We start from the raw sequence: 72,089 nt of genomic DNA on the forward strand, positions 1-72,089 counted from the left end.
AAAAACAGCGGAGAGTAGTTGAGAACCCAGCACAACACATACGCAACATGAGAAACTTCGAAAAACTCAAAAAAGTAATGACATAACTCGAAAACCTCTAAAACAGCGAAGAGTAGTTGAGAACCCAGCACAACACATACGCAACATGAGAAACTTCGAAAAACTCAAAAAAGTAATGAAGTAACTCAAAAACCTCTGAAACAGAGCAGAGTAGTTTAGAACCCAGCACAACACACAGGCACCAGGAGAAACTTCTAAAAACTCAAAAAAGTAAACAAACAACTCATATTCTTCTGAAACTGCGGAGAGTAGTGTAGTTACGCAGCACAACACATACGCAACATGAGAACCTTCGAAAAACTCAAATAAGTAATGATATAACTCGAAAACCTCTAAAACAGCGGAGAGTAGTTGAGAACCCAGCACAATCCATATGCACCAGGAGAAACTTCGAAAAACTCAAAAAAGTATAGAAATAACTCGAAATCTTCTGAGACAGCGTAGAGTAGTGTAGAACCCAGCACAACACATATACTTGAGGAGAAACTTCGAAAAACTCAAAAAAGTAATGAAATAACTCGAAAACCTCTAAAACAGCGGACAGTCGTTGAGAACCTAGCACAACACATCCGCAAAATGAGAAACTTCGAAAAACTCAAAAAAGTAATGACATAACTCGAAAACCTCTAAAACAGCGGAGAGTAGTTGAGAACCCAGCACAATCCATATGCACCAGGAGAAACTTCGAAAAACTCAAAAAATTAATGGAATAACTCAAAAACCTCTGAAACAGCGCAGAGTAGTTTACAACCCAGCACAACATATAGCCACCAGAACAAACTTCGAAAAACTCAAAAAAGTAAAAAAATATCTCAAAATCTTCTGAAACAGCGGAGAGTAGTTTAGTGCCAAGCACAACCCATATGCACTAGGTGAAAGTTAAAAAGCTCAAAAAAGTATAGAAATAACTCGAAATCTTCTGAAACAGCGTAGCGTAGTGTAGAACCCAAAACAACACATATACACCAGGAGAAACTTCGAAAAACTCAAAAAAGTAATGAAATAACTCGAAAACCTCTAAAACAGCGGACAGTCGTTGAGAACCTAGCACAACACATCCGCAAAATGAGAAACTTCGCAAAACTCAAAAAAGTAATGAAATAACTGGAAAACCTCAAAAACAGCGGGGAGTAGTTGAGAACCCAGCACAACACATGCGCAACTTGAGAAACTTCGAAAAACTCAAAAAAGTAATGACATAACTCGAAAACCTCTAAAACAGCGAAGAGTAGTTGAGAACCCAGCACAACACATACGCAACATGAGAAACTTCGAAAAACTCAAAAAAGTAATGAAGTAACTCAAAAACCTCTGAAACAGAGCAGAGTAGTTTAGAACCCAGCACAACACATAGGCACCAGGAGAAACTTCTAAAAACTCAAAAAAGTAAAAAAACAACTCAAATTCTTATGAAACTGCGGAGAGTAGTGTAGTTAAGCAGCACAACACATACGCAACATGTGAACCTTCGAAAAACTCAAATAAGTAATGACATAACTCGAAAACCTCTAAAACAGCGGAGAGTAGTTGAGAACCCAGCACAATCCATATGCACCAGGAGAAACTTCGAAAAACTCAAAAAAGTAATGGAATAACTCAAAAACCTCTGAAACAGCGCAGAGTACTTTACAACCCAGCACAACATATAGCCACCAGAACAAACTTCGAAAAACTCAAAAAAGTAAAAAAAATCTCAAAATCTTCTGAAACAGCGGAGAGTAGTTTAGTGCCAAGCACAACCCATATGCACTAGGTGAAAGTTCGAAAACCTCAAAAAAGTATAGAAATAACTCGAAATCTTCTGAGACAGCGTAGAGTAGTGTCGAACCCAGCACAACACATATACACCAGGAGAAACTTCGAAAAACTCAAAAAAGTAATGAAATAACTCGAAAACCTCTAAAACAGCGAACAGTCGTTGAGAACCTAGCACAACACATCCGCAAAATGAGAAACTTCGAAAAACTCAAAAAAGTAATGAAATAACTCAAAAACCTCATAAACAGCGGAGAGTAGTTGAGAACCCAGCACAACACATACGCAACATGAGAAACTTCGAAAAACTCAAAAAAGTAATGACATAACTCGAAAACCTCTAAAACAGCGAAGAGTAGTTGAGAACCCAGCACAACACATACGCAACATGAGAACCTTCGAAAAACTCAAATAAGTAATGACATAACTCGAAAACCTCTAAAACAGCGGAGAGTAGTTGAGAACCCAGCACAATCCATATGCACCAGGAGAAACTTCGAAAAACTCAAAAAAGTAATGGAATAACTCAAAAACCTCTGAAACAGCGCAGAGTAGTGTAGTTAAGCAGCACAACACATACGCAACATGCGAACCTTCGAAAAACTCAAATAAGTAATGACATAACTGGAAAACCTCTAAAACAGCGGAGAGTAGTTGAGAACCCAGCACAATCCATATGCACCAGGAGAAACTTCGAAAAACTCAAAAAAGTAATGACATAACTCGAAAACCTCAAAAACAGCGAACAGTAGTTGAGAACCCAGCACAACACATACGCAACATGAGAAACTTCGAAAAACTCAAAAAAGTAATGAAGTAACTCAAAAACCTCTGAAACAGAGCAGAGTAGTTTAGAACCCAGCACAACACATACGCAACTTGAGAAACTTCGAAAAACTCAAAAAAGTAATGACATAACTCGAAAACCTCTAAAACAGCGAAGAGTAGTTGAGAACCCAGCACAACACATCCGCAAAATGAGAAACTTCGAAAACCTCAAAAAAGTATAGAAATAACTCGAAATCTTCTGAAACAGCGTAGAGTATTGTAGAACCCAGCACAACACATAGGCACCAGGAGAAACTTCTAAAAACTCAAAAAAGTAAACAAACAACTCAAATTCTTCTGAAACTGCGGAGAGTAGTGTCGTTAAGCAGCACAACACATACGCAACATGAGAACCTTCGAAAAACTCAAATAAGTAATGACATAACTCGAAAACCTCTAAAACAGCGGAGAGTAGTTGAGAACCCAGCACAATCCATATGCACCAGGAGAAACTTCGAAAAACTCAAAAAAGTAATGGAATAACTCAAAAACCTCAAACAGCGCAGAGTAGTTTACAACCCAGCACAACATATAGCCACCAGAACAAACTTCGAAAAACTCAAAAAAGTAAAAAAATATCTCAAAATCTTCTGAAACAGCGGAGAGTAGTTTAGTGCCAAGCACAACCCATATGCACTAGGAGAAAGTTCGAAAACCTCAAAAAAGTATAGAAATAACTCGAAATCTTCTGAAACAGCGTAGAGTAGTGTAGAACCCAGCACAACACATATACACCAGGAGAAACTTCGAAAAACTCAAAAAAGGAATGAAATAACTCGAAAACCTCTAAAACAGCGGAGAGTAGTTGACAACCCAGCACAACCCAGATGCACCAGGAGAAACTTCGAAAAACTCAAAAAAGTAATGACATAACTCGAAAACCTCAAAAACAGCGAACAGTAGTTGAGAACCCAGCACAACACATACGCAACATGAGAAACTTCGAAAAACTCAAAAAAGTAATGACATAACTCGAAAACCTCTAAAACAGCGAAGAGTAGTTGAGAACCTAGCACAACACATACGCAACATGAGAAACTTCGAAAAACTCAAAAAAGTAATGAAGTAACTCAAAAACCTCTGAAACAGAGCAGAGTAGTTTAGAACCCAGCACAACACATAGGCACCAGGAGAAACTTCTAAAAACTCAAAAAAGTAAAAAAAACAACTCAAATTCTTCTGAAACTGCGGAGAGTAGTGTAGTTAAGCAGCACAACACATACGCAACATGAGAACCTTCGAAAAACTCAAATAAGTAATGACATAACTCGAAAACCTCTAAAACAGCGGAGAGTAGTTGAGAACCCAGCACAATCCATATGCACCAGGAGAAACTTCAAAAAACTCAAAAAAGTAAAAAAATATCTCAAAATCTTCTGAAACAGCGGAGAGTAGTTTAGTGCCAAGCACAACCCATATGCACTAGGAGAAAGTTCGAAAACCTCAAAAAAGTATAGAAATAACTCGAAATCTTCTGAAACAGCGTAGAGTAATGTAGAGCCCAGCACAACACATATACACCAGGGGAACCTTCGAAAAACTCAAAAAAGTAATGAAATAACTCGAAAACCTCTAAAACAGCGGACAGTCGTTGTGAACCGAGCACAACACATCCGCAACTTGAGAAACTTCGAAAAACTCAAAAAAGTAATGAAGTAACTCAAAAACCTCTGAAACAGAGCAGAGTAGTTTAGAGCCCAACACAACACATAGGCACCAGGAGAAACTTCTAAAAACTCAAAAAAGTAGAAAAAAACTCAAATTCTTCTGAAACTGCGGAGAGTAGTGTAGTTAAGCAGCACAACACATACGCAACATGAGAACCTTCGAAAAACTCAAATAAGTAATGACATAACTCGAAAACCTCTAAAAGAGCGGCGAGTAGTTGAGAACCCAGCACAACACATACGCAACTTGAGAAACTTCGAAAAACTCAAAAAAGTAATGGAATAACTCAAAAACCTCTGAAACAGCGCAGAGTAGTTTACAACCCAGCACAACAGATAGCCACCAGAACAAACTTCGAAAAACTCAAAAAAGTAAAAAAATATCTCAAAATCTTCTGAAACAGCGGAGAGTAGTTTAGTGCCAAGCACAACCCATATGCACTAGGAGAAAGTTCGAAAACCTCAAAAAAGTATAGAAATAACTCGAAATCTTCTGAGACAGCGTAGAGTAGTGTAGAACCCAGCACAACACATTTACTTGAGGAGAAACTTCGAAAAACTCAAAAAAGTAATGAAATAACTCGAAAACCTCTAAAACAGCGGACAGTCGTTGAGAACCTAGAAGAACACATGCGCAAAATGAGAAACTTCGAAAAACTCAAAAAAGTAATGAAATAACTCGAAAACCTCAAAAACAGCGGGGAGTAGTTGAGAACCCAGCACAACACATACGCAACTTGAGAAACTTCGAAAAACTCAAAAAATAAATGACATAACTCGAAAACCTCTAAAACAGCGAAGAGTAGTTGAGAACCCAGCACAACACATACGCAACATGAGAAACTTCGAAAAACTCAAAAAAGTAATGAAGTAACTCAAAAACCTCTGAAACAGAGCAGAGTAGTTTAGAACCCAGCACAACACATAGGCACCAGGAGAAACTTCTAAAAACTCAAAAAAGTAAAAAAACAACTCAAATTCTTATGAAACTGCGGAGAGTAGTGTAGTTAAGCAGCACAACACATACGCAACATGAGAACCTTCGAAAAACTCAAATAAGTAATGACATAACTCGAAAACCTCTAAAACAGCGGAGAGTAGTTGAGAACCCAGCACGATCCATATGCACCAGGAGAAACTTCGAAAAACTCAAAAAAGTAATAACATAACTCGAAAACCTCTAAAACAGCGGAGAGTAGTTGAGAACCCAGCACAATCCATATGCACCAGGAGGAACTTCGAAAAACTCAAAAAAGTAATGGAATAACTCCAAAACCTCTGAAACAGCGCAGAGTAGTTTACAACCCAGCACAACATATAGCCACCAGAACAAACTTCGAAAAACTCAAAAAAGTAAAAAAATATCTCAAAATCTTCTGAAACAGCGGAGAGTAGTTTAGTGCCAAGCACAACCCATATGCACTAGGAGAAAGTTCGAAAACCTCAAAAAAGTATAGAAATAACTCGAAATCTTCTGAAACAGCGTAGAGTAGTGTAGAACCCAGCACAACACATATACACCAGGAGCAACTTCGAAAACCTCAAAAAAGTATAGCAAATAACTCGAAATCTTCTGAAACAGCGTAGAGTAGTGTAGAACCCAGCACAACACATATACACCAGGAGAAACTTCAGAAAACTCAAAAAAGTAATGAAATAACTCGAAAACCTCTAAAACAGCGGACAGTCGTTGTGAACCTGGCACAACACATCCGCAACTTGAGAAATTTCGAAAAACTGAAAAAAGTAATGAAATAACTCGAAAACCTCAAAAACAGCGGAGAGTAGTTGCGAACCCAGCACAACACATACGCAACTTGAGAAACTTCGAAAAACTCAAAAAAGTAATGACATAACTCGAAAACCTCTAAAACAGCGAAGAGTAGTTGAGAACCCAGCACAACACATACGCAACATGAGAAACTTCGAAAAACTCAAAAAAGTAATGAAGTAACTCAAAAACCTCTGAAACAGAGCAGAGTAGTTTAGAACCCAGCACAACACATAGGCACCAGGAGAAACTTCTACAAACTCAAAAAAGTAAACAAACAACTCAAATTCTTCTGAAACTGCGGAGAGTAGTGTAGTTAAGCAGCACAACACATACGCAACATGAGAACCTTCGAAAAACTCAAATAAGTAATGACATAACTCGAAAACCTCAAAAACAGCGGGGAGTAGTTGAGAACCCAGCACAACACATACGCAACTTGAGAAACTTCGAAAAACTCAAAAAAGTAATGACATAACTCGAAAACCTCTAAAACAGCGAAGAGTAGTTGAGAACCCAGCACAACACATACGCAACATGAGAAACTTCGAAAAACTCAAAAAAGTAATGAAGTAACTCAAAAACCTCTGAAACAGAGCAGAATAGTTTAGAACCCAGCAGAACACATAGGCACCAGGAGAAACTTCTAAAAACTCAAAAAAGTAAAAAAACAACTCAAATTCTTATGAAACTGCGGAGAGTAGTGTAGTTAAGCAGCACAACACATACGCAACATGAGAACCTTCGGAAAACTCAAATAAGTAATGACATAACTCGAAAACCTCTAAAACAGCGGAGAGTAGTTGAGAACCCAGCACAATCCATATGCACCAGGAGGAACTTCGAAAAACTCAAAAAAGTAATGGAATAACTCCAAAACCTCTGAAACAGCGCAGAGTAGTTTACAACCCAGCACAACATATAGCCACCAGAACAAACTTCGAAAAACTCAAAAAAGTAAAAAAATATCTCAAAATCTTCTGAAACAGCGGAGAGTAGTTTAGTGCCAAGCACAACCCATATGCACTAGGACAAAGTTCGAAAACCTCAAAAAAGTATAGAAATAACTCGAAATCTTCTGAAACAGCGTAGAGTAGTGTAGAACCCAGCACAACACATATACACCAGGAGCAACTTCGAAAACCTCAAAAAAGTATAGCATTAACTCGAAATCTTCTGAAACAGCGTAGAGTAGTGTAGAAACCAGCACAACACATATACACCAGGAGAAACTTCGAAAATCTCAAAAAAGTAATGAAATAACTCGAAAACCTCTAAAACAGCGGACAGTCGTTGAGAACCTAGCACAACACATCCGCAAAATGAGAAACTTCGAAAAACTCAAAAAAGTAATGAAGTAACTCAAAAACCTCTGAAACAGAGCAGAGTAGTTTAGAACCCAGCACAACACATAGGCACCAGGAGAAACTTCTACAAACTCAAAAAAGTAAACAAACAACTCAAATTCTTCTGAAACTGCGGAGAGTAGTGTAGTTAAGCAGCACAACACATACGCAACATGAGAACCTTCGAAAAACTCAAATTAATAATGACATAACTCGAAAACCTCTAAAACAGCGGAGAGTAGTTGAGAACCCAGCACAATCCATATGCACCAGGAGAAACTTCGAAAAACTCAAAAAAGTAATGGAATAACTCAAAAACCTCTGAAACAGCGCAGAGTAGTTTACAACCCAGCACAACAAATATCCACCAGAACAAACTTCGAAAAACTCAAAAAAGTTAAAAAAATCTCAAAATCTTCTGAAACTGCGGAGAGTAGTGTAGTTAAGCAGCACAACACATACGCAACATGAGAACCTTCGAAAAACTCAAAAAAGTAATGAAGTAACTCAAAAACCTCTGAAACAGAGCAGAGTAGTTTAGAACCCAGCACAACACATAGGCACCAGGAGAAACTTCTAAAAACTCAAAAAAGTTAAAAAAAACTCAAATTCTTCTGAAACTGCGGAGAGTAGTGTAGTTAAGCAGCACAACACATACGCAACATGAGAACCTTCGGAAAACTCAAATAAGTAATGACATAACTCGAAAACCTCTAAAACAGCGGAGAGTAGTTGAGAACCCAGCACAATCCATATGCACCAGGACGAACTTCGAAAAACTCAAAGAAGTAATGGAATAACTCAAAAACCTCTGAAACAGCGCAGAGTAGTTTACAACCCAGCACAACATATAGCCACCAGAACAAACTTCGAAAACCTCAAAAAAGTAAAAAAATATCTCAAAATCTTCTGAAACAGCGGAGAGTAGTTTAGTGCCAAGCACAACCCATATGCACTAGGAGAAAGTTCGAAAACCTCAAAAAAGTATAGAAATAATTCGAAATCTTCTGAAACAGCGTAGAGTAGTGTAGAACCCAGCACAACACATATACACCAGGAGAAACTTCGAAAAACTCAAAAAAGTAATGACATAACTCGAAAACCTCTAAAACAGCGGACAGTCGTTGAGAAGCTAGCACAACACATCCGCAAAATGAGAAACTTCGAAAAACTCAAAAAAGTAATGAAGTAACTCAAAAACCTCTGAAACAGAGCAGAGTAGTTTAGAACCCAGCACAACACATAGGCACCAGGAGAAACTTCTAAAAACTCAAAAAAGTAAAAAAAAACTCAAATTCTTCTGAAACTGCGGAGAGTAGTGTAGTTAAGCAACATGAGAACCTTCGAAAAACTCAAATAAGTAATGACATAACTCGAAAACCTCTAAAACAGCGGAGAGTAGTTGAGAACCCAGCACAATCCATATGCACCAGGAGGAACTTCGAAAAACTCAAAAAAGTAATGGAATAACTCAAAAACCTCTGAAACAGCGCAGAGTAGTTTACAACCCAGCACAACATATAGCCACCAGAACAAACTTCGAAAAACTCAAAAAAGTAATGAAGTAACTCAAAAACCTCTGAAACAGAGCAGAGTAGTTTAGAACCCAGCACAACACATAGGCACCAGGAGAAACTTCTAAAAACTCAAAAAAGTAAAAAAATATCTCAGAATCTTCCGACACAGCGGAGAGTAGTTCAGTGCCAAGCACAACCCATATGCACTAGGAGAAAGTTCGAAAACATCAAAAAAGTATAGAAATAACTCGAAATCTTCTGAGACAGCGTAGAGTAGTGTAGAACCCAGCACAACACATATACACCAGGAGAAACTTCGAAAAACTCAAAAAAGTAATGAAATAACTCGAAAACCTCTAAAACAGCGAACAGTCGTTGAGAACCTAGCACAACACATCCGCAAAATGAGAAACTTCGAAAAACTCAAAAAAGTAATGAAATAACTCAAAAACCTCATAAACAGCGGAGAGTAGTTGAGAACCCAGCACAACACATACGCAACATGAGAAACTTCGAAAAACTCAAAAAAGTAATGACATAACTCGAAAACCTCTAAAACAGCGAAGAGTAGTTGAGAACCCAGCACAACACATACGCAACATGAGAAACTTCGAAAAACTCAAAAAAGTAATGAAGTAACTCAAAAACCTCTGAAACAGAGCAGAGTAGTTTAGAACCCAGCACAACACATAGGCACCAGGAGAAACTTCTAAAAACTCAAAAAAGTAAAAAAAACTCAAATTCTTCTGAAACTGCGGAGAGTAGTGTAGTTAAGCAGCACAACACATACGCAACATGCGAACCTTCGAAAAACTCAAATAAGTAATGACATAACTGGAAAACCTCTAAAACAGCGGAGAGTAGTTGAGAACCCAGCACAATCCATATGCACCAGGAGAAACTTCGAAAAACTCAAAAAAGTAATGACATAACTCGAAAACCTCAAAAACAGCGAACAGTAGTTGAGAACCCAGCACAACACATACGCAACATGAGAAACTTCGAAAAACTCAAAAAAGTAATGAAGTAACTCAAAAACCTCTGAAACAGAGCAGAGTAGTTTAGAACCCAGCACAACACATACGCAACTTGAGAAACTTCGAAAAACTCAAAAAAGTAATGACATAACTCGAAAACCTCTAAAACAGCGAAGAGTAGTTGAGAACCCAGCACAACACATCCGCAAAATGAGAAACTTCGAAAACCTCAAAAAAGTATAGAAATAACTCGAAATCTTCTGAAACAGCGTAGAGTATTGTAGAACCCAGCACAACACATAGGCACCAGGAGAAACTTCTAAAAACTCAAAAAAGTAAACAAACAACTCAAATTCTTCTGAAACTGCGGAGAGTAGTGTCGTTAAGCAGCACAACACATACGCAACATGAGAACCTTCGAAAAACTCAAATAAGTAATGACATAACTCGAAAACCTCTAAAACAGCGGAGAGTAGTTGAGAACCCAGCACAATCCATATGCACCAGGAGAAACTTCGAAAAACTCAAAAAAGTAATGGAATAACTCAAAAACCTCTGAAACAGCGCAGAGTAGTTTACAACCCAGCACAACATATAGCCACCAGAACAAACTTCGAAAAACTCAAAAAAGTAAAAAAATATCTCAAAATCTTCTGAAACAGCGGAGAGTAGTTTAGTGCCAAGCACAACCCATATGCACTAGGAGAAAGTTCGAAAACCTCAAAAAAGTATAGAAATAACTCGAAATCTTCTGAAACAGCGTAGAGTAGTGTAGAACCCAGCACAACACATATACACCAGGAGAAACTTCGAAAAACTCAAAAAAGGAATGAAATAACTCGAAAACCTCTAAAACAGCGGAGAGTAGTTGACAACCCAGCACAACCCAGATGCACCAGGAGAAACTTCGAAAAACTCAAAAAAGTAATGACATAACTCGAAAACCTCAAAAACAGCGAACAGTAGTTGAGAACCCAGCACAACACATACGCAACATGAGAAACTTCGAAAAACTCAAAAAAGTAATGACATAACTCGAAAACCTCTAAAACAGCGAAGAGTAGTTGAGAACCTAGCACAACACATACGCAACATGAGAAACTTCGAAAAACTCAAAAAAGTAATGAAGTAACTCAAAAACCTCTGAAACAGAGCAGAGTAGTTTAGAACCCAGCACAACACATAGGCACCAGGAGAAACTTCTAAAAACTCAAAAAAGTAAAAAAAACAACTCAAATTCTTCTGAAACTGCGGAGAGTAGTGTAGTTAAGCAGCACAACACATACGCAACATGAGAACCTTCGAAAAACTCAAATAAGTAATGACATAACTCGAAAACCTCTAAAACAGCGGAGAGTAGTTGAGAACCCAGCACAATCCATATGCACCAGGAGAAACTTCAAAAAACTCAAAAAAGTAAAAAAATATCTCAAAATCTTCTGAAACAGCGGAGAGCAGTTTAGTGCCAAGCACAACCCATATGCACTAGGAGAAAGTTCGAAAACCTCAAAAAAGTATAGAAATAACTCGAAATCTTCTGAAACAGCGTAGAGTAATGTAGAGCCCAGCACAACACATATACACCAGGGGAACCTTCGAAAAACTCAAAAAAGTAATGAAATAACTCGAAAACCTCTAAAACAGCGGACAGTCGTTGTGAACCGAGCACAACACATCCGCAACTTGAGAAACTTCGAAAAACTCAAAAAAGTAATGAAGTAACTCAAAAACCTCTGAAACAGAGCAGAGTAGTTTAGAGCCCAACACAACACATAGGCACCAGGAGAAACTTCTAAAAACTCAAAAAAGTAGAAAAAAACTCAAATTCTTCTGAAACTGCGGAGAGTAGTGTAGTTAAGCAGCACAACACATACGCAACATGAGAACCTTCGAAAAACTCAAATAAGTAATGACATAACTCGAAAACCTCTAAAAGAGCGGCGAGTAGTTGAGAACCCAGCACAACACATACGCAACTTGAGAAACTTCGAAAAACTCAAAAAAGTAATGGAATAACTCAAAAACCTCTGAAACAGCGCAGAGTAGTTTACAACCCAGCACAACAGATAGCCACCAGAACAAACTTCGAAAAACTCAAAAAAGTAAAAAAATATCTCAAAATCTTCTGAAACAGCGGAGAGTAGTTTAGTGCCAAGCACAACCCATATGCACTAGGAGAAAGTTCGAAAACCTCAAAAAAGTATAGAAATAACTCGAAATCTTCTGAGACAGCGTAGAGTAGTGTAGAACCCAGCACAACACATTTACTTGAGGAGAAACTTCGAAAAACTCAAAAAAGTAATGAAATAACTCGAAAACCTCTAAAACAGCGGACAGTCGTTGAGAACCTAGAACAACACATCCGCAAAATGAGAAACTTCGAAAAACTCAAAAAAGTAATGAAATAACTCGAAAACCTCAAAAACAGCGGGGAGTAGTTGAGAACCCAGCACAACACATACGCAACTTGAGAAACTTCGAAAAACTCAAAAAATTAATGACATAACTCGAAAACCTCTAAAACAGCGAAGAGTAGTTGAGAACCCAGCACAACACATACGCAACATGAGAAACTTCGAAAAACTCAAAAAAGTAATGAAGTAACTCAAAAACCTCTGAAACAGAGCAGAGTAGTTTAGAACCCAGCACAACACATAGGCACCAGGAGAAACTTCTAAAAACTCAAAAAAGTAAAAAAACAACTCAAATTCTTATGAAACTGCGGAGAGTAGTGTAGTTAAGCAGCACAACACATACGCAACATGAGAACCTTCGAAAAACTCAAATAAGTAATGACATAACTCGAAAACCTCTAAAACAGCGGAGAGTAGTTGAGAACCCAGCACGATCCATATGCACCAGGAGAAACTTCGAAAAACTCAAAAAAGTAATAACATAACTCGAAAACCTCTAAAACAGCGGAGAGTAGTTGAGAACCCAGCACAATCCATATGCACCAGGAGGAACTTCGAAAAACTCAAAAAAGTAATGGAATAACTCCAAAACCTCTGAAACAGCGCAGAGTAGTTTACAACCCAGCACAACATATAGCCACCAGAACAAACTTCGAAAAACTCAAAAAAGTAAAAAAATATCTCAAAATCTTCTGAAACAGCGGAGAGTAGTTTAGTGCCAAGCACAACCCATATGCACTAGGAGAAAGTTCGAAAACCTCAAAAAAGTATAGAAATAACTCGAAATCTTCTGAAACAGCGTAGAGTAGTGTAGAACCCAGCACAACACATATACACCAGGAGCAACTTCGAAAACCTCAAAAAAGTATAGCAAATAACTCGAAATCTTCTGAAACAGCGTAGAGTAGTGTAGAACCCAGCACAACACATATACACCAGGAGAAACTTCAGAAAACTCAAAAAAGTAATGAAATAACTCGAAAACCTCTAAAACAGCGGACAGTCGTTGTGAACCTGGCACAACACATCCGCAACTTGAGAAATTTCGAAAAACTGAAAAAAGTAATGAAATAACTCGAAAACCTCAAAAACAGCGGAGAGTAGTTGCGAACCCAGCACAACACATACGCAACTTGAGAAACTTCGAAAAACTCAAAAAAGTAATGACATAACTCGAAAACCTCTAAAACAGCGAAGAGTAGTTGAGAACCCAGCACAACACATACGCAACATGAGAAACTTCGAAAAACTCAAAAAAGTAATGAAGTAACTCAAAAACCTCTGAAACAGAGCAGAGTAGTTTAGAACCCAGCACAACACATAGGCACCAGGAGAAACTTCTACAAACTCAAAAAAGTAAACAAACAACTCAAATTCTTCTGAAACTGCGGAGAGTAGTGTAGTTAAGCAGCACAACACATACGCAACATGAGAACCTTCGAAAAACTCAAATAAGTAATGACATAACTCGAAAACCTCAAAAACAGCGGGGAGTAGTTGAGAACCCAGCACAACACATACGCAACTTGCGAAACTTCGAAAAACTCAAAAAAGTAATGACATAACTCGAAAACCTCTAAAACAGCGAAGAGTAGTTGAGAACCCAGCACAACACATACGCAACATGAGAAACTTCGAAAAACTCAAAAAAGTAATGAAGTAACTCAAAAACCTCTGAAACAGAGCAGAATAGTTTAGAACCCAGCAGAACACATAGGCACCAGGAGAAACTTCTAAAAACTCAAAAAAGTAAAAAAACAACTCAAATTCTTATGAAACTGCGGAGAGTAGTGTAGTTAAGCAGCACAACACATACGCAACATGAGAACCTTCGGAAAACTCAAATAAGTAATGACATAACTCGAAAACCTCTAAAACAGCGGAGAGTAGTTGAGAACCCAGCACAATCCATATGCACCAGGAGGAACTTCGAAAAACTCAAAAAAGTAATGGAATAACTCCAAAACCTCTGAAACAGCGCAGAGTAGTTTACAACCCAGCACAACATATAGCCACCAGAACAAACTTCGAAAAACTCAAAAAAGTAAAAAAATATCTCAAAATCTTCTGAAACAGCGGAGAGTAGTTTAGTGCCAAGCACAACCCATATGCACTAGGACAAAGTTCGAAAACCTCAAAAAAGTATAGAAATAACTCGAAATCTTCTGAAACAGCGTAGAGTAGTGTAGAACCCAGCACAACACATATACACCAGGAGCAACTTCGAAAACCTCAAAAAAGTATAGCATTAACTCGAAATCTTCTGAAACAGCGTAGAGTAGTGTAGAACCCAGCACAACACATATACACCAGGAGAAACTTCGAAAAACTCAAAAAAGTAATGAAATAACTCGAAAACCTCTAAAACAGCGGACAGTCGTTGAGAACCTAGCACAACACATCCGCAAAATGAGAAACTTCGAAAAACTCAAAAAAGTAATGAAGTAACTCAAAAACCTCTGAAACAGAGCAGAGTAGTTTAGAACCCAGCACAACACATAGGCACCAGGAGAAACTTCTACAAACTCAAAAAAGTAAACAAACAACTCAAATTCTTCTGAAACTGCGGAGAGTAGTGTAGTTAAGCAGCACAACACATACGCAACATGAGAACCTTCGAAAAACTCAAATTAATAATGACATAACTCGAAAACCTCTAAAACAGCGGAGAGTAGTTGAGAACCCAGCACAATCCATATGCACCAGGAGAAACTTCGAAAAACTCAAAAAAGTAATGGAATAACTCAAAAACCTCTGAAACAGCGCAGAGTAGTTTACAACCCAGCACAACAAATATCCACCAGAACAAACTTCGAAAAACTCAAAAAAGTTAAAAAAATCTCAAAATCTTCTGAAACTGCGGAGAGTAGTGTAGTTAAGCAGCACAACACATACGCAACATGAGAACCTTCGAAAAACTCAAAAAAGTAATGAAGTAACTCAAAAACCTCTGAAACAGAGCAGAGTAGTTTAGAACCCAGCACAACACATAGGCACCAGGAGAAACTTCTAAAAACTCAAAAAAGTTAAAAAAAACTCAAATTCTTCTGAAACTGCGGAGAGTAGTGTAGTTAAGCAGCACAACACATACGCAACATGAGAACCTTCGGAAAACTCAAATAAGTAATGACATAACTCGAAAACCTCTAAAACAGCGGAGAGTAGTTGAGAACCCAGCACAATCCATATGCACCAGGACGAACTTCGAAAACCTCAAAAAAGTAAAAAAATATCTCAAAATCTTCTGAAACAGCGGAGAGTAGTTTAGTGCCAAGCACAACCCATATGCACTAGGAGAAAGTTCGAAAACCTCAAAAAAGTATAGAAATAATTCGAAATCTTCTGAAACAGCGTAGAGTAGTGTAGAACCCAGCACAACACATATACACCAGGAGAAACTTCGAAAAACTCAAAAAAGTAATGACATAACTCGAAAACCTCTAAAACAGCGGACAGTCGTTGAGAAGCTAGCACAACACATCCGCAAAATGAGAAACTTCGAAAAACTCAAAAAAGTAATGAAGTAACTCAAAAACCTCTGAAACAGAGCAGAGTAGTTTAGAACCCAGCACAACACATAGGCACCAGGAGAAACTTCTAAAAACTCAAAAAAGTAAAAAAAAACTCAAATTCTTCTGAAACTGCGGAGAGTAGTGTAGTTAAGCAACATGAGAACCTTCGAAAAACTCAAATAAGTAATGACATAACTCGAAAACCTCTAAAACAGCGGAGAGTAGTTGAGAACCCAGCACAATCCATATGCACCAGGAGGAACTTCGAAAAACTCAAAAAAGTAATGGAATAACTCAAAAACCTCTGAAACAGCGCAGAGTAGTTTACAACCCAGCACAACATATAGCCACCAGAACAAACTTCGAAAAACTCAAAAAAGTAATGAAGTAACTCAAAAACCTCTGAAACAGAGCAGAGTAGTTTAGAACCCAGCACAACACATAGGCACCAGGAGAAACTTCTAAAAACTCAAAAAAGTAAAAAAATATCTCAGAATCTTCCGACACAGCGGAGAGTAGTTCAGTGCCAAGCACAACCCATATGCACTAGGAGAAAGTTCGAAAACATCAAAAAAGTATAGAAATAACTCGAAATCTTCTGAGACAGCGTAGAGTAGTGTAGAACCCAGCACAACACATATACACCAGGAGAAACTTCGAAAAACTCAAAAAAGTAATGAAATAACTCGAAAACCTCTAAAACAGCGAACAGTCGTTGAGAACCTAGCACAACACATCCGCAAAATGAGAAACTTCGAAAAACTCAAAAAAGTAATGAAATAACTCAAAAACCTCATAAACAGCGGAGAGTAGTTGAGAACCCAGCACAACACATACGCAACATGAGAAACTTCGAAAAACTCAAAAAAGTAATGACATAACTCGAAAACCTCTAAAACAGCGAAGAGTAGTTGAGAACCCAGCACAACACATACGCAACATGAGAAACTTCGAAAAACTCAAAAAAGTAATGAAGTAACTCAAAAACCTCTGAAACAGAGCAGAGTAGTTTAGAACCCAGCACAACACATAGGCACCAGGAGAAACTTCTAAAAACTCAAAAAAGTAAAAAAAACTCAAATTCTTCTGAAACTGCGGAGAGTAGTGTAGTTAAGCAGCACAACACATACGCAACATGCGAACCTTCGAAAAACTCAAATAAGTAATGACATAACTGGAAAACCTCTAAAACAGCGGAGAGTAGTTGAGAACCCAGCACAATCCATATGCACCAGGAGAAACTTCGAAAAACTCAAAAAAGTAATGACATAACTCGAAAACCTCAAAAACAGCGAACAGTAGTTGAGAACCCAGCACAACACATACGCAACATGAGAAACTTCGAAAAACTCAAAAAAGTAATGAAGTAACTCAAAAACCTCTGAAACAGAGCAGAGTAGTTTAGAACCCAGCACAACACATACGCAACTTGAGAAACTTCGAAAAACTCAAAAAAGTAATGACATAACTCGAAAACCTCTAAAACAGCGAAGAGTAGTTGAGAACCCAGCACAACACATCCGCAAAATGAGAAACTTCGAAAACCTCAAAAAAGTATAGAAATAACTCGAAATCTTCTGAAACAGCGTAGAGTATTGTAGAACCCAGCACAACACATAGGCACCAGGAGAAACTTCTAAAAACTCAAAAAAGTAAACAAACAACTCAAATTCTTCTGAAACTGCGGAGAGTAGTGTCGTTAAGCAGCACAACACATACGCAACATGAGAACCTTCGAAAAACTCAAATAAGTAATGACATAACTCGAAAACCTCTAAAACAGCGGAGAGTAGTTGAGAACCCAGCACAATCCATATGCACCAGGAGAAACTTCGAAAAACTCAAAAAAGTAATGGAATAACTCAAAAACCTCTGAAACAGCGCAGAGTAGTTTACAACCCAGCACAACATATAGCCACCAGAACAAACTTCGAAAAACTCAAAAAAGTAAAAAAATATCTCAAAATCTTCTGAAACAGCGGAGAGTAGTTTAGTGCCAAGCACAACCCATATGCACTAGGAGAAAGTTCGAAAACCTCAAAAAAGTATAGAAATAACTCGAAATCTTCTGAAACAGCGTAGAGTAGTGTAGAACCCAGCACAACACATATACACCAGGAGAAACTTCGAAAAACTCAAAAAAGGAATGAAATAACTCGAAAACCTCTAAAACAGCGGAGAGTAGTTGACAACCCAGCACAACCCAGATGCACCAGGAGAAACTTCGAAAAACTCAAAAAAGTAATGACATAACTCGAAAACCTCAAAAACAGCGAACAGTAGTTGAGAACCCAGCACAACACATACGCAACATGAGAAACTTCGAAAAACTCAAAAAAGTAATGACATAACTCGAAAACCTCTAAAACAGCGAAGAGTAGTTGAGAACCTAGCACAACACATACGCAACATGAGAAACTTCGAAAAACTCAAAAAAGTAATGAAGTAACTCAAAAACCTCTGAAACAGAGCAGAGTAGTTTAGAACCCAGCACAACACATAGGCACCAGGAGAAACTTCTAAAAACTCAAAAAAGTAAAAAAAACAACTCAAATTCTTCTGAAACTGCGGAGAGTAGTGTAGTTAAGCAGCACAACACATACGCAACATGAGAACCTTCGAAAAACTCAAATAAGTAATGACATAACTCGAAAACCTCTAAAACAGCGGAGAGTAGTTGAGAACCCAGCACAATCCATATGCACCAGGAGAAACTTCAAAAAACTCAAAAAAGTAAAAAAATATCTCAAAATCTTCTGAAACAGCGGAGAGCAGTTTAGTGCCAAGCACAACCCATATGCACTAGGAGAAAGTTCGAAAACCTCAAAAAAGTATAGAAATAACTCGAAATCTTCTGAAACAGCGTAGAGTAATGTAGAGCCCAGCACAACACATATACACCAGGGGAACCTTCGAAAAACTCAAAAAAGTAATGAAATAACTCGAAAACCTCTAAAACAGCGGACAGTCGTTGTGAACCGAGCACAACACATCCGCAACTTGAGAAACTTCGAAAAACTCAAAAAAGTAATGAAGTAACTCAAAAACCTCTGAAACAGAGCAGAGTAGTTTAGAGCCCAACACAACACATAGGCACCAGGAGAAACTTCTAAAAACTCAAAAAAGTAGAAAAAAACTCAAATTCTTCTGAAACTGCGGAGAGTAGTGTAGTTAAGCAGCACAACACATACGCAACATGAGAACCTTCGAAAAACTCAAATAAGTAATGACATAACTCGAAAACCTCTAAAAGAGCGGCGAGTAGTTGAGAACCCAGCACAACACATACGCAACTTGAGAAACTTCGAAAAACTCAAAAAAGTAATGGAATAACTCAAAAACCTCTGAAACAGCGCAGAGTAGTTTACAACCCAGCACAACAGATAGCCACCAGAACAAACTTCGAAAAACTCAAAAAAGTAAAAAAATATCTCAAAATCTTCTGAAACAGCGGAGAGTAGTTTAGTGCCAAGCACAACCCATATGCACTAGGAGAAAGTTCGAAAACCTCAAAAAAGTATAGAAATAACTCGAAATCTTCTGAGACAGCGTAGAGTAGTGTAGAACCCAGCACAACACATTTACTTGAGGAGAAACTTCGAAAAACTCAAAAAAGTAATGAAATAACTCGAAAACCTCTAAAACAGCGGACAGTCGTTGAGAACCTAGAACAACACATCCGCAAAATGAGAAACTTCGAAAAACTCAAAAAAGTAATGAAATAACTCGAAAACCTCAAAAACAGCGGGGAGTAGTTGAGAACCCAGCACAACACATACGCAACTTGAGAAACTTCGAAAAACTCAAAAAATTAATGACATAACTCGAAAACCTCTAAAACAGCGAAGAGTAGTTGAGAACCCAGCACAACACATACGCAACATGAGAAACTTCGAAAAACTCAAAAAAGTAATGAAGTAACTCAAAAACCTCTGAAACAGAGCAGAGTAGTTTAGAACCCAGCACAACACATAGGCACCAGGAGAAACTTCTAAAAACTCAAAAAAGTAAAAAAACAACTCAAATTCTTATGAAACTGCGGAGAGTAGTGTAGTTAAGCAGCACAACACATACGCAACATGAGAACCTTCGAAAAACTCAAATAAGTAATGACATAACTCGAAAACCTCTAAAACAGCGGAGAGTAGTTGAGAACCCAGCACGATCCATATGCACCAGGAGAAACTTCGAAAAACTCAAAAAAGTAATAACATAACTCGAAAACCTCTAAAACAGCGGAGAGTAGTTGAGAACCCAGCACAATCCATATGCACCAGGAGGAACTTCGAAAAACTCAAAAAAGTAATGGAATAACTCCAAAACCTCTGAAACAGCGCAGAGTAGTTTACAACCCAGCACAACATATAGCCACCAGAACAAACTTCGAAAAACTCAAAAAAGTAAAAAAATATCTCAAAATCTTCTGAAACAGCGGAGAGTAGTTTAGTGCCAAGCACAACCCATATGCACTAGGAGAAAGTTCGAAAACCTCAAAAAAGTATAGAAATAACTCGAAATCTTCTGAAACAGCGTAGAGTAGTGTAGAACCCAGCACAACACATATACACCAGGAGCAACTTCGAAAACCTCAAAAAAGTATAGCAAATAACTCGAAATCTTCTGAAACAGCGTAGAGTAGTGTAGAACCCAGCACAACACATATACACCAGGAGAAACTTCAGAAAACTCAAAAAAGTAATGAAATAACTCGAAAACCTCTAAAACAGCGGACAGTCGTTGTGAACCTGGCACAACACATCCGCAACTTGAGAAATTTCGAAAAACTGAAAAAAGTAATGAAATAACTCGAAAACCTCAAAAACAGCGGAGAGTAGTTGCGAACCCAGCACAACACATACGCAACTTGAGAAACTTCGAAAAACTCAAAAAAGTAATGACATAACTCGAAAACCTCTAAAACAGCGAAGAGTAGTTGAGAACCCAGCACAACACATACGCAACATGAGAAACTTCGAAAAACTCAAAAAAGTAATGAAGTAACTCAAAAACCTCTGAAACAGAGCAGAGTAGTTTAGAACCCAGCACAACACATAGGCACCAGGAGAAACTTCTACAAACTCAAAAAAGTAAACAAACAACTCAAATTCTTCTGAAACTGCGGAGAGTAGTGTAGTTAAGCAGCACAACACATACGCAACATGAGAACCTTCGAAAAACTCAAATAAGTAATGACATAACTCGAAAACCTCAAAAACAGCGGGGAGTAGTTGAGAACCCAGCACAACACATACGCAACTTGAGAAACTTCGAAAAACTCAAAAAAGTAATGACATAACTCGAAAACCTCTAAAACAGCGAAGAGTAGTTGAGAACCCAGCACAACACATACGCAACATGAGAAACTTCGAAAAACTCAAAAAAGTAATGAAGTAACTCAAAAACCTCTGAAACAGAGCAGAATAGTTTAGAACCCAGCAGAACACATAGGCACCAGGAGAAACTTCTAAAAACTCAAAAAAGTAAAAAAACAACTCAAATTCTTATGAAACTGCGGAGAGTAGTGTAGTTAAGCAGCACAACACATACGCAACATGAGAACCTTCGGAAAACTCAAATAAGTAATGACATAACTCGAAAACCTCTAAAACAGCGGAGAGTAGTTGAGAACCCAGCACAATCCATATGCACCAGGAGGAACTTCGAAAAACTCAAAAAAGTAATGGAATAACTCCAAAACCTCTGAAACAGCGCAGAGTAGTTTACAACCCAGCACAACATATAGCCACCAGAACAAACTTCGAAAAACTCAAAAAAGTAAAAAAATATCTCAAAATCTTCTGAAACAGCGGAGAGTAGTTTAGTGCCAAGCACAACCCATATGCACTAGGACAAAGTTCGAAAACCTCAAAAAAGTATAGAAATAACTCGAAATCTTCTGAAACAGCGTAGAGTAGTGTAGAACCCAGCACAACACATATACACCAGGAGCAACTTCGAAAACCTCAAAAAAGTATAGCATTAACTCGAAATCTTCTGAAACAGCGTAGAGTAGTGTAGAACCCAGCACAACACATATACACCAGGAGAAACTTCGAAAAACTCAAAAAAGTAATGAAATAACTCGAAAACCTCTAAAACAGCGGACAGTCGTTGAGAACCTAGCACAACACATCCGCAAAATGAGAAACTTCGAAAAACTCAAAAAAGTAATGAAGTAACTCAAAAACCTCTGAAACAGAGCAGAGTAGTTTAGAACCCAGCACAACACATAGGCACCAGGAGAAACTTCTACAAACTCAAAAAAGTAAACAAACAACTCAAATTCTTCTGAAACTGCGGAGAGTAGTGTAGTTAAGCAGCACAACACATACGCAACATGAGAACCTTCGAAAAACTCAAATTAATAATGACATAACTCGAAAACCTCTAAAACAGCGGAGAGTAGTTGAGAACCCAGCACAATCCATATGCACCAGGAGAAACTTCGAAAAACTCAAAAAAGTAATGGAATAACTCAAAAACCTCTGAAACAGCGCAGAGTAGTTTACAACCCAGCACAACAAATATCCACCAGAACAAACTTCGAAAAACTCAAAAAAGTAAAAAAAAATCTCAAAATCTTCTGAAACTGCGGAGAGTAGTGTAGTTAAGCAGCACAACACATACGCAACATGAGAACCTTCGAAAAACTCAAAAAAGTAATGAAGTAACTCAAAAACCTCTGAAACAGAGCAGAGTAGTTTAGAACCCAGCACAACACATAGGCACCAGGAGAAACTTCTAAAAACTCAAAAAAGTAAAAAAAAACTCAAATTCTTCTGAAACTGCGGAGAGTAGTGTAGTTAAGCAGCACAACACATACGCAACATGAGAACCTTCGGAAAACTCAAATAAGTAATGACATAACTCGAAAACCTCTAAAACAGCGGAGAGTAGTTGAGAACCCAGCACAATCCATATGCACCAGGACGAACTTCGAAAAACTCAAAGAAGTAATGGAATAACTCAAAAACCTCTGAAACAGCGCAGAGTAGTTTACAACCCAGCACAACATATAGCCACCAGAACAAACTTCGAAAACCTCAAAAAAGTAAAAAAATATCTCAAAATCTTCTGAAACAGCGGAGAGTAGTTTAGTGCCAAGCACAACCCATATGCACTAGGAGAAAGTTCGAAAACCTCAAAAAAGTATAGAAATAATTCGAAATCTTCTGAAACAGCGTAGAATAGTGTAGAACCCAGCACAACACATATACACCAGGAGAAACTTCGAAAAACTCAAAAAAGTAATGACATAACTCGAAAACCTCTAAAACAGCGGACAGTCGTTGAGAAGCTAGCACAACACATCCGCAAAATGAGAAACTTCGAAAAACTCAAAAAAGTAATGAAGTAACTCAAAAACCTCTGAAACAGAGCAGAGTAGTTTAGAACCCAGCACAACACATAGGCACCAGGAGAAACTTCTAAAAACTCAAAAAAGTAAAAAAAAACTCAAATTCTTCTGAAACTGCGGAGAGTAGTGTAGTTAAGCAGCACAACACATACGCAACATGAGAACCTTCGAAAAACTCAAATAAGTAATGACATAACTCGAAAACCTCTAAAACAGCGGAGAGTAGTTGAGAACCCAGCACAATCCATATGCACCAGGAGGAACTTCGAAAAACTCAAAAAAGTAATGGAATAACTCAAAAACCTCTGAAACAGCGCAGAGTAGTTTACAACCCAGCACAACATATAGCCACCAGAACAAACTTCGAAAAACTCAAAAAAGTAATGAAGTAACTCAAAAACCTCTGAAACAGAGCAGAGTAGTTTAGAACCCAGCACAACACATAGGCACCAGGAGAAACTTCTAAAAACTCAAAAAAGTAAAAAAATATCTCAAAATCTTCTGAAACAGCGGAGAGTAGTTTAGTGCCAAGCACAACCCATATGCACTAGGAGAAAGTTCGAAAAACTCAAAAAAGTATAGAAATAATTCGAAATCTTCTGAAACAGCGTAGAGTAGTGTTAAACCTCGCAAAACACATATACACCAGGAGCAACTTCGAAAACCTCAAAAAAGTATAGAAATAACTCGAAATCTTCTGAAACAGCGTAGAGTAGTGTGGAACCCAGCACAACACATATACACCAGGAGAAACATCAAAAAACTCAAAAAAGTAATGAAATAACTCGAAAACCTCAAAAACAGCGGAGAGTAGTTGAGAACCCAGCACAACACATACGCAACTTGAGAAACTTCGAAAAACTCAAAAAAGTAATGAAATAACTCGAAAACCTCAAAAACAGCGGAGAGTAGTTGAGAACCCAGCACAACACATACGCAACTTGAGAAACTTCGAAAAACTCAAAAAAGTAATGACATAACTCGAAAACCTCTAAAACAGCGGACAGTCGTTGAGAAGCTAGCACAACACATCCGCAAAATGAGAAACTTCGAAAAACTCAAAAAAGTAATGAAGTAACTCAAAAACCTCTGAAACAGAGCAGAGTAGTTTAGAACCCAGCACAATCCATATGCACCAGGAGAAACTTCGAAAAACTCAAAAAATTAATGGAATAACTCAAAAACCTCTGAAACAGCGCAGAGTAGTTTACAACCGAGCACAACATATAGCCACCAGAACAAACTTCGAAAAACTCAAAAAAGTAAAAAAATATCTCAAAATCTTCTGAAACAGCGGAGAGTAGTTTAGTGCCAAGCACAACCCATATGCACTAGGTGAAAGTTCGAAAACCTCAAAAAAGTATAGAAATAACTCGAAATCTTCTGAGACAGCGTAGAGTAGTGTAGAACCTAGCACAACACATATACACCAGGAGAAACTTCGAAAAACTCAAAAAAGTAATGAAATAACTCGAAAACCTCTAAAACAGCGGACAGTCGTTGAGAACCTAGCACAACACATCCGCAAAATGAGAAACTTCGAAAAACTCAAAAAAGTAATGAAATAACTCGAAAACCTCAAAAACAGCGGAGAGTAGTTGAAAACCTAGCACAACACATACGCAACATGAGAAACTTCGAAAAACTCAAAAAAGTAATGACATAACTCGAAAACCTCTAAAACAGCAAAGAGTAGTTGAGAACCCAGCACAACACATACGCAACATGAGAAACTTCGAAAAACTCAAAAGAGTAATGAAGTAACTCAAAAACCTCTGAAACAGAGCAGATTAGTTTAGAACCCAGCACAACACATAGGCACCAGGAGAAACTTCTAAAAACTCAAAAAAGTAAAAAAAAACTCAAATTCTTCTGAAACTGCGGAGAGTAGTGTAGTTAAGCAGCACAACACATACGCAACATGAGAACCTTCGAAAAACTCAAATAAGTAATGACATAACTCGAAAACCTCTAAAACAGCGGAGAGTAGTTGAGAACCCAGCACAATCCATATGCACCAGGAGAAACTTCGAAAAACTCAAAAAAGTAAAAAAATATCTCAAAATCTTCTGAAACAGCGGAGAGTAGTTTAGTGCCAAGCACAACCCATATGCACTAGGTGAAAGTTCGAACACCTCAAAAAAGTATAGAAATAACTCGAAATCTTCTGAAACAGCGTAGCGTAGTGTAGAACCCAAAGCAACACATATAGACCAGGAGAAACTTCGAAAAACTCAAAAAAGTAATGAAATAACTCGAAAACCTCTAAAACAGCGGGGAGTAGTTGAGAACCCAGCACAACACATACGCCACTTGAGAAACTTCGAAAAACTCAAAAAAGTAATGACATAACTCGAAAACCTCTAAAACAGCGAAGAGTAGTTGAGAACCCAGCACAACACATACGCAACATGAGAAACTTCGAAAAACTCAAAAAAGTAATGAAGTAACTCAAAAACCTCTGAAACAGAGCAGAGTAGTTTAGAACCCAGCACAACACATAGGCACCAGGAGAAACTTCTAAAAACTCAAAAAAGTAAAAAAACAACTCAAATTCTTATGAAACTGCGGAGAGTAGTGTAGTTAAGCAGCACAACACATACGCAACATGAGAACCTTCGAAAAACTCAAATAAGTAATGACATAACTCGAAAACCTCTAAAACAGCGGAGAGTAGTTGAGAACCCAGCACGATCCATATGCACCAGGAGAAACTTCGAAAAACTCAAAAAAGTAATGACATAACTCGAAAACCTCTAAAACAGCGGAGAGTAGTTGAGAACCCAGCACAATCCATATGCACCAGGAGGAACTTCGAAAAACTCAAAAAAGTAATGGAATAACTCCAAAACCTCTGAAACAGCGCAGAGTAGTTTACAACCCAGCACAACATATAGCCACCAGAACAAACTTCGAAAAACTCAAAAAAGTAAAAAAATATCTCAAAATCTTCTGAAACAGCGGAGAGTAGTTTAGTGCCAAGCACAACCCATATGCACTAGGAGAAAGTTCGAAAACCTCAAAAAAGTATAGAAATAACTCGAAATCTTCTGAAACAGCGTAGAGTAGTGTAGAACCCAGCACAACACATATACACCAGGAGCAACTTCGAAAACCTCAAAAAAGTAATGAAATAACTCGAAAACCTCTAAAACAGCGGACAGTCGTTGTGAACCTAGCACAACACATCCGCAACTTGAGAAATTTCGAAAAACTGAAAAAAGTAATGAAATAACTCGAAAACCTCAAAAACAGCGGAGAGTAGTTGAGAACCCAGCACAACACATACGCAACTTGAGAAACTTCGAAAAACTCAAAAAAGTAATGACATAACTCGAAAACCTCTAAAACAGCGAAGAGTAGTTGAGAACCCAGCACAACACATACGCAACATGAGAAACTTCGAAAAACTCAAAAAAGTAATGAAGTAACTCAAAAACCTCTGAAACAGAGCAGAGTAGTTTAGAACCCAGCACAACACATAGGCACCAGGAGAAACTTCTACAAACTCAAAAAAGTAAACAAACAACTCAAATTCTTCTGAAACTGCGGAGAGTAGTGTAGTTAAGCAGCACAACACATACGCAACATGAGAACCTTCGAAAAACTCAAATAAGTAATGACATAACTCGAAAACCTCAAAAACAGCGGGGAGTAGTTGAGAACCCGGCACAACACATACGCAACTTGAGAAACTTCGAAAAACTCAAAAAAGTAATGACATAACTCGAAAACCTCTAAAACAGCGAAGAGTAGTTGAGAACCCAGCACAACACATACGCAACATGAGAAACTTCGAAAAACTCAAAAAAGTAATGAAGTAACTCAAAAACCTCTGAAACAGAGCAGAATAGTTTAGAACCCAGCACAACACATAGGCACTAGGAGAAACTTCTAAAAACTCAAAAAAGTAAAAAAACAACTCAAATTCTTATGAAACTGCGGAGAGTAGTGTAGTTAAGCAGCACAACACATACGCAACATGAGAACCTTCGGAAAACTCAAATAAGTAATGACATAACTCGAAAACCTCTAAAACAGCGGAGAGTAGTTGAGAACCCAGCACAATCCATATGCACCAGTAGAAACTTCGAAAAACTCAAAAAAGTAATGACATAACTCGAAAACCTCTAAAACAGCGGAGAGTAGTTGAGAACCCAGCACAATCCATATGCACCAGGAGGAACTTCGAAAAACTCAAAAAAGTAATTGAATAACTCCAAAACCTCTGAAACAGCGCAGAGTAGTTTACAACCCAGCACAACATATAGCCACCAGAACAAACTTCGAAAAACTCAAAAAAGTAAAAAAAATATCTCAAAATCTTCTGAAACAGCGGAGAGTAGTTTAGTGCCAAGCACAACCCATATGCACTAGGAGAAAGTTCGAAAACCTCAAAAAAGTATAGAAATAACTCGAAATCTTCTGAAACAGCGTAGAGTAGTGTAGAACCCAGCACAACACATATACACCAGGAGCAACTTCGAAAACCTCAAAAAAGTATAGAAATAACTCGAAATCTTCTGAAACAGCGTAGAGTAGTGTAGAACCCAGCACAACACATATACACCAGGAGAAACTTCAAAAAACTCAAAAAAGTAATGAAATAACTCGGAAACCTCTAAAACAGCGGACAGTCGTTGTGAACCTAGCACAACACATCGGCAACTTGAGAAATTTCGAAAAACTCAAAAAAGTAATGAAATAACTCGAAAACCTCAAAAACAGCGGAGAGTAGTTGAGAACCCAGCACAACACATACGCAACTTGAGAAACTTCGAAAAACTCAAAAAAGTAATGACATAACTCGAAAACCTCTAAAACAGCGAAGAGTAGTTGAGAACACAGCACAACACATACGCAACATGAGAAACTTCGAAAAACTCAAAAAAGTAATGAAGTAACTCAAAAACCTCTGAAACAGAGCAGAGTAGTTTAGAACCCAGCACAACACATAGGCACCAGGAGAAACTTCTAAAAACTCAAAAAAGTAAAAAAATATCTCAAAATCTTCTGAAACAGCGGAGAGTAGTTTAGTGCCAAGCACAACCCATATTAACTAGGTGAAAGTTCGAAAACCTCAAAAAAGTATAGAAATAACTCGAAATCTTCTGAAACAGCGTAGCGTAGTGTAGAACCCAAAACAACACATATACACCAGGAGAAACTTCGAAAAACTCAAAAAAGTAATGAAATAACTCGAAAACCTCTAAAACAGCGAACAGTCGTTGAGAACCTAGCACAACACATCGGCAAAATGAGAAACTTCGAAAAACTCAAAAAAGTAATGAAGTAACTCAAAAACCTCTGAAACAGAGCAGAGTAGTTTAGAACCCAGCACAACACATAGGCACCAGGAGAAACTTCTACAAGCTAAAAAAGTAAACAAACAACTCAAATTCTTCTGAAACTGCGGAGAGTAGTGTAGTTAAGCAGCACAACACATACGCAACATGAGAACCTTCGAAAAACTCAAATAAGTAATGACATAACTCGAAAACCTCTAAAACAGCGGAGAGTAGTTGAGAACCCAGCACAATCCATATGCACCAGGAGAAACTTCGAAAAACTCAAAAAAGTAATGGAATAACTCAAAAACATCTGAAACAGCGCAGAGTAGTTTACAACCCAGCACAACAAATATCCACCAGAACAAACTTCGAAAAACTCAAAAAAGTAAAAAAATATCTCAGAATCTTCTGAAACAGCGGAGAGTAGTTTAGTGCCAAGCACAACCCATATGCACTAGGAGAAAGTTCGAAAACATCAAAAAAGTATAGAAATAACTCGAAATCTTCTGAGACAGCGTAGAGTAGTGTAGAACCCAGCACAACACATATACACCAGGAGAAACTTCGAAAAACTCAAAAAAGTAATGAAATCACTCGAAAACCTCAAAAACAGCGGACAGTCGTTGAGAACCTAGCACAACACATCCGCAAAATGAGAAACTTCGAAAAACTCAAAAAAGTAATGAAATAACTCGAAAACCTCAAAAACAGCGGAGAGCAGTTGAGAACCCAGCACAACACATACGCAACTTGAGAAACTTCGAAAAAGTAATGACATAACTCGAGAACCTCTAAAACAGCGAAGAGTAGTTGAGAACCCAGCACAACACATACGCAACATGAGAAACTTCGAAAAACTCAAAAAAGTAATGAAGTAACTCAAAAACCTCTGAAACAGAGCAGAGTAGTTTAGAACCCAGCACAACACATAGGCACCAGGAGAAACTTCTAAAAACTCAAAAAAGTAAAAAAAACAACTCAAATTCTTATGAAACTGCGGAGAGTAGTGTAGTTAAGCAGCACAACACATACGCAACATGAGAACCTTCGAAAAACTCAAATAAGTAATGACATAACTCGAAAACCTCTAAAACAGCGGACAGTCGTTGAGAAGCTAGCACAACACATCCGCAAAATGAGAAACTTCGAAAAACTCAAAAAAGTAATGAAGTAACTCAAAAACCTCTGAAACAGAGCAGAGTAGTTTAGAACCCAGCACAACACATAGGCACCAGGAGAAACTTCTAAAAACTCAAAAAAGTAAAAAAAAACTCAAATTCTTCTGAAACTGCGGAGAGTAGTGTAGTTAAGCAGCACAACACCTACACAACATGAGAACCTTCGAAAAACTCAAATAAGTAATGACATAACTCGAAAACCTCTAAAACAGCGGAGAGTAGTTGAGAACCCAGCACAATCCATATGCACCAGGAGAAACTTCGAAAAACTCAAAAAAGTAATGGAATAACTCAAAAACCTCTGAAACAGCGCAGAGTAGTTTACAACCCAGCACAACATATAGCCACCAGAACAAACTTCGAAAAACTCAAAAAAGTAAAAAAAAATCTCAAAATCTTCTGAAACTGCGGAGAGTAGTGTAGTTAAGCAGCACAACACATACGCAACATGAGAACCTTCGAAAAACTCAAAAAAGTAATGAAGTAACTCAAAAACCTCTGAAACAGAGCAGAGTAGTTTAGAACCCAGCACAACACATAGGCACCAGGAGAAACTTCTAAAAACTCAAAAAAGTAAAAAAAAACTCAAATTCTTCTGAAACTGCGGAGAGTAGTGTAGTTAAGCAGCACAACACATACGCAACATGAGAACCTTCGGAAAACTCAAATAAGTAATGACATAACTCGAAAACCTCTAAAACAGCGGAGAGTAGTTGAGAACCCAGCACAATCCATATGCACCAGGACGAACTTCGAAAAACTCAAAGAAGTAATGGAATAACTCAAAAACCTCTGAAACAGCGCAGAGTAGTTTACAACCCAGCACAACATATAGCCACCAGAACAAACTTCGAAAACCTCAAAAAAGTAAAAAAATATCTCAAAATCTTCTGAAACAGCGGAGAGTAGTTTAGTGCCAAGCACAACCCATATGCACTAGGAGAAAGTTCGAAAACCTCAAAAAAGTATAGAAATAATTCGAAATCTTCTGAAACAGCGTAGAGTAGTGTAGAACCCAGCACAACACATATACACCAGGAGAAACTTCGAAAAACTCAAAAAAGTAATGACATAACTCGAAAACCTCTAAAACAGCGGACAGTCGTTGAGAAGCTAGCACAACACATCCGCAAAATGAGAAACTTCGAAAAACTCAAAAAAGTAATGAAGTAACTCAAAAACCTCTGAAACAGAGCAGAGTAGTTTAGAACCCAGCACAACACATAGGCACCAGGAGAAACTTCTAAAAACTCAAAAAAGTAAAAAAAAACTCAAATTCTTCTGAAACTGCGGAGAGTAGTGTAGTTAAGCAGCACAACACATACGCAACATGAGAACCTTCGAAAAACTCAAATAAGTAATGACATAACTCGAAAACCTCTAAAACAGCGGAGAGTAGTTGAGAACCCAGCACAATCCATATGCACCAGGAGGAACTTCGAAAAACTCAAAAAAGTAATGGAATAACTCAAAAACCTCTGAAACAGCGCAGAGTAGTTTACAACCCAGCACAACATATAGCCACCAGAACAAACTTCGAAAAACTCAAAAAAGTAATGATGTAACTCAAAAACCTCTGAAACAGAGCAGAGTAGTTTAGAACCCAGCACAACACATAGGCACCAGGAGAAACTTCTAAAAACTCAAAAAAGTAAAAAAATATCTCAAAATCTTCTGAAACAGCGGAGAGTAGTTTAGTGCCAAGCACAACCCATATGCACTAGGAGAAAGTTCGAAAAACTCAAAAAAGTATAGAAATAATTCGAAATCTTCTGAAACAGCGTAGAGTAGTGTTAAACCTCGCAAAACACATATACACCAGGAGCAACTTCGAAAACCTCAAAAAAGTATAGAAATAACTCGAAATCTTCTGAAACAGCGTAGAGTAGTGTGGAACCCAGCACAACACATATACACCAGGAGAAACTTCAAAAAACTCAAAAAAGTAATGAAATAACTCGAAAACCTCAAAAACAGCGGAGAGTAGTTGAGAACCCAGCACAACACATACGCAACTTGAGAAACTTCGAAAAACTCAAAAAAGTAATGACATAACTCGAAAACCTCTAAAACAGCGGACAGTCGTTGAGAAGCTAGCACAACACATCCGCAAAATGAGAAACTTCGAAAAACTCAAAAAAGTAATGAAGTAACTCAAAAACCTCTGAAACAGAGCAGAGTAGTTTAGAACCCAGCACAATCCATATGCACCAGGAGAAACTTCGAAAAACTCAAAAAATTAATGGAATAACTCAAAAACCTCTGAAACAGCGCAGAGTAGTTTACAACCGAGCACAACATATAGCCACCAGAACAAACTTCGAAAAACTCAAAAAAGTAAAAAAATATCTCAAAATCTTCTGAAACAGCGGAGAGTAGTTTAGTGCCAAGCACAACCCATATGCACTAGGTGAAAGTTCGAAAACCTCAAAAAAGTATAGAAATAACTCGAAATCTTCTGAGACAGCGTAGAGTAGTGTAGAACCTAGCACAACACATATACACCAGGAGAAACTTCGAAAAACTCAAAAAAGTAATGAAATAACTCGAAAACCTCTAAAACAGCGGACAGTCGTTGAGAACCTAGCACAACACATCCGCAAAATGAGAAACTTCGAAAAACTCAAAAAAGTAATGAAATAACTCGAAAACCTCAAAAACAGCGGAGAGTAGTTGAAAACCTAGCACAACACATACGCAACATGAGAAACTTCGAAAAACTCAAAAAAGTAATGACATAACTCGAAAACCTCTAAAACAGCAAAGAGTAGTTGAGAACCCAGCACAACACATACGCAACATGAGAAACTTCGAAAAACTCAAAAGAGTAATGAAGTAACTCAAAAACCTCTGAAACAGAGCAGATTAGTTTAGAACCCAGCACAACACATAGGCACCAGGAGAAACTTCTAAAAACTCAAAAAAGTAAAAAAAAACTCAAATTCTTCTGAAACTGCGGAGAGTAGTGTAGTTAAGCAGCACAACACATACGCAACATGAGAACCTTCGAAAAACTCAAATAAGTAATGACATAACTCGAAAACCTCTAAAACAGCGGAGAGTAGTTGAGAACCCAGCACAATCCATATGCACCAGGAGAAACTTCGAAAAACTCAAAAAAGTAAAAAAATATCTCAAAATCTTCTGAAACAGCGGAGAGTAGTTTAGTGCCAAGCACAACCCATATGCACTAGGTGAAAGTTCGAACACCTCAAAAAAGTATAGAAATAACTCGAAATCTTCTGAAACAGCGTAGCGTAGTGTAGAACCCAAAGCAACACATATAGACCAGGAGAAACTTCGAAAAACTCAAAAAAGTAATGAAATAACTCGAAAACCTCTAAAACAGCGGGGAGTAGTTGAGAACCCAGCACAACACATACGCCACTTGAGAAACTTCGAAAAACTCAAAAAAGTAATGACATAACTCGAAAACCTCTAAAACAGCGAAGAGTAGTTGAGAACCCAGCACAACACATACGCAACATGAGAAACTTCGAAAAACTCAAAAAAGTAATGAAGTAACTCAAAAACCTCTGAAACAGAGCAGAGTAGTTTAGAACCCAGCACAACACATAGGCACCAGGAGAAACTTCTAAAAACTCAAAAAAGTAAAAAAACAACTCAAATTCTTATGAAACTGCGGAGAGTAGTGTAGTTAAGCAGCACAACACATACGCAACATGAGAACCTTCGAAAAACTCAAATAAGTAATGACATAACTCGAAAACCTCTAAAACAGCGGAGAGTAGTTGAGAACCCAGCACGATCCATATGCACCAGGAGAAACTTCGAAAAACTCAAAAAAGTAATGACATAACTCGAAAACCTCTAAAACAGCGGAGAGTAGTTGAGAACCCAGCACAATCCATATGCACCAGGAGGAACTTCGAAAAACTCAAAAAAGTAATGGAATAACTCCAAAACCTCTGAAACAGCGCAGAGTAGTTTACAACCCAGCACAACATATAGCCACCAGAACAAACTTCGAAAAACTCAAAAAAGTAAAAAAATATCTCAAAATCTTCTGAAACAGCGGAGAGTAGTTTAGTGCCAAGCACAACCCATATGCACTAGGAGAAAGTTCGAAAACCTCAAAAAAGTATAGAAATAACTCGAAATCTTCTGAAACAGCGTAGAGTAGTGTAGAACCCAGCACAACACATATACACCAGGAGCAACTTCGAAAACCTCAAAAAAGTAATGAAATAACTCGAAAACCTCTAAAACAGCGGACAGTCGTTGTGAACCTAGCACAACACATCCGCAACTTGAGAAATTTCGAAAAACTGAAAAAAGTAATGAAATAACTCGAAAACCTCAAAAACAGCGGAGAGTAGTTGAGAACCCAGCACAACACATACGCAACTTGAGAAACTTCGAAAAACTCAAAAAAGTAATGACATAACTCGAAAACCTCTAAAACAGCGAAGAGTAGTTGAGAACCCAGCACAACACATACGCAACATGAGAAACTTCGAAAAACTCAAAAAAGTAATGAAGTAACTCAAAAACCTCTGAAACAGAGCAGAGTAGTTTAGAACCCAGCACAACACATAGGCACCAGGAGAAACTTCTACAAACTCAAAAAAGTAAACAAACAACTCAAATTCTTCTGAAACTGCGGAGAGTAGTGTAGTTAAGCAGCACAACACATACGCAACATGAGAACCTTCGAAAAACTCAAATAAGTAATGACATAACTCGAAAACCTCAAAAACAGCGGGGAGTAGTTGAGAACCCAGCACAACACATACGCAACTTGAGAAACTTCGAAAAACTCAAAAAAGTAATGACATAACTCGAAAACCTCTAAAACAGCGAAGAGTAGTTGAGAACCCAGCACAACACATACGCAACATGAGAAACTTCGAAAAACTCAAAAAAGTAATGAAGTAACTCAAAAACCTCTGAAACAGAGCAGAATAGTTTAGAACCCAGCACAACACATAGGCACCAGGAGAAACTTCTAAAAACTCAAAAAAGTAAAAAAACAACTCAAATTCTTATGAAACTGCGGAGAGTAGTGTAGTTAAGCAGCACAACACATACGCAACATGAGAACCTTCGGAAAACTCAAATAAGTAATGACATAACTCGAAAACCTCTAAAACAGCGGAGAGTAGTTGAGAACCCAGCACAATCCATATGCACCAGTAGAAACTTCGAAAAACTCAAAAAAGTAATGACATAACTCGAAAACCTCTAACACAGCGGAGAGTAGTTGAGAACCCAGCACAATCCATATGCACCAGGAGGAACTTCGAAAAACTCAAAAAAGTAATTGAATAACTCCAAAACCTCTGAAACAGCGCAGAGTAGTTTACAACCCAGCACAACATATAGCCACCAGAACAAACTTCGAAAAACTCAAAAAAGTAAAAAAAATATCTCAAAATCTTCTGAAACAGCGGAGAGTAGTTTAGTGCCAAGCACAACCCATATGCACTAGGAGAAAGTTCGAAAACCTCAAAAAAGTATAGAAATAACTCGAAATCTTCTGAAACAGCGTAGAGTAGTGTAGAACCCAGCACAACACATATACACCAGGAGCAACTTCGAAAACCTCAAAAAAGTATAGAAATAACTCGAAATCTTCTGAAACAGCGTAGAGTAGTGTAGAACCCAGCACAACACATATACACCAGGAGAAACTTCAAAAAACTCAAAAAAGTAATGAAATAACTCGGAAACCTCTAAAACAGCGGACAGTCGTTGTGAACCTAGCACAACACATCGGCAACTTGAGAAATTTCGAAAAACTCAAAAAAGTAATGAAATAACTCGAAAACCTCAAAAACAGCGGAGAGTAGTTGAGAACCCAGCACAACACATACGCAACTTGAGAAACTTCGAAAAACTCAAAAAAGTAATGACATAACTCGAAAACCTCTAAAACAGCGAAGAGTAGTTGAGAACACAGCACAACACATACGCAACATGAGAAACTTCGAAAAACTCAAAAAAGTAATGAAGTAACTCAAAAACCTCTGAAACAGAGCAGAGTAGTTTAGAACCCAGCACAACACATAGGCACCAGGAGAAACTTCTAAAAACTCAAAAAAGTAAAAAAATATCTCAAAATCTTCTGAAACAGCGGAGAGTAGTTTAGTGCCAAGCACAACCCATATTAACTAGGTGAAAGTTCGAAAACCTCAAAAAAGTATAGAAATAACTCGAAATCTTCTGAAACAGCGTAGCGTAGTGTAGAACCCAAAACAACACATATACACCAGGAGAAACTTCGAAAAACTCAAAAAAGTAATGAAATAACTCGAAAACCTCTAAAACAGCGGACAGTCGTTGAGAACCTAGCACAACACATCCGCAAAATGAGAAACTTCGAAAAACTCAAAAAAGTAATGAAGTAACTCAAAAACCTCTGAAACAGAGCAGAGTAGTTTAGAACCCAGCACAACACATAGGCACCAGGAGAAACTTCTACAAGCTCAAAAAAGTAAACAAACAACTCAAATTCTTCTGAAACTGCGGAGAGTAGTGTAGTTAAGCAGCACAACACATACGCAACATGAGAACCTTCGAAAAACTCAAATAAGTAATGACATAACTCGAAAACCTCTAAAACAGCGGAGAGTAGTTGAGAACCCAGCACAATCCATATGCACCAGGAGAAACTTCGAAAAACTCAAAAAAGTAATGGAATAACTCAAAAACATCTGAAACAGCGCAGAGTAGTTTACAACCCAGCACAACAAATATCCACCAGAACAAACTTCGAAAAACTCAAAAAAGTAAAAAAATATCTCAGAATCTTCTGAAACAGCGGAGAGTAGTTTAGTGCCAAGCACAACCCATATGCACTAGGAGAAAGTTCGAAAACATCAAAAAAGTATAGAAATAACTCGAAATCTTCTGAGACAGCGTAGAGTAGTGTAGAACCCAGCACAACACATATACACCAGGAGAAACTTCGAAAAACTCAAAAAAGTAATGAAATCACTCGAAAACCTCAAAAACAGCGGACAGTCGTTGAGAACCTAGCACAACACATCCGCAAAATGAGAAACTTCGAAAAACTCAAAAAAGTAATGAAATAACTCGAAAACCTCAAAAACAGCGGAGAGCAGTTGAGAACCCAGCACAACACATACGCAACTTGAGAAACTTCGAAAAAGTAATGACATAACTCGAGAACCTCTAAAACAGCGAAGAGTAGTTGAGAACCCAGCACAACACATACGCAACATGAGAAACTTCGAAAAACTCAAAAAAGTAATGAAGTAACTCAAAAACCTCTGAAACAGAGCAGAGTAGTTTAGAACCCAGCACAACACATAGGCACCAGGAGAAACTTCTAAAAACTCAAAAAAGTAAAAAAAACAACTCAAATTCTTATGAAACTGCGGAGAGTAGTGTAGTTAAGCAGCACAACACATACGCAACATGAGAACCTTCGAAAAACTCAAATAAGTAATGACATAACTCGAAAACCTCTAAAACAGCGGACAGTCGTTGAGAAGCTAGCACAACACATCCGCAAAATGAGAAACTTCGAAAAACTCAAAAAAGTAATGAAGTAACTCAAAAACCTCTGAAACAGAGCAGAGTAGTTTAGAACCCAGCACAACACATAGGCACCAGGAGAAACTTCTAAAAACTCAAAAAAGTAAAAAAAAACTCAAATTCTTCTGAAACTGCGGAGAGTAGTGTAGTTAAGCAGCACAACACCTACACAACATGAGAACCTTCGAAAAACTCAAATAAGTAATGACATAACTCGAAAACCTCTAAAACAGCGGAGAGTAGTTGAGAACCCAGCACAATCCATATGCACCAGGAGAAACTTCGAAAAACTCAAAAAAGTAATGGAATAACTCAAAAACCTCTGAAACAGCGCAGAGTAGTTTACAACCCAGCACAACATATAGCCACCAGAACAAACTTCGAAAAACTCAAAAAAGTAAAACAATATCTCAAAATCTTCTGAAAGAGCGGAGAGTAGTTTAGTGCCAAGCACAACCCATATGCACTAGGAGAAACTTCGAAAAACTCAAAAAAGTAATGAAGTAACTCAAAAACCTCTGAAACAGAGCAGAGTAGTTTAGAACCCAGCACAACACATAGGCACAAGGAGAAACTCCTAAAAACTCAAAAAAGTAAAAAAAACAACTCAAATTCTTCTGAAACTGCGGAGAGTAGTGTAGTTAAGCAGCACAACACATACGCAACATGAGAACCTTCGAAAAACTCAAATAAGTAATGACATAACTCGAAAACCTCTAAAACAGCGGAGAGTAGTTGAGAACCCAGCACAATCCATATGCACCAGGAGAAACTTCGAAAAACTCAAAAAAGTAATAGAATAACTCAAAAACCTCTGAAACAGCGCAGAGTAGTTTACAACCCAGCACAACAAATATCCACCAGAACAAACTTCGAAAAACTCAAAAAAGTAAAAAAATATCTCAAAATCTTCTGAAACAGCGGAGAGCAGTTTAGTGCCAAGCACAACTCATATGCACTAGGAGAAAGTTCGAAAACATCAAAAAAGTATAGAAATAACTCGAAATCTTCTGAGACAGCGTAGAGTAGTGTAGAACCCAGCACAACACATATACACCAGGAGAAACTTCGACAAACTCAAAAAAGTAATGAAATAACTCGAAAACCTCTAAAACAGCGGACAGTCGTTGAGAACCTAGCACAACACATCCGCAAAATGAGAAACTTCGAAAAACTCAAAAAAGTAATGAAATAACTCGAAAACCTCAAAAACAGCGGAGAGTAGTTGAGAACCCAGCACAACACATACGCAACTTGAGAAACTTCGAAAAACTCAAAAAAGAAATGACATAACTCGAAAACCTCTAAAACAGCGAAGAGTAGTTGAGAACCCAGCACAACACATACGCAACATGAGAAACTTCGAAAAACTCAAATAAGTAATGACATAACTCGAAAACCTCTAAAACAGCGGAGAGTAGTTGAGAACCCAGCACAATCCATATGCACCAGGAGAAACTTCGAAAAACTCAAAAAAGTAATGAAATAACTCAAAAACCTCTGAAACAGCGCAGAGTAGTTTACAACCCATCACAACATATATCCACCAGAACAAACTTCGAAAAACTCAAAAAAGTAAAAAAATATCTCAAAATCTTCTGAAACAGCGGAGAATAGTTTAGTGCCAAGCACAACCCATATGCACTAGGTGAAAGTTCGAAAACCTCAAAAAAGTATAGAAATAACTCGAAATCTTCTGAAACAGCGTAGCCTAGTGTAGAACCCAAAACAACACATATACACCAGGAGAAACTTCGAAAAACTCAAAAAAGTAATGAAATAACTCGAAAACCTCAAAAACAGCGGGGAGTAGTTGAGAACCCAGCACAACACATACGCAACTTGAGAAACTTCGAAAAACTCAAAAAAGTAATGACATAACTCGAAAACCTCTAAAACAGCGAAGAGTAGTTGAGAACCCAGCACAACACATACGCAACTTGAGAAACTTCGAAAAAGTAATGACATAACTCGAAAACCTCTAAAACAGCGAAGAGTAGTTGAGAACCTAGCACAACACATACGCAACATGAGAAACTTCGAAAAACTCAAAAAAGTAATGAAGTAACTCAAAAACCTCTGAAACAGAGCAGAGTAGTTTAGAACCCAGCACAAACACATAGGCACCAGGAGAAACTTCTAAAAACTCAAAAAAGTTAAAAAAAACTCAAATTCTTCTGAAACTGCGGAGAGTAGTGTAGTTAAGCAGCACAACACATACGCAACATGAGAACCTTCGAAAAACTCAAATAAGTAATGACATAACTCGAAAACCTCTAAAACAGCGGAGAGTAGTTGAGAACCCAGCACAATCCATATGCACCAGGAGAAACTTCGAAAAACTCAAAAAAGTAATGGAATAACTCAAAAACCTCTGAAACAGCGCAGAGAAGTTTACAACCCAGCACAACATATAGCCACCAGAGCAAACTTCGAAAATCTCAAAAAAGTAAAAAAATATCTCAAAATCTTCTGAAACAGCGGAGAGTAGTTTAGTGCCAAGCACAACCCATATGCACTAGGTGAAAGTTCGAAAACCTCAAAAAAGTATAGAAATAACTCGAAATCTTCTGAAACAGCGTAGCGTAGTGTAGAACACAAAACAACACATATACACCAGGAGAAACTTCGAAAAACTCAAAAAAGTAATGAAATAACTCGAAAACCTCTAAAACAGCGGACAGTCGTTGAGAACCTAGCACAACACATCCGCAAAATGAGAAACTTCGAAAAACTCAAAAAAGTAATGAAATAACTCGAAAACCTCAAAAACAGCGGGGAGTAGTTGAGAACCCAGCACAACACATACGCAACTTGAGAAACTTCGAAAAACTCAAAAAAGTAATGACATAACTCGAAAACCTCTAAAACAGCGAAGAGTTGTTGAGAACCCAGCACAACACATACGCAACATGAGAAACTTCGAAAAACTCAAAAAAGTAATGAAGTAACTCAAAAACCTCTGAAACAGAGCAGAGTAGTTTAGAACCCAGCACAACACATAGGCACCAGGAGAAACTTCTAAAAACTCAAAAAAGTAAACAAACAACTCAAATTCTTCTGAAACTGCGGAGAGTAGTGTAGTTAAGCAGCACAACACATACGCAACATGAGAACCTTCGAAAAACTCAAATAAGTAATGACATAACTCGAAAACCTCTAAAACAGCGGAGAGTAGTTGAGAACCCAGCACAATCCATATGCACCAGGAGAAACTTCGAAAAAGTCAAAAAAGTAATGGAATAACTCAAAAACCTCTGAAACAGCGTAGAGTAGTTTACAACCCAGCACAACATATAGCCACCAGAACAAACTTCGAAAAACTCAAAACAGTAAAAAAATATCTCAAAATCTTCTGAAACAGCGGAGAGTAGTTTAGTGCCAAGCACAACCCATATGCACGAGGAGAAAGTTCGAAAACCTCAAAAAAGTATAGAAATAACTCGAAATCTTCTGAGACAGCGTAGAGTAGTGTAGAACCCAGCACAACACATATACACCAGGAGAAACTTCGAAAAACTCAAAAAAGTAATGAAATAACTCGAAAACCTCTAAAACAGCGGACAGTCGTTGAGAACCTAGCACAACACATCCGCAAAATGAGAAACTTCGAAAAACTCAAAAAAGTAATGAAATAACTCGAAAACCTCAAAAACAGCGGAGAGTAGTTGAGAACCCAGCACAACACATAGGCAACTTGAGAAACTTCGAAAAACTCAAAAAAGTAATGACATAACTCGAAAACCTCTAAAACAGCGAAGAGTAGTTGAGAACCCAGCACAACACATACGCAACATGAGAAACTTCGAAAAACTCAAAAAAGTAATGAAGTAACTCAAAAACCTCTGAAACAGAGCAGAGTAGTTTAGTACCCAGCACAACACATAGGCACCAGGAGAAACTTCTAAAAACTCAAAAAAGTAAAAAAAACAACTCAAATTCTTCTGAAACTGCGGAGAGTAGTGTAGTTAAGCAGCACAACACATACGCAACATGAGAACCTTCGAAAAACTCAAATAAGTAATGACATAACTCGAAAACCTCTAAAACAGCGGAGAGTAGTTGAGAACCCAGCACAATCCAAATGCACCAGGAGAAACTTCAAAAAACTCAAAAAAGTAACAAAATATCTCAAAATCTTCTGAAACAGCGGAGAGTAGTTTAGTGCCAAGCACAACCCATATGCACTAGGAGAAAGTTCGAAAACCTCAAAAAAGTATAGAAATAACTCGAAATCTTCTGAAACAGCGTAGAGTAGTGTAGAACCCAGCACAACACATATACACCAGGAGAAACTTCGAAAAACTCAAAAAAGTAATGAAATAACTCGAAAACCTCTAAAACAGCGGACAGTCGTTGAGAACCTAGCACAACACATCCGCAAAATGAGAAACTTCGAAAAACTCAAAAAAGTAATGAAATAACTCGAAAACCTCAAAAACAGCGGAGAGTAGTTGAGAACCCAGCACAACACATACGCAACTTGAGAAACTTCGAAAAACTCAAAAAAGTAATGACATAACTCGAAAACCTCTAAAACAGCGAAGAGTAGTTGAGAACCCAGCACAACACATACGCAACATGAGAAACTTCGAAAAACTCAAAAAAGTAATGAAGTAACTCAAAAACCTCTGAAACAGAGCAGAGTAGTTTAGAACCCAGCACAACACATAGGCACCAGGAGAAACTTCTAAAAACTCAAAAAAGTAGAAAAAAACTCAAATTCTTCTGAAACTGCGGAGAGTAGTGTAGTTAAGCAGCACAACACATACGCAACATGAGAACCTTCGAAAAACTCAAATAAGTAATGACATAACTCGAAAACCTCTAAAACAGCGGAGAGTAGTTGAGAACCCAGCACAATCCATATGCACCAGGAGAAACTTCGAAAAACTCAAAAAAGTAATGGAATAACTCAAAAACCTCTGAAACAGCGCAGAGTAGTTTACAACCCAGCACAACATATAGCCACCAGAACAAACTTCGAAAAACTCAAAAAAGTAAAACAATATCTCAAAATCTTCTGAAAGAGCGGAGAGTAGTTTAGTGCCAAGCACAACCCATATGCACTAGGAGAAACTTCGAAAAACTCAAAAAAGTAATGAAGTAACTCAAAAACCTCTGAAACAGAGCAGAGTAGTTTAGAACCCAGCACAACACATAGGCACAAGGAGAAACTCCTAAAAACTCAAAAAAGTAAAAAAAACAACTCAAATTCTTCTGAAACTGCGGAGAGTAGTGTAGTTAAGCAGCACAACACATACGCAACATGAGAACCTTCGAAAAACTCAAATAAGTAATGACATAACTCGAAAACCTCTAAAACAGCGGAGAGTAGTTGAGAACCCAGCACAATCCATATGCACCAGGAGAAACTTCAAAAAACTCAAAAAAGTAAAAAAATATCTCAAAATCTTCTGAAACAGCGGAGAGTAGTTTAGTGCCAAGCACAACCCATATGCACTAGGAGAAAGTTCGAAAACCTCAAAAAAGTATAGAAATAACTCGAAATCTTCTGAAACAGCGTAGAGTAATGTAGAGCCCAGCACAACACATATACACCAGGGGAAACTTCGAAAAACTCAAAAAAGTAATGAAATAACTCGAAAACCTCTAAAACAGCGGACAGTCGTTGTGAACCGAGCACAACACATCCGCAACTTGAGAAACTTCGAAAAACTCAAAAAAGTAATGAAGTAACTCAATAACCTCTGAAACAGAGCAGAGTAGTTTAGAGCCCAGCACAACACATAGGCACCAGGAGAAACTTCTAAAAACTCAAAAAAGTAGAAACAAACTCAAATTCTTCTGAAACTGCGGAGAGTAGTGTAGTTAAGCAGCACAACACATACGCAACATGAGAACCTTCGAAAAACTTAAATAAGTAATGACATAACTCGAAAACCTCTAAAAGAGCGGCGAGTAGTTGAGAACCCAGCACAATCCATACGCACCAGGAGAAACTTCGAAAAACTCAAAAAAGTAATGGAATAACTCAAAAACCTCTGAAACAGCGCAGAGTAGTTTACAACCCAGCACAACATATAGCCACCAGAACAAACTTCGAAAAACTCAAAAAAGTAAAAAAATATCTCAAAATCTTCTGAAACAGCGGCGAGTAGTTTAGTGCCAAGCACAACCCATATGCACTAGGTGAAAGTTCGAAAACCTCAAAAAAGTATAGAAATAACTCGAAATTTTCTGAAACAGCGTAGCGTAGTGTAGAACCCAAAACAACACATATACACCAGGAGAAACTTCGAAAAACTCAAAAAAGTAATGAAATAACTCGAAAACATCTAAAACAGCGGACAGTCGTTGAGAACCCAGCACAACACATCCGCAAAATGAGAAACTTCGAAAAACTCAAAAAAGTAATGAAATAACTCGAAAACCTCAAAAACAGCGGAGAGTAGTTGAGAACCCAGCACAACACATACGCAACTTGAGAAACTTCGAAAAACTCAAAAAGGTAATGACATAACTCGAAAACCTCTAAAACAGCGAAGAGTAGTTGAGAACCCAGCACAACACATACGCAACATGAGAAAATTCGAAAAACTCAAAAAAGTAATGAAGTAACTCAAAAACCTCTGAAACAGAGCAGAGTAGTTTAGAACCCAGCACAACACACAGGCACCAGGAGAAACTTCTAAAAACTCAAAAAAGTAAACAAACAACTCAAATTCTTCTGAAACTGCGGAGAGTAGTGTAGTTACGCAGCACAACACATACGCAACATGAGAACCTTCGAAAAACTCAAATAAGTAATGACATAACTCGAAAACCTCTAAAACAGCGGAGAGTAGTTGAGAACCCAGCACAATCCATATGCACCAGGAGAAACTTCGAAAAACTCAAAAAAGTAATGGAATAACTCAAAAACCTCTGAAACAGCGCAGAGTAGTTTACAACCCAGCACAACAGATAGCCACCAGAACAAACTTCGAAAAACTCAAAAAAGTAAAAAAATATCTCAAAATCTTCTGAAACAGCGGAGAGTAGTTTAGTGCCAAGCACAACCCATATGCACTAGGAGAAAGTTCGAAAACCTCAAAAAAGTATAGAAATAACTCGAAATCTTCTGAGACAGCGTAGAGTAGTGTAGAACCCAGCACAACACATATACTTGAGGAGAAACTTCGAAAAACTCAAAAAAGTAATGAAATAACTCGAAAACCTCTAAAACAGCGGACAGTCGTTGAGAACCTAGCACAACACATCCGCAAAATGAGAAACTTCGAAAAACTCAAAAAAGTAATGACATAACTCGAAAACCTCTAAAACAGCGGAGAGTAGTTGAGAACCCAGCACAATCCATATGCACGAGGAGAAACTTCGAAAAACTCAAAAAATTAATGGAATAACTCAAAAACCTCTGAAACAGCGCAGAGTAGTTTACAACCCAGCACAACATATAGCCACCAGAACAAACTTCGAAAAACTCAAAAAAGTAAAAAAATATCTCAAAATCTTCTGAAACAGCGGAGAGTAGTTTAGTGCCAAGCACAACCCATATGCACTAGGTGAAAGTTAAAAACCTCAAAAAAGTATAGAAATAACTCGAAATCTTCTGAAACAGCGTAGCGTAGTGTAGAACCCAAAACAACACATATACACCAGGAGAAACTTCGAAAAACTCAAAAAAGTAATGAAATAACTCGAAAACCTCTAAAACAGCGGACAGTCGTTGAGAACCTAGCACAACACATCCGCAAAATGAGAAACTTCGAAAAACTCAAAAAAGTAATGAAATAACTGGAAAACCTCAAAAACAGCGGGGAGTAGTTGAGAACCCAGCACAACACATGCGCAACTTGAGAAACTTCGAAAAACTCAAAAAAGTAATGACATAACTCGAAAACCTCTAAAACAGCGAAGAGTAGTTGAGAACCCAGCACAACACATACGCAACATGAGAAACTTCGAAAAACTCAAAAAAGTAATGAAGTAACTCAAAAACCTCTGAAACAGAGCAGAGTAGTTTAGAACCCAGCACAACACATAGGCACCAGGAGAAACTTCTAAAAACTCAAAAAAGTAAAAAAACAACTCAAATTCTTATGAAACTGCGGAGAGTAGTGTAGTTAAGCAGCACAACACATACGCAACATGAGAACCTTCGAAAAACTCAACTAAGTAATGACATAACTCGAAAACCTCTAAAACAGCGGAGAGTAGTTGAGAACCCAGCACAATCCATATGCACCAGGAGAAACTTCGAAAAACTCAAAAAAGTAATGACATAACTCGAAAACCTCTAAAACAGCGGAGAGTAATTGAGAACCCAGCACAATCCATATGCACCAGGAGAAACTTCGAAAAACTCAAAAAAGTAATGGAATAACTCAAAAACCTCTGAAACAGCGCAGAGTACTTTACAACCCAGCACAACATATAGCCACCAGAACAAACTTCGAAAAACTCAAAAAAGTAAAAAAATATCTCAAAATCTTCTGAAACAGCGGAGAGTAGTTTAGTGCCAAGCACAACCCATATGCACTAGGTGAAAGTTCGAAAACCTCAAAAAAGTATAGAAATAACTCGAAATCTTCTGAGACAGCGTAGAGTAGTGTAGAACCCAGCACAACACATATACACCAGGAGAAACTTCGAAAAACTCAAAAAAGTAATGAAATAACTCGAAAACCTCTAAAACAGCGGACAGTCGTTGAGAACCTAGCACAACACATCCGCAAAATGAGAAACTTCGAAAAACTCAAAAAAGTAATGAAATAACTCAAAAACCTCATAAACAGCGGAGAGTAGTTGAGAACCCAGCACAACACATACGCAACATGAGAAACTTCGAAAAACTCAAAAAAGTAATGAAGTAACTCAAAAACCTCTGAAACAGAGCAGAGTAGTTTAGAACCCAGCACAACACATAGCCACCAGAACAAACTTCGAAAAACTCAAAAAAGTAAAAAAATATCTCAAAATCTTCTGAAACAGCGGAGAGTAGTTTAGTGCCAAGCACAACCCATATGCACTAGGAGAAAGTTCGAAAACCTCAAAAAAGTATAGAAATAACTCGAAATCTTCTGAAACAGCGTAGAGTAGTGTAGAACACAAAACAACACATATACACCAGGAGAAACTTCGAAAAATTCAAAAACGTAATGAAATAACTCGAAAACCTCTAAAACAGCGGACAGTCGTTGAGAACCTAGCACAACTCATCCGCAAAATGAGAAACTTCGAAAAACTCAAAAAAGTAATGAAATAACTCGAAAACCTCTAAAACAGCGGACAGTCGTTGAGAACCTAGCACAACACACCCGCAAAATGAGAAACTTCGAAAAACTCAAAAAAGTAATGAAATTACTCGAAAACCTCAAAAACACCGAAGAGTAGTTGAGAACCCAGCACAACACATACGCAACATGAGAAACTTCGAAAAACTCAAAAAAGTAATGAAGTAACTCAAAAACCTCTGAAACAGAGCAGAGTAGTTTAGAACCCAGCACAACACATAGGCACCAGGAGAAACTTCTAAAAACTCAAAGAAGTAAAAAAAACAACTCAAATTCTTCTGAAACTGCGGAGAGTAGTGTAGTTAAGCAGCACAACACATACGCAACATGGGAACCTTCGAAAAACTCAAATAAGTAATGACATAACTCGAAAACCTCTAAAAAAGCGGAGAGTAGTTGAGAACCCAGCACAATCCATATGCACCAGGAGAAACTTCGAAAAACTCAAAAAAGTAATGGAATAACTCAAAAACCTCTGAAACAGCGCAGAGTAGTTTACAACCCAGCACAACACATATACACCAGGAGAAACGTCGAAAAACTCAAAAAAGTAATGAAATAACTCGAAAACCTCAAAAACAGCGGAGAGTAGTTGAGAACCCAGCACAACACATACGCAACATGAGAAACTTCGAAACACTCAAAAAAGTAATGACATAACTCGAAAACCTCAAAAACAGCGGAGAGTAGTTGAGAACCCAGCACAACACATACGCAACATGAGAAACTTCTAAAAACTCAAAAAAGTAATGAAGTAACTCAAAAACCTCTGAAACAGAGCAGAGTAGTTTAGAACGCAGCACAACACATAGGCACCAGGAGAAACTTCTAAAAACTCAAAAAAGTAAAAAAACAACTCAAATTCTTCTGAAACTGCGGAGAGTAGTGTAGTTAAGCAGCACAACACATACGCAACATGAGAACCTTCGAAAAACTCAAATAAGTAATGAAGTAACTCAAAAACCTCTGAAAAAGCGCAGAGTAGTTTACAACCCAGCACAACATATAGCCACCAGAACAAACTTCGAAAAACTCAAAAAAGTAAAAAAATATCTCAAAATCTTCTGAAACAGCGGAGTAGTTTAGTGCCAAGCACAACCCATATGCACTAGGAGAAAGTTCGAAAACCTCAAAAAAGTATAGAAATAACTCGACATCTTCTGAAACAGCGTAGAGTAGTGTAGAACCTAGCACAACACATATACACCAGGAGAAACTTCGGAAAACTCAAAAAAGTAATGAAATAACTCGAAAACCTCTAAAACAGCGGACAGTCGTTGAGAACCTAGCACAACACATCCGCAAAATGAGAAACTTCGAAAAACTGAAAAAAGTAATGAAATAACTCGAAAACCTCTAAAACAGCGGAAAGTAGTTGAGAATCCAGCACAACCCATATGCACCAGGAGAAACTTCGAAAAACTCAAAAAAGTAATGGAATAACTCAAAAACCTCTGAAACAGCGCAGAGTAGTTTACAACCCAGCACAACCCATATGCACTAGGAGAAACTTCGAAAAACTGAAAAAAGTAATGAAATAACTCGAAATCTACTGAAACAGCGTAGAGTAGTGTAGAACCCAGCACAACACATATACACCAGGAGAAACTTCGAAAAACTCAAAAAAGTATAGAAATAACTCGAAATCTTCTGAAACAGCGTAGAGTAGTGTGGAACCTAGCACAACACATTTTCACCAGGAGAAACTTCGAAAAACTCAAATAAGTAATGAAATTACTCGAAAACCTCAAAAACACCGAAGAGTAGTTGAGAACCCAGCACAACACATACGCAACATGAGAAACTTCGAAAAACTCAAAAAAGTAATGAAGTAACTCAAAAACCTCTGAAACAGAGCAGAGTAGTTTAGAACCCAGCACAACACATAGGCACCAGGAGAAACTTCTAAAAACTCAAAGAAGTAAAAAAAACAACTCAAATTCTTCTGAAACTGCGGAGAGTAGTGTAGTTAAGCAGCACAACACATACGCAACATGGGAACCTTCGAAAAACTCACATAAGTAATGACATAACTCGAAAACCTCTAAAAAAGCGGAGAGTAGTTGAGAACCCAGCACAATCCATATGCACCAGGAGAAACTTCGAAAAACTCAAAAAAGTAATGGAATAACTCAAAAACCTCTGAAACAGCGCAGAGTAGTTTACAACCCAGCACAACACATATACACCAGGAGAAACGTCGAAAAACTCACAAAAGTAATGAAATAACTCGAAAACCTCAAAAACAGCGGAGAGTAGTTGAGAACCCAGCACAACACATACGCAACATGAGAAACTTCGAAACACTCAAAAAAGTAATGACATAACTCGAAAACCTCAAAAACAGCGGAGAGTAGTTGAGAACCCAGCACAACACATACGCAACATGAGAAACTTCTAAAAACTCAAAAAAGTAATGAAGTAACTCAAAAACCTCTGAAACAGAGCAGAGTAGTTTAGAACCCAGCACAACACATAGGCACCAGGAGAAACTTCTAAAAACTCAAAAAAGTAAAATAACAACTCAAATTCTTCTGAAACTGCGGAGAGTAGTGTAGTTAAGCAGCACAACACATACGCAACATGAGAACCTTCGAAAAACTCAAATAAGTAATGAAGTAACTCAAAAACCTCTGAAAAAGCGCAGAGTAGTTTACAACCCAGCACAACATATAGCCACCAGAACAAACTTCGAAAAACTCAAAAAAGTAAAAAAATATCTCAAAATCTTCTGAAACAGCGGAGTAGTTTAGTGCCAAGCACAACCCATATGCACTAGGAGAAAGTTCGAAAACCTCAAAAAAGTATAGAAATAACTCGAGATCTTCTGAAACAGCGTAGAGTAGTGTAGAACCTAGCACAACACATATACACCAGGAGAAACTTCGAAAAATTCAAAAACGTAATGAAATAACTCGAAAACCTCTAAAACAGCGGACAGTCGTTGAGAACCTAGCACAACTCATCCGCAAAATGAGAAACTTCGAAAAACTCAAAAAAGTAATGAAATAACTCGAAAACCTCTAAAACAGCGGACAGTCGTTGAGAACCTAGCACAACACACCCGCAAAATGAGAAACTTCGAAAAACTCAAAAAAGTAATGAAATTACTCGAAAACCTCAAAAACACCGAAGAGTAGTTGAGAACCCAGCACAACACATACGCAACATGAGAAACTTCGAAAAACTCAAAAAAGTAATGAAGTAACTCAAAAACCTCTGAAACAGAGCAGAGTAGTTTAGAACCCAGCACAACACATAGGCACCAGGAGAAACTTCTAAAAACTCAAAGAAGTAAAAAAAACAACTCAAATTCTTCTGAAACTGCGGAGAGTAGTGTAGTTAAGCAGCACAACACATACGCAACATGGGAACCTTCGAAAAACTCAAATAAGTAATGACATAACTCGAAAACCTCTAAAAAAGCGGAGAGTAGTTGAGAACCCAGCACAATCCATATGCACCAGGAGAAACTTCGAAAAACTCAAAAAAGTAATGGAATAACTCAAAAACCTCTGAAACAGCGCAGAGTAGTTTACAACCCAGCACAACACATATACACCAGGAGAAACGTCGAAAAACTCAAAAAAGTAATGAAATAACTCGAAAACCTCAAAAACAGCGGAGAGTAGTTGAGAACCCAGCACAACACATACGCAACATGAGAAACTTCGATACACTCAAAAAAGTAATGACATAACTCGAAAACCTCAAAAACAGCGGAGAGTAGTTGAGAACCCAGCACAACACATACGCAACATGAGAAACTTCTAAAAACTCAAAAAAGTAATGAAGTAACTCAAAAACCTCTGAAACAGAGCAGAGTAGTTTAGAACCCAGCACAACACATAGGCACCAGGAGAAACTTCTAAAAACTCAAAAAAGTAAAAAAACAACTCAAATTCTTCTGAAACTGCGGAGAGTAGTGTAGTTAAGCAGCACAACACATACGCAACATGAGAACCTTCGAAAAACTCAAATAAGTAATGAAGTAACTCAAAAACCTCTGAAAAAGCGCAGAGTAGTTTACAACCCAGCACAACATATAGCCACCAGAACAAACTTCGAAAAACTCAAAAAAGTAAAAAAATATCTCAAAATCTTCTGAAACAGCGGAGTAGTTTAGTGCCAAGCACAACCCATATGCACTAGGAGAAAGTTCGAAAACCTCAAAAAAGTATAGAAATAACTCGACATCTTCTGAAACAGCGTAGAGTAGTGTAGAACCTAGCACAACACATATACACCAGGAGAAACTTCGAAAAACTCAAAAAAGTAATGAAATAACTCGAAAACCTCTAAAACAGCTGACAGTCGTTGAGAACCTAGCACAACACATCCGCAAAATGAGAAACTTCGAAAAACTGAAAAAAGTAATGAAATAACTCGAAAACCTCTAAAACAGCGGAAAGTAGTTGAGAATCCAGCACAACCCATATGCACCAGGAGAAACTTCGAAAAACTCAAAAAAGTAATGGAATAACTCAAAAACCTCTGAAACAGCGCAGAGTAGTTTACAACCCAGCACAACCCATATGCACTAGGAGAAACTTCGAAAAACTGAAAAAAGTAATGAAATAACTCGAAATCTTCTGAAACAGCGTAGAGTAGTGTAGAACCCAGCACAACACATATACACCAGGAGAAACGTCGAAAAACTCAAAAAAGTAATGAAATAACTCGAAAACCTCAAAAACAGCGGAGAGTAGTTGAGAACCCAGCACAACACATACGCAACATGAGAAACTTCGAAACACTCAAAAAAGTAATGACATAACTCGAAAACCTCAAAAACAGCGGAGAGTAGTTGAGAACCCAGCACAACACATACGCAACATGAGAAACTTCTAAAAACTCAAAAAAGTAATGAAGTAACTCAAAAACCTCTGAAACAGAGCAGAGTAGTTTAGAACGCAGCACAACACATAGGCACCAGGAGAAACTTCTAAAAACTCAAAAAAGTAAAAAAACAACTCAAATTCTTCTGAAACTGCGGAGAGTAGTGTAGTTAAGCAGCACAACACATACGCAACATGAGAACCTTCGAAAAACTCAAATAAGTAATGAAGTAACTCAAAAACCTCTGAAAAAGCGCAGAGTAGTTTACAACCCAGCATAACATATAGCCACCAGAACAAACTTCGAAAAACTCAAAAAAGTAAAAAAATATCTCAAAATCTTCTGAAACAGCGGAGTAGTTTAGTGCCAAGCACAACCCATATGCACTAGGAGAAAGTTCGAAAACCTCAAAAAAGTATAGAAATAACTCGACATCTTCTGAAACAGCGTAGAGTAGTGTAGAACCTAGCACAACACATATACACCAGGAGAAACTTCGAAAAACTCAAAAAAGTAATGAAATAACTCGAAAACCTCTAAAACAGCGGACAGTCGTTGAGAACCTAGCACAACACATCCGCAAAATGAGAAACTTCGAAAAACTGAAAAAAGTAATGAAATAACTCGAAAACCTCTAAAACAGCGGAAAGTAGTTGAGAATCCAGCACAACCCATATGCACCAGGAGAAACTTCGAAAAACTCAAAAAAGTAATGGAATAACTCAAAAACCTCTGAAACAGCGCAGAGTAGTTTACAACCCAGCACAACCCATATGCACTAGGAGAAACTTCGAAAAACTGAAAAAAGTAATGAAATAACTCGAAATCTACTGAAACAGCGTAGAGTAGTGTAGAACCCAGCACAACACATATACACCAGGAGAAACTTCGAAAAACTCAAAAAAGTATAGAAATAACTCGAAATCTTCTGAAACAGCGTAGAGTAGTGTGGAACCTAGCACAACACATTTTCACCAGGAGAAACTTCGAAAAACTCAAATAAGTAATGAAATTACTCGAAAACCTCAAAAACACCGAAGAGTAGTTGAGAACCCAGCACAACACATACGCAACATGAGAAACTTCGAAAAACTCAAAAAAGTAATGAAGTAACTCAAAAACCTCTGAAACAGAGCAGAGTAGTTTAGAACCCAGCACAACACATAGGCACCAGGAGAAACTTCTAAAAACTCAAAGAAGTAAAAAAAACAACTCAAATTCTTCTGAAACTGCGGAGAGTAGTGTAGTTAAGCAGCACAACACATACGCAACATGGGAACCTTCGAAAAACTCACATAAGTAATGACATAACTCGAAAACCTCTAAAAAAGCGGAGAGTAGTTGAGAACCCAGCACAATCCATATGCACCAGGAGAAACTTCGAAAAACTCAAAAAAGTAATGGAATAACTCAAAAACCTCTGAAACAGCGCAGAGTAGTTTACAACCCAGCACAACACATATACACCAGGAGAAACGTCGAAAAACTCACAAAAGTAATGAAATAACTCGAAAACCTCATAAACAGCGGAGAGTAGTTGAGAACCCAGCACAACACATACGCAACATGAGAAACTTCGAAACACTCAAAAAAGTAATGACATAACTCGAAAACCTCAAAAACAGCGGAGAGTAGTTGAGAACCCAGCACAACACATACGCAACATGAGAAACTTCTAAAAACTCAAAAAAGTAATGAAGTAACTCAAAAACCTCTGAAACAGAGCAGAGTAGTTTAGAACCCAGCACAACACATAGGCACCAGGAGAAACTTCTAAAAACTCAAAAAAGTAAAATAACAACTCAAATTCTTCTGAAACTGCGGAGAGTAGTGTAGTTAAGCAGCACAACACATACGCAACATGAGAACCTTCGAAAAACTCAAATAAGTAATGAAGTAACTCAAAAACCTCTGAAAAAGCGCAGAGTAGTTTACAACCCAGCACAACATATAGCCACCAGAACAAACTTCGAAAAACTCAAAAAAGTAAAAAAATATCTCAAAATCTTCTGAAACAGCGGAGTAGTTTAGTGCCAAGCACAACCCATATGCACTAGGAGAAAGTTCGAAAACCTCAAAAAAGTATAGAAATAACTCGAGATCTTCTGAAACAGCGTAGAGTAGTGTAGAACCTAGCACAACACATATACACCAGGAGAAACTTCGAAAAATTCAAAAACGTAATGAAATAACTCGAAAACCTCTAAAACAGCGGACAGTCGTTGAGAACCTAGCACAACTCATCCGCAAAATGAGAAACTTCGAAAAACTCAAAAAAGTAATGAAATAACTCGAAAACCTCTAAAACAGCGGACAGTCGTTGAGAACCTAGCACAACACACCCGCAAAATGAGAAACTTCGAAAAACTCAAAAAAGTAATGAAATTACTCGAAAACCTCAAAAACACCGAAGAGTAGTTGAGAACCCAGCACAACACATACGCAACATGAGAAACTTCGAAAAACTCAAAAAAGTAATGAAGTAACTCAAAAACCTCTGAAACAGAGCAGAGTAGTTTAGAACCCAGCACAACACATAGGCACCAGGAGAAACTTCTAAAAACTCAAAGAAGTAAAAAAAACAACTCAAATTCTTCTGAAACTGCGGAGAGTAGTGTAGTTAAGCAGCACAACACATACGCAACATGGGAACCTTCGAAAAACTCAAATAAGTAATGACATAACTCGAAAACCTCTAAAAAAGCGGAGAGTAGTTGAGAACCCAGCACAATCCATATGCACCAGGAGAAACTTCGAAAAACTCAAAAAAGTAATGGAATAACTCAAAAACCTCTGAAACAGCGCAGAGTAGTTTACAACCCAGCACAACACATATACACCAGGAGAAACGTCGAAAAACTCAAAAAAGTAATGAAATAACTCGAAAACCTCAAAAACAGCGGAGAGTAGTTGAGAACCCAGCACAACACATACGCAACATGAGAAACTTCGATACACTCAAAAAAGTAATGACATAACTCGAAAACCTCAAAAACAGCGGAGAGTAGTTGAGAACCCAGCACAACACATACGCAACATGAGAAACTTCTAAAAACTCAAAAAAGTAATGAAGTAACTCAAAAACCTCTGAAACAGAGCAGAGTAGTTTAGAACCCAGCACAACACATAGGCACCAGGAGAAACTTCTAAAAACTCAAAAAAGTAAAAAAACAACTCAAATTCTTCTGAAACTGCGGAGAGTAGTGTAGTTAAGCAGCACAACACATACGCAACATGAGAACCTTCGAAAAACTCAAATAAGTAATGAAGTAACTCAAAAACCTCTGAAAAAGCGCAGAGTAGTTTACAACCCAGCACAACATATAGCCACCAGAACAAACTTCGAAAAACTCAAAAAAGTAAAAAAATATCTCAAAATCTTCTGAAACAGCGGAGTAGTTTAGTGCCAAGCACAACCCATATGCACTAGGAGAAAGTTCGAAAACCTCAAAAAAGTATAGAAATAACTCGACATCTTCTGAAACAGCGTAGAGTAGTGTAGAACCTAGCACAACACATATACACCAGGAGAAACTTCGAAAAACTCAAAAAAGTAATGAAATAACTCGAAAACCTCTAAAACAGCTGACAGTCGTTGAGAACCTAGCACAACACATCCGCAAAATGAGAAACTTCGAAAAACTGAAAAAAGTAATGAAATAACTCGAAAACCTCTAAAACAGCGGAAAGTAGTTGAGAATCCAGCACAACCCATATGCACCAGGAGAAACTTCGAAAAACTCAAAAAAGTAATGGAATAACTCAAAAACCTCTGAAACAGCGCAGAGTAGTTTACAACCCAGCACAACCCATATGCACTAGGAGAAACTTCGAAAAACTGAAAAAAGTAATGAAATAACTCGAAATCTTCTGAAACAGCGTAGAGTAGTGTAGAACCCAGCACAACACATATACACCAGGAGAAACTTCGAAAAACTCAAAAAAGTATAGAAATAACTCGAAATCTTCTGAAACAGCGTAGAGTAGTGTGGAACCTAGCACAACACATTTTCACCAGGAGAAACTTCGAAAAACTCAAATAAGTAATGAAATTACTCGAAAACCTCAAAAACACCGAAGAGTAGTTGAGAACCCAGCACAACACATACGCAACATGAGAAACTTCGAAAAACTCAAAAAAGTAATGAAGTAACTCAAAAACCTCTGAAACAGAGCAGAGTAGTTTAGAACCCAGCACAACACATAGGCACCAGGAGAAACTTCTAAAAACTCAAAGAAGTAAAAAAAACAACTCAAATTCTTCTGAAACTGCGGAGAGTAGTGTAGTTAAGCAGCACAACACATACGCAACATGGGAACCTTCGAAAAACTCACATAAGTAATGACATAACTCGAAAACCTCTAAAAAAGCGGAGAGTAGTTGAGAACCCAGCACAATCCATATGCACCAGGAGAAACTTCGAAAAACTCAAAAAAGTAATGGAATAACTCAAAAACCTCTGAAACAGCGCAGAGTAGTTTACAACCCAGCACAACACATATACACCAGGAGAAACGTCGAAAAACTCACAAAAGTAATGAAATAACTCGAAAACCTCAAAAACAGCGGAGAGTAGTTGAGAACCCAGCACAACACATACGCAACATGAGAAACTTCGAAACACTCAAAAAAGTAATGACATAACTCGAAAACCTCAAAAACAGCGGAGAGTAGTTGAGAACCCAGCACAACACATAGGCACCAGGAGAAACTTCTAAAAACTCAAAAAAGTAAAATAACAACTCAAATTCTTCTGAAACTGCGGAGAGTAGTGTAGTTAAGCAGCACAACACATACGCAACATGAGAACCTTCGGAAAACTCAAATAAGTAATGAAGTAACTCAAAAACCTCTGAAAAAGCGCAGAGTAGTTTACAACCCAGCACAACATATAGCCACCAGAACAAACTTCGAAAAACTCAAAAAAGTAAAAAAATATCTCAAAATCTTCTGAAACAGCGGAGTAGTTTAGTGCCAAGCACAACCCATATGCACTAGGAGAAAGTTCGAAAACCTCAAAAAAGTATAGAAATAACTCGAGATCTTCTGAAACAGCGTAGAGTAGTGTAGAACCTAGCACAGCACATATACACCAGGAGAAACTTCGAAAAACTCAAAAAAGTAATGAAATAACTCGAAAACCTCAAAAACAGCTGACAGTCGTTGAGAACCTAGCACAACACATCCGCAAAATGAGAAACTTCGAAAAACTGAAAAAAGTAATGAAATAACTCGAAAACCTCTAAAACAGCGGAGATTAGTTGAGAATCCAGCACAACCCATATGCACCAGGAGAAACTTCGAAAAACTCAAAAAAGTAATGGAATAACTCAAAAACCTCTGAAACAGCGCAGAGTAGTTTACAACCCAGCACAACCCATATGCACTAGGAGAAACTTCGAAAAACTGAAAAAAGTAATGAAATAACTCGAAATCTTCTGAAACAGCGTAGAGTAGTGTAGAACCCAGCACAACACATAGGCACCAGGAGAAACTTCTAAAAACTCAAAAAAGTAATGAAATAACTCGAAAACCTCTAAAACAGCGGACAGTCGTTGAGAACCTAGCACAACACAGCCGCAAAATGAGAAACTTCGAAAAACTCAAAAAAGTAATGAAATAACTCGAAAACCTCTAAAACAGCGGACAGTCGTTGTGAACCTAGCACAACACATCCGCAACTTGAGAAACTTCGCAAAACTCAAAAAAGTAATGACATAACTCGAAAACCTCTAAAACAGCGGACAGTCGTTGAGAACCTAGCACAACACATCCGCAAAATGAGAAACTTCGAAAAACTCAAAAAAGTAATGAAATAACTCGAAAACCTCTAAAACAGCGGAGAGTAGTTGAGAACCCAGCACAATCCATATGCACCAGGAGAAACTTCGAAAAACTCAAAAAAGTAATGAAATACTCAAAAACCTCTGAAACAGCGCAGAATAGTTTAGAACCCAGCACAACACATAGGCACCAGGAGAAACTTCTAAAAACTCAAAAAAGTAAAAAAACAACTCAAATTCTTATGAAACTGCGGAGAGTAGTGTAGTTAAGCAGCACAACACATACGCAACATGAGAACCTTCGAAAAACTCAACTAAGTAATGACATAACTCGAAAACCTCTAAAACAGCGGAGAGTAGTTGAGAACCCAGCACAATCCATATGCACCAGGAGAAACTTCGAAAAACTCAAAAAAGTAATGACATAACTCGAAAACCTCTAAAACAGCGGAGAGTAGTTGAGAACCCAGCACAATCCATATGCACCAGGAGAAACTTCGAAAAACTCAAAAAAGTAATGGAATAACTCAAAAACCTCTGAAACAGCGCAGAGTACTTTACAACCCAGCACAACATATAGCCACCAGAACAAACTTCGAAAAACTCAAAAAAGTAAAAAAATATCTCAAAATCTTCTGAAACAGCGGAGAGTAGTTTAGTGCCAAGCACAACCCATATGCACTAGGTGAAAGTTCGAAAACCTCAAAAAAGTATAGAAATAACTCGAAATCTTCTGAGACAGCGTAGAGTAGTGTAGAACCCAGCACAACACATATACACCAGGAGAAACTTCGAAAAACTCAAAAAAGTAATGAAATAACTCGAAAACCTCTAAAACAGCGGACAGTCGTTGAGAACCTAGCACAACACATCCGCAAAATGAGAAACTTCGAAAAACTCAAAAAAGTAATGAAATAACTCAAAAACCTCATAAACAGCGGAGAGTAGTTGAGAACCCAGCACAACACATACGCAACATGAGAAACTTCGAAAAACTCAAAAAAGTAATGAAGTAACTCAAAAACCTCTGAAACAGAGCAGAGTAGTTTAGAACCCAGCACAACACATAGGCACCAGGAGAAACTTCTAAAAACTCAAAAAAGTAAAAAAAACTCAAATTCTTCTGAAACTGCGGAGAGTAGTGTAGTTAAGCAGCACAACACATACGCAACATGCGAACCTTCGAAAAACTCAAATAAGTAATGACATAACTGGAAAACCTCTAAAACAGCGGAGAGTAGTTGAGAACCCAGCACAATCCATATGCACCAGGAGAAACTTCGAAAAACTCAAAAAAGTAATGACATAACTCGAAAACCTCAAAAACAGCGAACAGTAGTTGAGAACCCAGCACAACACATACGCAACATGAGAAACTTCGAAAAACTCAAAAAAGTAATGAAGTAACTCAAAAACCTCTGAAACAGAGCAGAGTAGTTTAGAACCCAGCACAACACATACGCAACTTGAGAAACTTCGAAAAACTCAAAAAAGTAATGACATAACTCGAAAACCTCTAAAACAGCGAAGAGTAGTTGAGAACCCAGCACAACACATCCGCAAAATGAGAAACTTCGAAAACCTCAAAAAAGTATAGAAATAACTCGAAATCTTCTGAAACAGCGTAGAGTAGTGTAGAACCCAGCACAACACATAGGCACCAGGAGAAACTTCTAAAAACTCAAAAAAGTAAAAAAACAACTCAAATTCTTCTGAAACTGCGGAGAGTAGTGTAGTTAAGCAGCATAACACATACGCAACATGAGAACCTTCGAAAAACTCAAATAAGTAATGACATAACTCGAAAACCTCTAAAACAGCGGAGAGTAGTTGAGAACCCAGCACAATCCATATGCACCAGGAGAAACTTCGAAAAACTCAAAAAAGTAATGGAATAACTCAAAAACCTCTGAAACAGCGCAGAGTAGTTTACAACCCAGCACAACATATAGCCACCAGAACAAACTTCGAAAAACTCAAAAAAGTAATGAAATACTCAAAAACCTCTGAAACAGCGCAGAATAGTTTAGAATCCAGCACAACATATAGCCACCAGAACAAACTTCGAAAAACTCAAAAAAGTAAAAAAATATCTCAAAATCTTCTGAAACAGCGGAGAGTAGTTTAGTGCCAAGCACAACCCATATGCACTAGGAGAAAGTTCGAAAACCTCAAAAAAGTATACAAATAACTCGAAATCTTCTGAAACAGCGTAGAGTAGTGTAGAACCCAGCACAACACATACACACCAGGAGAAACTTCGAAAAACTCAAAAAAGTAATGACATAACTCGAAAACCTCAAAAACACCGAAGAGTAGTTGAGAACCCAGCACAACACATACGCAACATGAGAAACTTCGAAAAACTCAAAAAAGTAATGAAGTAACTCAAAAACCTCTAAAACAGAGCAGAGTAGTTTAGAACCCAGCACAACACATAGGCACCAGGAGAAACTTCTAAAAACTCAAAAAAGTAAAAAAACAACTCAAATTCTTCTGAAACTGCGGAGAGTAGTGTAGTTAAGCAGCACAACACATACGCAACATGAGAACCTTCGAAAAACTCAAATAAGTAATGACATAACTCGAAAACCTCTAAAAGAGCGGAGAGTAGTTGAGAACCCAGCACAATCCATATGCACCAGGAGAAACTTCAAAAAACTCAAAAAAGTAAAAAAATATCTCAAAATCTTCTGAAACAGCGGAGAGTAGTTTAGTGCCAAGCACAACCCATATGCACTAGGAGAAAGTTCGAAAACCTCAAAAAAGTATAGAAATAACTCGAAATCTTCTGAAACAGCGTAGAGTAGTTGAGAACCCAGCCCAATCCACAGGCACCAGGCGAAACTTCTAAAAACTCAAAAAATTAAAAAAACAACTCAAATTCTTCTGAAACTGCGGAGAGTAGTGTAGTTAAGCAGCACAACACATACGCAACATGAGAACCTTCGAAAAACTCAAATAAGTAATGACATAACTCGAAAACCTCTGAAACAGCGCAGAGTAGTTTACAACCCAGCACAACAGATAGCCACCAGAACAAACTTCGAAAAACTCAAAAAAGTAAAAAAATATCTCAAAATCTTCTGAAACAGCGGAGAGTAGTTTAGTGCCAAGCACAACCCATATGCACTAGGAGAAAGTTCGAAAACCTCAAAAAAGTATAGAAATAACTCGAAATCTTCTGAGACAGCGTAGAGTAGTGTAGAACCCAGCACAACACATATACTTGAGGAGAAACTTCGAAAAACTCAAAAAAGTAATGAAATAACTCGAAAACCTCTAAAACAGCGGACAGTCGTTGAGAACCTAGCACAACACATCCGCAAAATGAGAAACTTCGAAAAACTCAAAAAAGTAATGACATAACTCGAAAACCTCTAAAACAGCGGAGAGTAGTTGAGAACCCAGCACAATCCATATGCACGAGGAGAAACTTCGAAAAACTCAAAAAATTAATGGAATAACTCAAAAACCTCTGAAACAGCGCAGAGTAGTTTACAACCCAGCACAACATATAGCCACCAGAACAAACTTCGAAAAACTCAAAAAAGTAAAAAAATATCTCAAAATCTTCTGAAACAGCGGAGAGTAGTTTAGTGCCAAGCACAACCCATATGCACTAGGTGAAAGTTAAAAACCTCAAAAAAGTATAGAAATAACTCGAAATCTTCTGAAACAGCGTAGCGTAGTGTAGAACCCAAAACAACACATATACACCAGGAGAAACTTCGAAAAACTCAAAAAAGTAATGAAATAACTCGAAAACCTCTAAAACAGCGGACAGTCGTTGAGAACCTAGCACAACACATCCGCAAAATGAGAAACTTCGAAAAACTCAAAAAAGTAATGAAATAACTGGAAAACCTCAAAAACAGCGGGGAGTAGTTGAGAACCCAGCACAACACATGCGCAACTTGAGAAACTTCGAAAAACTCAAAAAAGTAATGACATAACTCGAAAACCTCTAAAACAGCGAAGAGTAGTTGAGAACCCAGCACAACACATACGCAACATGAGAAACTTCGAAAAACTCAAAAAAGTAATGAAGTAACTCAAAAACCTCTGAAACAGAGCAGAGTAGTTTAGAACCCAGCACAACACATAGGCACCAGGAGAAACTTCTAAAAACTCAAAAAAGTAAAAAAACAACTCAAATTCTTATGAAACTGCGGAGAGTAGTGTAGTTAAGCAGCACAACACATACGCAACATGAGAACCTTCGAAAAACTCAACTAAGTAATGACATAACTCGAAAACCTCTAAAACAGCGGAGAGTAGTTGAGAACCCAGCACAATCCATATGCACCAGGAGAAACTTCGAAAAACTCAAAAAAGTAATGACATAACTCGAAAACCTCTAAAACAGCGGAGAGTAATTGAGAACCCAGCACAATCCATATGCACCAGGAGAAACTTCGAAAAACTCAAAAAAGTAATGGAATAACTCAAAAACCTCTGAAACAGCGCAGAGTACTTTACAACCCAGCACAACATATAGCCACCAGAACAAACTTCGAAAAACTCAAAAAAGTAAAAAAATATCTCAAAATCTTCTGAAACAGCGGAGAGTAGTTTAGTGCCAAGCACAACCCATATGCACTAGGTGAAAGTTCGAAAACCTCAAAAAAGTATAGAAATAACTCGAAATCTTCTGAGACAGCGTAGAGTAGTGTAGAACCCAGCACAACACATATACACCAGGAGAAACTTCGAAAAACTCAAAAAAGTAATGAAATAACTCGAAAACCTCTAAAACAGCGGACAGTCGTTGAGAACCTAGCACAACACATCCGCAAAATGAGAAACTTCGAAAAACTCAAAAAAGTAATGAAATAACTCAAAAACCTCATAAACAGCGGAGAGTAGTTGAGAACCCAGCACAACACATACGCAACATGAGAAACTTCGAAAAACTCAAAAAAGTAATGAAGTAACTCAAAAACCTCTGAAACAGAGCAGAGTAGTTTAGAACCCAGCACAACACATAGCCACCAGAACAAACTTCGAAAAACTCAAAAAAGTAAAAAAATATCTCAAAATCTTCTGAAACAGCGGAGAGTAGTTTAGTGCCAAGCACAACCCATATGCACTAGGAGAAAGTTCGAAAACCTCAAAAAAGTATAGAAATAACTCGAAATCTTCTGAAACAGCGTAGAGTAGTGTAGAACACAAAACAACACATATACACCAGGAGAAACTTCGAAAAATTCAAAAACGTAATGAAATAACTCGAAAACCTCTAAAACAGCGGACAGTCGTTGAGAACCTAGCACAACTCATCCGCAAAATGAGAAACTTCGAAAAACTCAAAAAAGTAATGAAATAACTCGAAAACCTCTAAAACAGCGGACAGTCGTTGAGAACCTAGCACAACACACCCGCAAAATGAGAAACTTCGAAAAACTCAAAAAAGTAATGAAATTACTCGAAAACCTCAAAAACACCGAAGAGTAGTTGAGAACCCAGCACAACACATACGCAACATGAGAAACTTCGAAAAACTCAAAAAAGTAATGAAGTAACTCAAAAACCTCTGAAACAGAGCAGAGTAGTTTAGAACCCAGCACAACACATAGGCACCAGGAGAAACTTCTAAAAACTCAAAGAAGTAAAAAAAACAACTCAAATTCTTCTGAAACTGCGGAGAGTAGTGTAGTTAAGCAGCACAACACATACGCAACATGGGAACCTTCGAAAAACTCAAATAAGTAATGACATAACTCGAAAACCTCTAAAAAAGCGGAGAGTAGTTGAGAACCCAGCACAATCCATATGCACCAGGAGAAACTTCGAAAAACTCAAAAAAGTAATGGAATAACTCAAAAACCTCTGAAACAGCGCAGAGTAGTTTACAACCCAGCACAACACATATACACCAGGAGAAACGTCGAAAAACTCAAAAAAGTAATGAAATAACTCGAAAACCTCAAAAACAGCGGAGAGTAGTTGAGAACCCAGCACAACACATACGCAACATGAGAAACTTCGAAACACTCAAAAAAGTAATGACATAACTCGAAAACCTCAAAAACAGCGGAGAGTAGTTGAGAACCCAGCACAACACATACGCAACATGAGAAACTTCTAAAAACTCAAAAAAGTAATGAAGTAACTCAAAAACCTCTGAAACAGAGCAGAGTAGTTTAGAACGCAGCACAACACATAGGCACCAGGAGAAACTTCTAAAAACTCAAAAAAGTAAAAAAACAACTCAAATTCTTCTGAAACTGCGGAGAGTAGTGTAGTTAAGCAGCACAACACATACGCAACATGAGAACCTTCGAAAAACTCAAATAAGTAATGAAGTAACTCAAAAACCTCTGAAAAAGCGCAGAGTAGTTTACAACCCAGCACAACATATAGCCACCAGAACAAACTTCGAAAAACTCAAAAAAGTAAAAAAATATCTCAAAATCTTCTGAAACAGCGGAGTAGTTTAGTGCCAAGCACAACCCATATGCACTAGGAGAAAGTTCGAAAACCTCAAAAAAGTATAGAAATAACTCGACATCTTCTGAAACAGCGTAGAGTAGTGTAGAACCTAGCACAACACATATACACCAGGAGAAACTTCGGAAAACTCAAAAAAGTAATGAAATAACTCGAAAACCTCTAAAACAGCGGACAGTCGTTGAGAACCTAGCACAACACATCCGCAAAATGAGAAACTTCGAAAAACTGAAAAAAGTAATGAAATAACTCGAAAACCTCTAAAACAGCGGAAAGTAGTTGAGAATCCAGCACAACCCATATGCACCAGGAGAAACTTCGAAAAACTCAAAAAAGTAATGGAATAACTCAAAAACCTCTGAAACAGCGCAGAGTAGTTTACAACCCAGCACAACCCATATGCACTAGGAGAAACTTCGAAAAACTGAAAAAAGTAATGAAATAACTCGAAATCTACTGAAACAGCGTAGAGTAGTGTAGAACCCAGCACAACACATATACACCAGGAGAAACTTCGAAAAACTCAAAAAAGTATAGAAATAACTCGAAATCTTCTGAAACAGCGTAGAGTAGTGTGGAACCTAGCACAACACATTTTCACCAGGAGAAACTTCGAAAAACTCAAATAAGTAATGAAATTACTCGAAAACCTCAAAAACACCGAAGAGTAGTTGAGAACCCAGCACAACACATACGCAACATGAGAAACTTCGAAAAACTCAAAAAAGTAATGAAGTAACTCAAAAACCTCTGAAACAGAGCAGAGTAGTTTAGAACCCAGCACAACACATAGGCACCAGGAGAAACTTCTAAAAACTCAAAGAAGTAAAAAAAACAACTCAAATTCTTCTGAAACTGCGGAGAGTAGTGTAGTTAAGCAGCACAACACATACGCAACATGGGAACCTTCGAAAAACTCACATAAGTAATGACATAACTCGAAAACCTCTAAAAAAGCGGAGAGTAGTTGAGAACCCAGCACAATCCATATGCACCAGGAGAAACTTCGAAAAACTCAAAAAAGTAATGGAATAACTCAAAAACCTCTGAAACAGCGCAGAGTAGTTTACAACCCAGCACAACACATATACACCAGGAGAAACGTCGAAAAACTCACAAAAGTAATGAAATAACTCGAAAACCTCAAAAACAGCGGAGAGTAGTTGAGAACCCAGCACAACACATACGCAACATGAGAAACTTCGAAACACTCAAAAAAGTAATGACATAACTCGAAAACCTCAAAAACAGCGGAGAGTAGTTGAGAACCCAGCACAACACATACGCAACATGAGAAACTTCTAAAAACTCAAAAAAGTAATGAAGTAACTCAAAAACCTCTGAAACAGAGCAGAGTAGTTTAGAACCCAGCACAACACATAGGCACCAGGAGAAACTTCTAAAAACTCAAAAAAGTAAAATAACAACTCAAATTCTTCTGAAACTGCGGAGAGTAGTGTAGTTAAGCAGCACAACACATACGCAACATGAGAACCTTCGAAAAACTCAAATAAGTAATGAAGTAACTCAAAAACCTCTGAAAAAGCGCAGAGTAGTTTACAACCCAGCACAACATATAGCCACCAGAACAAACTTCGAAAAACTCAAAAAAGTAAAAAAATATCTCAAAATCTTCTGAAACAGCGGAGTAGTTTAGTGCCAAGCACAACCCATATGCACTAGGAGAAAGTTCGAAAACCTCAAAAAAGTATAGAAATAACTCGAGATCTTCTGAAACAGCGTAGAGTAGTGTAGAACCTAGCACAACACATATACACCAGGAGAAACTTCGAAAAATTCAAAAACGTAATGAAATAACTCGAAAACCTCTAAAACAGCGGACAGTCGTTGAGAACCTAGCACAACTCATCCGCAAAATGAGAAACTTCGAAAAACTCAAAAAAGTAATGAAATAACTCGAAAACCTCTAAAACAGCGGACAGTCGTTGAGAACCTAGCACAACACACCCGCAAAATGAGAAACTTCGAAAAACTCAAAAAAGTAATGAAATTACTCGAAAACCTCAAAAACACCGAAGAGTAGTTGAGAACCCAGCACAACACATACGCAACATGAGAAACTTCGAAAAACTCAAAAAAGTAATGAAGTAACTCAAAAACCTCTGAAACAGAGCAGAGTAGTTTAGAACCCAGCACAACACATAGGCACCAGGAGAAACTTCTAAAAACTCAAAGAAGTAAAAAAAACAACTCAAATTCTTCTGAAACTGCGGAGAGTAGTGTAGTTAAGCAGCACAACACATACGCAACATGGGAACCTTCGAAAAACTCAAATAAGTAATGACATAACTCGAAAACCTCTAAAAAAGCGGAGAGTAGTTGAGAACCCAGCACAATCCATATGCACCAGGAGAAACTTCGAAAAACTCAAAAAAGTAATGGAATAACTCAAAAACCTCTGAAACAGCGCAGAGTAGTTTACAACCCAGCACAACACATATACACCAGGAGAAACGTCGAAAAACTCAAAAAAGTAATGAAATAACTCGAAAACCTCAAAAACAGCGGAGAGTAGTTGAGAACCCAGCACAACACATACGCAACATGAGAAACTTCGATACACTCAAAAAAGTAATGACATAACTCGAAAACCTCAAAAACAGCGGAGAGTAGTTGAGAACCCAGCACAACACATACGCAACATGAGAAACTTCTAAAAACTCAAAAAAGTAATGAAGTAACTCAAAAACCTCTGAAACAGAGCAGAGTAGTTTAGAACCCAGCACAACACATAGGCACCAGGAGAAACTTCTAAAAACTCAAAAAAGTAAAAAAACAACTCAAATTCTTCTGAAACTGCGGAGAGTAGTGTAGTTAAGCAGCACAACACATACGCAACATGAGAACCTTCGAAAAACTCAAATAAGTAATGAAGTAACTCAAAAACCTCTGAAAAAGCGCAGAGTAGTTTACAACCCAGCACAACATATAGCCACCAGAACAAACTTCGAAAAACTCAAAAAAGTAAAAAAATATCTCAAAATCTTCTGAAACAGCGGAGTAGTTTAGTGCCAAGCACAACCCATATGCACTAGGAGAAAGTTCGAAAACCTCAAAAAAGTATAGAAATAACTCGACATCTTCTGAAACAGCGTAGAGTAGTGTAGAACCTAGCACAACACATATACACCAGGAGAAACTTCGAAAAACTCAAAAAAGTAATGAAATAACTCGAAAACCTCTAAAACAGCTGACAGTCGTTGAGAACCTAGCACAACACATCCGCAAAATGAGAAACTTCGAAAAACTGAAAAAAGTAATGAAATAACTCGAAAACCTCTAAAACAGCGGAAAGTAGTTGAGAATCCAGCACAACCCATATGCACCAGGAGAAACTTCGAAAAACTCAAAAAAGTAATGGAATAACTCAAAAACCTCTGAAACAGCGCAGAGTAGTTTACAACCCAGCACAACCCATATGCACTAGGAGAAACTTCGAAAAACTGAAAAAAGTAATGAAATAACTCGAAATCTTCTGAAACAGCGTAGAGTAGTGTAGAACCCAGCACAACACATATACACCAGGAGAAACGTCGAAAAACTCAAAAAAGTAATGAAATAACTCGAAAACCTCAAAAACAGCGGAGAGTAGTTGAGAACCCAGCACAACACATACGCAACATGAGAAACTTCGAAACACTCAAAAAAGTAATGACATAACTCGAAAACCTCAAAAACAGCGGAGAGTAGTTGAGAACCCAGCACAACACATACGCAACATGAGAAACTTCTAAAAACTCAAAAAAGTAATGAAGTAACTCAAAAACCTCTGAAACAGAGCAGAGTAGTTTAGAACGCAGCACAACACATAGGCACCAGGAGAAACTTCTAAAAACTCAAAAAAGTAAAAAAACAACTCAAATTCTTCTGAAACTGCGGAGAGTAGTGTAGTTAAGCAGCACAACACATACGCAACATGAGAACCTTCGAAAAACTCAAATAAGTAATGAAGTAACTCAAAAACCTCTGAAAAAGCGCAGAGTAGTTTACAACCCAGCATAACATATAGCCACCAGAACAAACTTCGAAAAACTCAAAAAAGTAAAAAAATATCTCAAAATCTTCTGAAACAGCGGAGTAGTTTAGTGCCAAGCACAACCCATATGCACTAGGAGAAAGTTCGAAAACCTCAAAAAAGTATAGAAATAACTCGACATCTTCTGAAACAGCGTAGAGTAGTGTAGAACCTAGCACAACACATATACACCAGGAGAAACTTCGAAAAACTCAAAAAAGTAATGAAATAACTCGAAAACCTCTAAAACAGCGGACAGTCGTTGAGAACCTAGCACAACACATCCGCAAAATGAGAAACTTCGAAAAACTGAAAAAAGTAATGAAATAACTCGAAAACCTCTAAAACAGCGGAAAGTAGTTGAGAATCCAGCACAACCCATATGCACCAGGAGAAACTTCGAAAAACTCAAAAAAGTAATGGAATAACTCAAAAACCTCTGAAACAGCGCAGAGTAGTTTACAACCCAGCACAACCCATATGCACTAGGAGAAACTTCGAAAAACTGAAAAAAGTAATGAAATAACTCGAAATCTACTGAAACAGCGTAGAGTAGTGTAGAACCCAGCACAACACATATACACCAGGAGAAACTTCGAAAAACTCAAAAAAGTATAGAAATAACTCGAAATCTTCTGAAACAGCGTAGAGTAGTGTGGAACCTAGCACAACACATTTTCACCAGGAGAAACTTCGAAAAACTCAAATAAGTAATGAAATTACTCGAAAACCTCAAAAACACCGAAGAGTAGTTGAGAACCCAGCACAACACATACGCAACATGAGAAACTTCGAAAAACTCAAAAAAGTAATGAAGTAACTCAAAAACCTCTGAAACAGAGCAGAGTAGTTTAGAACCCAGCACAACACATAGGCACCAGGAGAAACTTCTAAAAACTCAAAGAAGTAAAAAAAACAACTCAAATTCTTCTGAAACTGCGGAGAGTAGTGTAGTTAAGCAGCACAACACATACGCAACATGGGAACCTTCGAAAAACTCACATAAGTAATGACATAACTCGAAAACCTCTAAAAAAGCGGAGAGTAGTTGAGAACCCAGCACAATCCATATGCACCAGGAGAAACTTCGAAAAACTCAAAAAAGTAATGGAATAACTCAAAAACCTCTGAAACAGCGCAGAGTAGTTTACAACCCAGCACAACACATATACACCAGGAGAAACGTCGAAAAACTCACAAAAGTAATGAAATAACTCGAAAACCTCATAAACAGCGGAGAGTAGTTGAGAACCCAGCACAACACATACGCAACATGAGAAACTTCGAAACACTCAAAAAAGTAATGACATAACTCGAAAACCTCAAAAACAGCGGAGAGTAGTTGAGAACCCAGCACAACACATACGCAACATGAGAAACTTCTAAAAACTCAAAAAAGTAATGAAGTAACTCAAAAACCTCTGAAACAGAGCAGAGTAGTTTAGAACCCAGCACAACACATAGGCACCAGGAGAAACTTCTAAAAACTCAAAAAAGTAAAATAACAACTCAAATTCTTCTGAAACTGCGGAGAGTAGTGTAGTTAAGCAGCACAACACATACGCAACATGAGAACCTTCGAAAAACTCAAATAAGTAATGAAGTAACTCAAAAACCTCTGAAAAAGCGCAGAGTAGTTTACAACCCAGCACAACATATAGCCACCAGAACAAACTTCGAAAAACTCAAAAAAGTAAAAAAATATCTCAAAATCTTCTGAAACAGCGGAGTAGTTTAGTGCCAAGCACAACCCATATGCACTAGGAGAAAGTTCGAAAACCTCAAAAAAGTATAGAAATAACTCGAGATCTTCTGAAACAGCGTAGAGTAGTGTAGAACCTAGCACAACACATATACACCAGGAGAAACTTCGAAAAATTCAAAAACGTAATGAAATAACTCGAAAACCTCTAAAACAGCGGACAGTCGTTGAGAACCTAGCACAACTCATCCGCAAAATGAGAAACTTCGAAAAACTCAAAAAAGTAATGAAATAACTCGAAAACCTCTAAAACAGCGGACAGTCGTTGAGAACCTAGCACAACACACCCGCAAAATGAGAAACTTCGAAAAACTCAAAAAAGTAATGAAATTACTCGAAAACCTCAAAAACACCGAAGAGTAGTTGAGAACCCAGCACAACACATACGCAACATGAGAAACTTCGAAAAACTCAAAAAAGTAATGAAGTAACTCAAAAACCTCTGAAACAGAGCAGAGTAGTTTAGAACCCAGCACAACACATAGGCACCAGGAGAAACTTCTAAAAACTCAAAGAAGTAAAAAAAACAACTCAAATTCTTCTGAAACTGCGGAGAGTAGTGTAGTTAAGCAGCACAACACATACGCAACATGGGAACCTTCGAAAAACTCAAATAAGTAATGACATAACTCGAAAACCTCTAAAAAAGCGGAGAGTAGTTGAGAACCCAGCACAATCCATATGCACCAGGAGAAACTTCGAAAAACTCAAAAAAGTAATGGAATAACTCAAAAACCTCTGAAACAGCGCAGAGTAGTTTACAACCCAGCACAACACATATACACCAGGAGAAACGTCGAAAAACTCAAAAAAGTAATGAAATAACTCGAAAACCTCAAAAACAGCGGAGAGTAGTTGAGAACCCAGCACAACACATACGCAACATGAGAAACTTCGATACACTCAAAAAAGTAATGACATAACTCGAAAACCTCAAAAACAGCGGAGAGTAGTTGAGAACCCAGCACAACACATACGCAACATGAGAAACTTCTAAAAACTCAAAAAAGTAATGAAGTAACTCAAAAACCTCTGAAACAGAGCAGAGTAGTTTAGAACCCAGCACAACACATAGGCACCAGGAGAAACTTCTAAAAACTCAAAAAAGTAAAAAAACAACTCAAATTCTTCTGAAACTGCGGAGAGTAGTGTAGTTAAGCAGCACAACACATACGCAACATGAGAACCTTCGAAAAACTCAAATAAGTAATGAAGTAACTCAAAAACCTCTGAAAAAGCGCAGAGTAGTTTACAACCCAGCACAACATATAGCCACCAGAACAAACTTCGAAAAACTCAAAAAAGTAAAAAAATATCTCAAAATCTTCTGAAACAGCGGAGTAGTTTAGTGCCAAGCACAACCCATATGCACTAGGAGAAAGTTCGAAAACCTCAAAAAAGTATAGAAATAACTCGACATCTTCTGAAACAGCGTAGAGTAGTGTAGAACCTAGCACAACACATATACACCAGGAGAAACTTCGAAAAACTCAAAAAAGTAATGAAATAACTCGAAAACCTCTAAAACAGCTGACAGTCGTTGAGAACCTAGCACAACACATCCGCAAAATGAGAAACTTCGAAAAACTGAAAAAAGTAATGAAATAACTCGAAAACCTCTAAAACAGCGGAAAGTAGTTGAGAATCCAGCACAACCCATATGCACCAGGAGAAACTTCGAAAAACTCAAAAAAGTAATGGAATAACTCAAAAACCTCTGAAACAGCGCAGAGTAGTTTACAACCCAGCACAACCCATATGCACTAGGAGAAACTTCGAAAAACTGAAAAAAGTAATGAAATAACTCGAAATCTTCTGAAACAGCGTAGAGTAGTGTAGAACCCAGCACAACACATATACACCAGGAGAAACTTCGAAAAACTCAAAAAAGTATAGAAATAACTCGAAATCTTCTGAAACAGCGTAGAGTAGTGTGGAACCTAGCACAACACATTTTCACCAGGAGAAACTTCGAAAAACTCAAATAAGTAATGAAATTACTCGAAAACCTCAAAAACACCGAAGAGTAGTTGAGAACCCAGCACAACACATACGCAACATGAGAAACTTCGAAAAACTCAAAAAAGTAATGAAGTAACTCAAAAACCTCTGAAACAGAGCAGAGTAGTTTAGAACCCAGCACAACACATAGGCACCAGGAGAAACTTCTAAAAACTCAAAGAAGTAAAAAAAACAACTCAAATTCTTCTGAAACTGCGGAGAGTAGTGTAGTTAAGCAGCACAACACATACGCAACATGGGAACCTTCGAAAAACTCACATAAGTAATGACATAACTCGAAAACCTCTAAAAAAGCGGAGAGTAGTTGAGAACCCAGCACAATCCATATGCACCAGGAGAAACTTCGAAAAACTCAAAAAAGTAATGGAATAACTCAAAAACCTCTGAAACAGCGCAGAGTAGTTTACAACCCAGCACAACACATATACACCAGGAGAAACGTCGAAAAACTCACAAAAGTAATGAAATAACTCGAAAACCTCAAAAACAGCGGAGAGTAGTTGAGAACCCAGCACAACACATACGCAACATGAGAAACTTCGAAACACTCAAAAAAGTAATGACATAACTCGAAAACCTCAAAAACAGCGGAGAGTAGTTGAGAACCCAGCACAACACATAGGCACCAGGAGAAACTTCTAAAAACTCAAAAAAGTAAAATAACAACTCAAATTCTTCTGAAACTGCGGAGAGTAGTGTAGTTAAGCAGCACAACACATACGCAACATGAGAACCTTCG

The sequence above is a fragment of the Pristiophorus japonicus genome, unplaced genomic scaffold (assembly GCF_044704955.1).
Source record: "Pristiophorus japonicus isolate sPriJap1 unplaced genomic scaffold, sPriJap1.hap1 HAP1_SCAFFOLD_407, whole genome shotgun sequence".
In the NCBI taxonomy this organism is placed as follows: domain Eukaryota; kingdom Metazoa; phylum Chordata; class Chondrichthyes; family Pristiophoridae; genus Pristiophorus; species Pristiophorus japonicus.